Here is a 72,089-nt window from a genome sequence, read left to right on the forward strand (position 1 = left end):
GTTGCCTTGCTTTGGGCAGATACTCTCTTGATGAGGCATATCCCACCCCAGGAAGCTTGTGGCTTAATTCAGAAGCAAGAAGTCCATGTAAAACGAGGTGCAGGATAATCTCCCCCAGATTGTCACAGCAGGAGCTTGGCTTCCCATAAAGATGCCACCTCCAAGACTATGAAACTGGCTGGGGTCCCTCCAAACAAGATCTGTCCCATCATGTGCCTCCTGTGACCTGACCCAGGGAGCCCCTCTGGAGCTAGCCTATGTAACCTCTGCAACCAGAGGTATTGAGAGGACAGCTTTTCTGCTGTGTTACATGGCACAGGCCTTCCCCCTCTCCTTAGGCACATCAGACAATGCACAAGACATCAATTTTCCTGCTTCCAGAGCAATAGGAAACTCACTTCATCCCAGAACCATATTCTTGATGGCAAAGGGAAGTAAGAGCTCTCATTTTTCCTTTAAAGAGTGGTTCCTTTTTTTGTCTTTTTTTTTGCTAGTGTTCATGAATACGTATGTATGCTTGCTGAGATGGAAAAGCTGGAAAATCTTCAAAATTATATTACGGTCCAACACAGATGCCAGAAAAATCCGTAGGGAACAGAGAGGGTGCTATGGGCTGATACTTCATTCAGCGAGTTTGAGTACAGCACATGAAATTTATCGTTCCATTCTTGTGCTAAATATTTCGTACCCAAATATAGACCAAGAAAAGTCCTCTTGGTGGTTATGTTCCAGATAACAGGGTGATTCCTGGGTGGCTGCTGATTCAACCCAGTAGCAGAACGGTGCTCTTGATTGGCAAGAATTATCTGCACACCCTCTGTGTCCTGGCAAAATGAGAATTGCTGTGAGCTAGTTAAGAAATGTAGCCTACAGTTGCTACAAACAGGATTACATTTGGTTAGAACTGTGCAACCCGCTCTTAGAAAGTCATTACACCAGCTCTAAGTCCCTATAGGTGAGGACGCACATTGTATTTGCATTTATATTCTCCACAGCTAAGGAGGAAACTGGATCCTAATTCACACCTAGTGACCATCCCTTGCATAAATAGTGAACAAGAACTTAGCATGTTAATGTTATATTCAACACTGCTTTCTGCTTGTACGCTATGTTTAATACTAAAACATTGAAAGATATAGCCCAATCAGAGTATAGACACATTAGAGTTTAACGCAAGACGAATTATAGTCCTCTGATAAGGATCTTTATAGAAATGTTCTCAGGGAATGGGGTTTTGGGATTGACTTCTGAAGGGCTTTGAGAAAGTTTTGGTACACTGTCTCAACCTGGGATGGATTTATATGTGTTTGCCTGTGCCACTAGACTGTCATTTCCTGGGTGGTGAGGAATCAAATGTGATGTAACATTTTTTGTTTCCAAAGCGCCTCCCAAAAGCAGCCCTGTGAGTCAGTGTGTTACACTAGAAAGAGCTGTCATTTGAATCACACTTCTACCACCTAGAAAGCAGTATTGAATATAACATAACTAGCCACCATCAAAATGGGTTCTGAATGCAAATACAGAGATGATATCCAGTGCTGTCTTCTACATTTCGGCTAATTTCTCCTGGATTTCTGTCTTAGGTGCTGTCACCTTCCCAGGGTGAAGGACATCAATGATCATTTGTTCCCACTGAAGTAGCTGATTGGTTATGAAGTCCCTGGTCTGGATAGTTACTGTGTCATTCACAGGGAAGGAAAGAGCTACATGGCATTTACTTTGTGATCTATTTTTCCCATTGCCTGGGAGCTCCTCAAAGATGGCAGTGACCAGTTCTGATGAAACTCAGAAACACCCTCACCACTTGCTTAGGAAGGGCCAGCCATCGGGCACATATGCTAATGGATTAAATTTATGATTTACATTCCAATTGACCTATCGAAAATGATGATAGGGTATCCACATCTTCCAATTTTTTTCGCCTCCTAGAAATCTAATTGTAAGGCTTTTTGTGTGTGTCAGGAGGAGAAGGGAGTTGGAAGGACAATAGCGTCTTTGCTAGATCTGGAAATAAATTCACAGACATGCTGTAGATGAATGATTTTTGTTTTAAATAATGGAAGTTCTCCACTTTTAAATTGAATAATATATAGTTACTGACAAAGAACGGTTAGAAATGTTAATTAAATCCAAATCTAGATATTCAATCAGATACCTATTATGTAAGCTTAATTATTTAACTTTTTTTAGTTATCTCATGCTGACTCATGTTCTCCATTAGCTGTCTTTCAAGTCACAAGCTCTTCTGCTTGTCAAACTTTTCAATGCCTGGAGACTTTTCTATTTCATCTGCCTTCTCTTGTCAGATTCTTTGCGGTTTTCTCTGTCTCCCAATTAAGCAGTAACACTGATTCTAAGATAATTCATTCAAATGCATGGGAACTCAGCAGTCTAGGAAGGAATTTTAATGACAAGGAGACACAACCCTCATTTTCTTCCTCTTATCTCTGAACATTTGGATTCATCAGGCTTGCTGTGAAACCCTGTGTGCCTTGACTTAATGACTGGAGATTTGGTGCTTGACCTCATGAGCTAGAAGGGAAGAGAGAAAGGAAGACGTCACAGTAGTTAAAAGTTCAGAAAAATGCAGATCTTGAAGGGATTTCAGAGATTCAGTTGTGCAGTTTCATCTTTTATAAATAGGGGGCTGAGACCTTTAGATGGGGAGATGGCCAGGCTCACACAGGAGTTCTAATTCTGCCTGGGGACCTTTCTTCAACCATCTGTTGCTTTGGGGGCTGTGCATTGGGATAAGGTCACCATTCAATGCAAAAAGACGGATTCAGGTGCAGGGGGGCTGTAATCTTGGACCTCTTTCTCTGAGATCTTTTCTGAATGTCCCCTCCATCTTTCGTTGTGTCTAGGATCCCTCTCTGGAGTAGTGTTCTGTGGTCTAGACAGGGCACAGATTTGAAATCCAAGCTCAGAAGAAAATCATTCAGTTTAAACCAAAATAGATAGCAACCATTTTGAGAGATTGCTTTCTCTCCAGCCCTCCTAGAATGGACATCTTAAAACTTTTCATAAAGATATTGTACTCTTAAGCAGCCAACTGGCAAGACTTGCTTTTAAAAGAAGACGTTTTCAATTAAATAGTTCGAAACAGAGTTGGCCTTAAAGAGCAAATAATGAATGCCACTCATCCAGTTGTTACTGGCTATTGACTGAGGTTCCATGAGTGCAAATTATTTAGAGAAATCCAAGTGGTCATGGATATGACTTTTGCTGTGAATTGGGAGCTCTACCCAGGGCATTTTTAAGACCAGACAAAGCTGCTTAAATAAAACCAAACAGGGATGCCTGGGTGGTTCAGTTGGTTAAGCAGCTGCCTTCGGCTCAGGTCATGATCCCAGCGTCCTGGGATAGAGTCCCACATCTGGCTCCTTGCTCAGCAGGGAGCCAGCTTCTCCCTCTGCCTCTGCCTGCCATTCTGTCTGCCTGTGCTCGCTCTCTCCCCCTCTCTCTCTCTGATAAATAAATAAAATCTTAAAAAAAAAATAAAACCAAACAAAAAACTTCTTAAACTTACTACTAAATTTTCCAGTATGTCACACTGTTTTATGAAGACAGATCCTGGTTTAACACTTTTTAAGACTATTACATGAAAAAGACCTACTACCTTTTATTGAGCATCGATTACATGCTGAGCCCTCTGAGAGTGTTTCATACTTGCAAAATCTTCAGGTAAATATGTTCTTTCCCACTGTATAGATAAAGAATTTCAGGTGCAGTGAAATTCAGTGTTTCAGAGTAAAGAGTTATGTGCCTTGCCGAGCTGGGGCTCAACCTCAGAGCCCATCTTTCTCCAGAGTTGTCTGTTAGTGTTCTTTTCATTGATCAGACTTAGAGTCTCCTGCAAGAAAAATCCTGTGCAGCTCTGAAATTTTAGCTTAGAAGCTTCTTTCTCAAGAGAGCCTCAAAGGCATTTTTGGGCCACTTACTCATTCACGTATCATTCACTTGTTTGCTAACCGCAGAGCGTGTGCATGTTTCCACCACTGTTTTAGGTTCCAGAGATGGATCAGAAATGATTTCTGTCCTCAAGGAGCTTAATGCCCTAAGCTAGATTAGGTCAAGTTTCATTCATATTTTAAAATTTGTTCATTTGTTTTTTAGTCCGTTTATTCACTTGTTGCCTCTGAGTATCCAGTTGTTCTGGAATAATTATTGAGAAGTCTCTCTCTCTTTTATTGATGTGCTTTTGCATCCATGTAAAAAATCACTTGAGTTTCTTTGTGTGGATCTGTTACCTGGTCCTCTGTCCCATTCCAATAATCTGTGCCTCTATTCCCTCACCAGAACTGCATGGCTTTGATCACTATAGCTGCTTGGTAACCCCAATAATAGGGAAGAGGGATTCTTCCTACTTTTTTTGTCTCGTTCAACGTTGCTTTACCCATTCTAGGGCTTATGTCTTTCCATGTAAAAATTTTTGAAGACTTTATTTATTTATTTGTTACAGAGAGAGAGATCACAAGTAGGCAGAGAGGCAGGCAGACGGGCAGAGGGAAGCAGGCTTCCTGCTGAGTAGAGAGCCCCATGCGGGGCTTGATCCCAGGACCCTGAGATCATGATCTGAGCCAAAGGCAGAGACTTAACCCACTGAGCCACCCAGGAACACCATTTCCATGTAAATTTTAGAGTAATTTTGTCTAAGTCCAAAAATCTTGCTGGAATTTTGATAAAGATTGTGTTAAATTTATAGAAGAACTTTTGAAAAATTGACATTTTTACAGAGACCTCTAACCCATTAACATTGAGTCTTCCAATCCATTTACTTAGGTCTTTGGTTTCTTTTGCCAGCAAATTATAATTTCCAGCATACAAATTCTTTACTAATTTTTAGTGCATATTTAAATATTTTATTTCCTTTGGACATATTGTAAATAATATTATGTTTGTAATTTGGTTCACACATTTTCATTGTTAGTATATATAAATATGACTTTCTTTCTCCTGATTTTGTATCTTGTGACATTGCTGGAATCACTTACTAATTCTATTTTTTTTTCTTATTGATTCCTTGGGATTTTCTATGGTAAGTCATGTCATCTGCAAATACAGGGAGTTCCCTTTTCTTCTTTTCCAACTTGTGTGCGTTGTACTTCTTTTTCTTGCTTTATTATAGAGACTGAACTTTCCATTACCCTCTTAAGGTGGATGTGCCCTTAAGCACCTAACACCAAATGTTGGTGAGGATGTGGAGAAACTGGATAGGCACACATTGTTAGTGGGAATGCAAAATGGTATAGCTGCTCTGAAAAACAGTTGGACAGTTCCTTTAAAAACTAACCACGCAACCATCATAGGACCCAGCCATTGTTCAGTAGGCATTTCTTTCAGGAAATGAAAATTTATGTTTCCATAAAATCAGTATATTAACATTCACTGTAGCCTTATTTATAATAGGTAAAAACTGAAAATAACTGAGATGTCCTGCCATACATAGATGATTACACTAACTGCTGTACATGTGCCATCATAACCACCATGATGCTATGCATCAGCAATAAAAAGAACTCTTGACACATGTCAGGTCACAACTTGGATGAATCTATGGGAAATTGTGTGAAATTAAAAAAAAAAAAAAGGCCATTTCCAAAAGGTAGTTTACTGTATATTTCCATTTCTGAAGTAATATTTAGAATAGATCAGTGGGCAAAGGGTTAAAAGGAGGGTGGGTGGGATGTGGGTGTGGCTGTAAAGGGGCATCATGAAGGATCTTTGTGGTGATGGAGATGTTTTGTATCTTGACTGTATCAATGTCAATATCCTGGTTGTGATATTGTATCATTGTTTTGCAATGTCACTGCAAAATTGTAAACCACTGGGGGATAGTAGTAGGTAAAGGTACGTGATATCTCTGAATCATTTCTTGTAACTGCATGTGAATCAAAATTATCTCAAATTTGGGGCACCTGGATGGCTCTGTTGGTGAAGAGTCCTACTTGATTTCAACTCATATTATGATCTTGGGGTTGTGGGATCACAACCCCTAGCTCTGCATTCAGCAGGAAGGAGTCATGTTTCTTATAGGTGTTTGCAAATAGGAAAAGGAGAGAGTGGGTCTATTCATTTCAACTCAAATTATGATCTTGGGGTTGTGGGATCACAACCCCTAGCTCTGCATTCAGCAGGAAGGAGTCATGTTTCTTATAGGTGTTTGAAAATAGGAAAAGGAGAGAGTGGGTCTATTGCATGTTGAGTAGATTGTCTGGGGTTTCTTTCAATGTTAGGGGCAGGGAATTCAAGAGGAATCAATTAAGAGGCAGATATTGGGAGAATTAAAAAGAGAGGTGGGTAGTTAATAGTTCGGTGGGATCCAGAGTTAAGAAGTCAGGTTAATCTCAGACAGAAAAAATACTGTTTCTTCCTTGAGAGATGGAGGATGCATGAACAATGAAAGATAACCCAGGGAAAGGCTAAAGTTGCATGAAGTAGGCACTAGATGAGATGGGAACGGTAGAATAATGTTTGACTCCACTTGCTCTTTTAATGGCAGAATCTAGCTTTCTTAACAGTTACGCTGAATAATCCAGTCTGAGATGTCCCATTCAGAGGAAAGGTAAAAGTCATAAGAGAAGTGGCTCCCAATGGACTAGGACCATTCATTTTTCCTACTTCTTTTTGTTTTTTTAAATAAAATACTTTACAGTTTGTGACTTTAAGAAAATCAACATCATTTCTCACGTTTGCATACCATTTGCTTAGCTAAATAATTCTCCAGGGGGTGAATTTCTTCATGATGAGCTTAATGAGAGATATCATTAATTCAGAAAAGCTTCTCTCCTTACCTGTCTGATCTCCCCCACTTCATAAACTCCTTCAATACAGAAGCCAGAACTCAAGTTTTATTGGTTCTTTTAAGAGTTGAAGACAACATAGACCAAAAAAGAAGAAGGGTTACAAAATAAACCACTAAAATTACAACCTGGGTTTCCTGGCTACTACTGGAATTCTCTTTTATGATTCCTTGAATCAGTAAAATGGTTTGGAAATGATTCTAATTTAATGCAGTCATGCCAAGATCCTGGTTGTTGACTCCCCTCAATGAGTAAATCCAGGGACGTCTGGGGTCTGGACAGTAAAGAAAGAAGATTTAAATAAAATACTTTACAGTTTGTGACTGGATTTGGTAAAGGTTTCAAGGTCCAAGTAAGAGACATGGGGCTGCACTGTGAAACTGGAAAAGCCAGTTGAGGAATGGATTTTAGGAAAATGAGTGCAGGAGTGAGGAGGTAGAGGCTGGGAAGGAAAAGAGCAAGAGAAGAGTTTGGAGACTTGGAGAGGCTCATGTGTATTGAGATCCTCATTTTGATTTTTTTTTTTTTTAAATTCACATGGTAGACCATACAGATAGAAGTCTACATATTATGTGCCTGCAATTTACCAAATTTGTTAATGGTGGCAGGGAATAAAGGCCATAATTCTAGAGAGCATTAATACTTGATTCTCTGGTTCTGACATCCTGTTATTTGGTACAGTTGGGCAGATTTGAATCAGTCTTGGACACTCCTGGTAAATGGGACTGGATTGACCTCTGCCACAGATTCACTGGGTGACCTTTGGTATTTCCTTTCTCCTCTCTTGGCAAAGGAAATGAAGGTATTAAACTAGTCCTTTGGGACCTATTAATTTTTGGAATGCTCTCATTGTTTCTGGACCGGAGAGTCAGGCTAAGCGTAGCCAGTGAATTCCATGAACCTCATTTCCTCTTTCTCTAACTCCCAAATATTTCAGCCCCCTTCATGATGATCTGAAGCCCTAACAAAAGGGACTTCGCTCCTCTCCCACTTTGATATTCCCCCGGAAGATGTAGACAGCCAGCAGCATTTATGTCCTCACTGCTACAAGGATATATTTTGTTTTCCGCAAGTGCTTAAAATCCTCAATGCCAGCCTCCTGAGCTAGGATGGCCTCTTACAACTGGGAGGCAGTTGGGGTGGTTTGTGCCTGCTTTTACTTCTGCCTCATTTGCCAAGGATGCCCTTGTCTTGACATCATGCTATATAGAGAATGACCTCTAAGGTCTCCTGGTGAAGGGAACAATTACATAACCAGACAAGTTCTACTAAAGGGAATGGACGCATAAGGACACGGACCAAGAACCTAAGATGGAAAGGAAGCAGTGAACACAACAGAGAGATAACACACATCACATTGTGGACCCAGCATCCCTGACATAAATATATTTAAGGAAAATTTCCAGCTTATCCAAACATGTTCTTCTGTGGTACTCCAACACCTTACTCCAAGAATACAAATGCAGTGATTTTGAGTTTATGCCACGTATCTTTAATTTATATTGTAAGTTTTTTACAACTTTAAAGTGTCCTTTGGGGAAGATAAAATTCTCATCACTTAACATAACCAAAGACAACCTTTAATAAAGAGATTCAGATGTACATATCTCTCACAATTGCCCTCTCCAGGGATCTAGAAATAAATTCTGTCCTGGTACTATTGACAGGGTGATTCTGGCCAAGATATCATCTCTCTCTCTGGACTTCAACTTCCAAATTAATGAATTAATTTAATCTCTCATTTGTCCATTTATTCATTAAGTGTTTATGGTGTGTCACCCATGTTCTAGGTGCTAGGGAAAATAAAATAAAACTATTGCCTTCAAAGTCAAATAGTGATCTTCAATTGGGAGTTGAGAGGCATTGACTTGCAAACTTGAGAGCCACTTCTCCAAGTGAAATCAAAAAGTGGCTGACATTGTAATGGCGTTTTAGGTCCACAGGTCATCAGTAGGCACTGAGTACTGTGGGAAAAAAAAGACAGGCTTTGTCTCCAGGAGGGTCTGGATTCAGTCCTGGCTCTGACCTCTATTAGCAGTGGACCTTGGACAAGGCTCATGGGCTCTGACCTGTTTCCCTTCTGTCAATTGTCAGTGATGCCTGCCTACCTCACAAGGTGGACATCAATGATTATGAGTATGAAAGCTCCTCATAAACTTCAAAGCGATGTCAAATATCAGGGGTTGTTCATGAAGGAAGAACGTGCTTATCACAGAGGGCAAATTGATATCTAGGAAATGAATCTCCCCAGTTGTTAAGGTTCAGTGTGGGCTTAGATTTTCTACCTAGTTCAATGTTTTGTTGAATGCTATTTTTAAAATTTTGATTGGATTTTGTATTAGTTAATGACTTTTGGCAAGGTAGCCATAGAAATAAACTACAACTTGGTACAAATTTTATTTCTATGAATTTTATTTTATGTTTATTTCTATGAATTTCTAGATATATTTTGGAAATGTCCCTACAGGTATACTTAGAAGTCTTGTTGGAAGAAACTCTAGAAGTAATGTATTCCAGCCCCAGCTTCTGGTGAAGATAATATAGTACAAAGGAAGTTATGGTTCTCTCTAAATCATATACAAATTTGACCCATATCTGTTATGTACAGCTGGTAATTCTCAGGTCTTTTGATTGTTTAATTACTCTACTTTTCCTTATTGCAAAACTTTTAATTTTATTTGTTACCCTGAAGAGATGGGTTATCTAAATGCTTTGCTCTTCCAAATAGCCATTTAACTATGTTTATAATCAATTCATTCTAATAATATGGAACGCCAAGTTAGGATTCCATCTGTTGATAAGGGATTTATTGGAGCTATTGGCTTATGTTGGATGGGAGTTGGTAAGATATTCATTATGACCCTTGTAACATTTCAAAGAAATAAGAATTCATTCTAAACTCAACAGACTTTATGAGCAACTTAAGGATGACCATTTAATAGGAAAAATAAACAAATAAGAATTTGTGTGTCTTCATGTGAAGGAGGTCTACGTTTTCATGTTGGCTTCACTATTTATACTCGTCTGAACTTGGGGGAGTTACTTAACTTTTTGAGGTTTCTTTCTCAAAAATATCCATAGAACAAAGGTGGTGTATTATTTTTTTAGAAGATTTTTGAGAGAGAGAGCAGAGTGAGAACATGAGTGTGGGGTAGGAGAGGCAAAAAGAGAGAGAAAAGCAGAAAAGCACTGAGCAGGGAGCCCAATGTTCAGCTTAATCCCAGGATCCAAGGATCATGACCTGAGCGAAAGTCAGACTCTTAACCAACGGAGCCACCCAGGTGTCCCAAGGAGAGTGCACTAATTTCCTTATTCTGCTGTAATGAATCATCACCAATAAGGTGACCAAAAACAGGAAATACTTACTCTATCAAAGTTTGGGAAGGTAGAAGCCTGAAATTCAGTGAGGAATGTTTTCTACCTAGATACCTTGGCTGATGTTGACCCTGAAAGCAGCTTCCACTTATTAAGCAACTGCTGTGAAGATAGAATTTTGCACTCATTGCCTGATTTAAACTTCACAACTGTAAAACTAGATGCAGAGACTCAGAAAACCCCAGTCCCTTGTGTGACCACAGTCTGTGAGTAGCAGAGCCTGGAGTTACTCCGTGGCTGACCTGCCTAATATCTGTGGTATACCAGGCTGTCTTTCCCACTTAGGGAAGTAACTCATGGAACCGACCCAATGCTCAGATAACTTAGGTTCCTTGAAAAGTATTCCTCCCTCTGCTAAATCTTCAGGGGTACAAATAAGGGTTGGCTGCCTGCCCTCTTAGTCTGATTTCCAGACCCCCTTCATCCTAGATGGGGAAAAGTCCTCTGAAAGCATTCTGAACTTTTTCTGAAATGACTATGCATCCTCTAGCTTCTGAGTCACTTGTGTGTGCAAAATGATTAGACCATTAATCAAATTCTTAATAAAAAAAAAAGTTTTCTGAGAGAGTGCACATCATGAATTATGGAACACTTGCTTTCACTTGCCTCCTCTTATTTAAAAACATGGAGCACCATGATTAAACATCTCTTCCATGAGCAACTGGGTTTTTCAGAAGAGGAGTCCATTGAGATTTATTGAAGTGTTTAGAGGGAGTTCTAATAAAACAGTAGATTGTGGAATGTGCAGCTCAGGGAACTGAGTATATGGAAAATACATTCAGATGTCCGTGGGTTCCGAGGCTTGGGATAATTTTCACATATGATGATTTCTTTCTGTACCAGTATGCTTATCTTCATTCTGTCTGAGGGACCTAACAAAGGTAAGGGAGGTACTCGTGAAGATAGGAAGGAATGCTGCTTTAGACTAAAAGTCCAGTCTTCCTGGAATCTTGTTGGCCTGGACTAGAGAGAACCACCCCAGAACAAGGCAGCAACAGTTGACTAAGCTCTGCATTGGTCAGTGAAATGTGGGATGATTTCAACTGTATACGGAGCTGAGCTCTGCACTTCTGTAAGGACATTGATGGGTGGAGCATGTTCAGAGAAAAGAGACCAGGATTGGACAGTGACTGGACCAGGTGCTAGAAGATATTCTGGAAGAGTATGTTGGTGGTTGACAGTATACAAGTTCAAGAATCTGAGACAGCCAATCTGCTAAATCTCAAAGGAGAAAATGAGGACAAAAATAAGTGAAAGATGCAAGAAGACCACACAGGGTAAACATCAACTTCTACCATGAGGGCCCCACACAGTTGGACCCAATAAATACTTGCTCACTTCACAAATGAATGACTATAAATGAAAGAGGCTTTGGTGTGAGAAGATTAAGCTTTGAGTCAAATAGATTCAGCTTTGATCTGCCATTATTTAGCTGGGGGTACTTGTTTGAGTGTCTTTAAGCTCTTAGACTTGATTCCTCTTCTTTAAAATGAAGATAATGGTGTTTACCTCCTGACTAACACTATTGTGAGAATTAAGATTAGACAAGATCAAGCATGGGAAGGCACTTTTTGAGTCCTGGTTAGGTTTGATAAGGGGGAGGGGGTGGCTAGGGAGGACATCCATGATCATCACAGGAGCTGATGTGGCCGGCGCAAGAGCTGCTCAGTCAGGTACACTTCATGGTGGGTGAACGGCTGAAAACTGGGTCTACCAATGGCACCACTAAGTAATTCATGCGTGTGATGATGACTCTGTGCTATTCAGAAAATGTGATTATATATATATATATATATATATATATATATTTTTTTTTTTTTTTTTTAAAGCAAAGAGACGTGTGGAATGCAGTAAGGGACTGTTTTATAAGAGCTGAGTTTTTTTTAATTTTTAATTTTTAGAATGTCTTTCACTTATTTAATTTTTTATGCTTTAGCCCTAAACAAGATAAAAGTCAGTTTTTTAAACACATTTTCTTCGGTATAATGGCTCTTCTCCAAATGAGGATTGAAACCTTAATTGATTAATTGACTGGTTGTTGTCCACTATGATTTTGTGAGGCCAAACACTGCTCCAGTGGAATAAAAAGTTTCTGTTTCATGAATGTGAAATTAGAAGGATGTAATGTCAGTTCTCAACTAACATCAATTTACAAAACCACGTAGATTTTTTTTTTTCCTTCATCAATGCCTGGTCAAGGTTAAAAAGGAATCCAGGTCAAGGTAATATGGTCAAGATTAAGGTAGCAGCCAGGATTCCTGACGACTCTACTTCCCCAGACTCAACTCCTCTTTCTGCTTGAACCCTATATCTCGGAGATTTTGGCAGCTTCCTCCTTCCCCTCTTTTGGCTCTGGAGAGTTTCCCCAGACTCCACTGACCTGACTTAGTTCCTTCTTTTCTATTGTGTTTACTGAATTGCCAGCCCACGTCTATTATAGCACAAATAAAATAATTGTATTTCTCTTACTGAGCGCCCAAGATGGAGCAGACACTGTATCAAAGGTTCTGCATCTCCTGACTCAAGAAATCCTTTCAACAACCTTGAGAGAACATATTATTTTCATTTTACAGATCTAAAGCTTCATGGGCTCAGGAAGCTTGCTAATAATCACTTAGCTAATGAAAGGCAGAGCCTGAATTTGAATGAAGGTTTGTGTGCATCTGAAGTCCTTTTCCTCAACTTTTGCATTACACTGCGTCTCCCTCCACTAGGCTGTGAACATTTTTCAGGGTAGATATTGAATCTAATTTGCTTGCGTGTTCCCCACAGGGCCTGGGTTACATTAGGCACTCAGGAAATTTCTTCAGTATCATGAAAGGTGCTTCTGAAATAGTTCCTACAAAGAGGCTGACTGCACAATACACACATACAGAAACAGAAACATACAGAAACAGAAACACACAGAGACATGCACACAGAGACAGACACATAGGAACAGAATCACACACAGACACACAAAGACACACATACACAAATACACACCTGCATTCAAATACATCCCATGAAGGAGACTTTCTCTTTATAGCCCCACAAAGGAGTATAGAAAGTTCCCAATGTCTGTCTAGAGGGTCCCAGATAACTCAGGGTTGTGCTTTCTCACCTGCATGGCACCTGTGACAGGGACAGGCCAGCAGCACTAATGAAGCTGCTCTGTTAGTCCACTGCACCCAAGGAAGCAGGTGCTTTTCAGGGCGGTTGGTATCTGGGAGATCTTCCTGGAGAGTTGGTGACTGAGGTTCCCCGTGAGAAAGAAGCCGGTGTGTTTATGGGAAAGACTGTCTATAACATGACTACCTTCAGCACCAGAAAGCAAAAGCAGGGTGCCTGGAAGGTTGTGGGGGCTAGGCAGGGGCAGGAAGAAGGTACTCGGTTCAGAGCTCAGCTTAGATCAGGGCTGGACCCCAGGTGAGGTTGGAATTTTTTTTTTTTTTTTTTTTTTTGCTGTGTAATTTGCTAGGGTCTTTCTCAACAAACTCCTTCTACCACTTGATGAGGTTTTGCCTCAGACTCTGCCACCATTTCTTGTACCTTCATGGCAGCAAACAAATGAAAAACAAAATTATGGCTGGCTGATGTACCAGTTTCTTAGAGCTGCTGTAACCAATGAAAATGGGTGCTTCAAAACACCAGAAGTGTACTCTTTTCCAGGCCAGAGATATAACATTATGGGGCAGGCAGAACCTCATGCAATCAGGAGACTCTAGGGTAGACAATTGGTTCCTCATCTCTTCCAGGTTCTGGTGGCCCCTGACATGCTTTGACTGGTGGCCACATTACTCCAATGTCTACCTTCACAGTCAGATTGCTTCTTCCTCATCTTCTGTCTTCCAGGATATGTGTTCTAGCATTTAGAGCCTACCTACATAACCCAGGGTATACTGCAATGATTCTTTCTCCAAATAAAGCACCATTCACAGCTCAGGGGGTTCAAAACACGGACATATCATTTGGGGGGCCACCATTAAGCCCCCTTCAGTGGTATGACTTTCTCAGAATTATCTGGGAGCATGTTCAAAAGACACATCTTTGGACTAAGGTTTAGAAGACATGGAGTTTAGGAATCCGAATTTAGTACATGAAGTCCAGGAACCCAAATTTATTACAGCAATCCAGGAATCTGAATTTAGTACATCCAGGGGAATGATTCTGATAGCTCAGCCAGATTTGGAAGACCCTGCCTTGAACTCAAACCAGCACAGAATTAGTTGAAGAAGTCTCCAGAACGATTCTAAAATGCAGGTCAATAGCATGTCCCTTCTCAGATTCAAGCTTCCATTGCCCCATGACCCTATCAACCTCCCCCTCTTCACACTTCACATGCAGAGGGGCCTCTAGCCATGCAGGGCTCTTGGCCGTCTCTGAAGGTGCAAAGCCTGCTCTTATCTCAAATCTTTATATTTTCTCTCCCCTCCACTTGGAAGGTATCCTTCCCACCTTTAGTTTTATTTAGTCTTCTGAATAGCTCAGCATGTATTTCAGGGAACGTCTCCCTGGTCCTGGGTGGGGTTGGTGGCCCTCCTGTTCACTCTCCCAGCTCTGAGTTCACATCCCCATCACAGAAGTTAGCATGCTGCCCTGTAATTGCATGGTTGCTCACCCCACTCTCTCTGTCTCTGTCTCTCAGTAGACTGTGAATTCATTGAGGGCCACAGCTGGTCTCCCTCACCTTCTAATTCTTGGCAAAGTGTATCTGGGGTTCAGTATGTATTTCCCATGCAATGAAGACTGAATGATTGCTACTTATGCAGATTTTCCCTATCTCTCAAGGTCTTTACCAAATTTTCTTAGTATGCTCATTCCAATGAGAATTTTGTTTAAGCAGAAGAAGCCCACTGAGTTTCGGATTGCATTGCATTAAAAACAATTTTTTCCCCCATTGGTGGCTCCATACCCTTTTCATTTGAATGGGTTTTTTTAAGTTTATGGAAAGCATTTACAAATTTCATCTCATACCAGTCAAATGAGGTAGGCGGGGTTATTAGAACCTCTATTTTACAGATGAGAACATAGACCGTGTTAGATCGGTTGGTTTGCCCATGGTCACCCAAGCATCAGTGATGAAACCCACATTAGCTGGTTCAAAGCCAGCAGAATTTGTGGTAGCTGAGCTTCAGCTGAACTAAAGTTGCTTGTTAAAAAGCATATTAAGCAAATGTTACTGGAATCACACTGATCTGTGGTAAGTAGAGAATGCGTAGTAGAAGAGGCCATCTGGATGATGCAAAAGGGGCCCATGTCTATGTGACAGAACTACCCATCCTTACTGTGAGGACACAAGGATCAAAGCAAAGTGCTGTCAACAAAGTGTGGTATCTAGTCAGAGCTCAATGTATGTATCTTTAAGTCACTTAAGCCAAATCTGAAGATCTGGAGTTAGAGAAGAGAGGGAAATATCAGGCTACCAGTCCATCCAGATGTGGACAAAGCAGCAAGAGCCACACCCAAGTGATAATCTTACAACACACAGTGACCCACCCGCCAGAAGAGCTGACTCAATGTATGACCAATTAGATTAGCACCGCTTGCCCTTGGGGGAGAGATGAGAAGGGGGCATACTGAGTCTTCCCAACACATGCTGGATTCCAATGACCAGCTCAGCAATTCCTTCAGGTCCGGGAAGTTAGTACCATCCGTGATCGTGTACCAGGTTCTCCTTCACAGCTGTGTCATCAGTGACAGAAGAGGGCAGGGGACTGGGAAGCAGATGTTTGATTACATGTTTCTTGGTGCCTTGCAACAAACATCTAGGTCTCTTGAGCTATGGTCTTGAAAATGGGGTGTGTTCCCTCAGGCAGTGCTGAGGATGACCCATTGTAGAGGAAAGACAGTAATGGAACTTCTACTTATCTTACCTTATACTCACTCCTTTTTAAATTTTTTTTTTTTTTGTCAGTTCAATAAAGAACATATTATTTTGCACACAGTAGTCTGGGCACATAATTTATAAATAAATAAATGTATGTAAAAGAGAGGTAAAATAAAATCATTTATAGATTACTGCCCTGGAGGTATTAATCCGGTCAACCAAGGATTCCGCCTAAGCCAGGCTGGAATGCTCTAATTCAGGGATTCTCAAACACCATTCCACAAATCTGCTTTGATCTGGCTTTCTGAGAATAACTGTTAAAAAGACAAAATTTCAGATGCCACTTCTAGAAATTCCATAGGTTCAGAATAGGAGCCAGTCATCATTTCCTGTCATCTTCCAGCTGGCCAGTCCACAGCCAAGGGGGCCCCTTTCTGGCCTTGGCTCTCCTGTGCATCGGAGCCACTGGGCAAAAGGGAGTGGAAAGCCCTCTCTAGCCTCGACACATTGCAACTCTATTAATTTGACTGACCTGGATGAAGGGCGTTTCACCCAGACTCTGCAAACCTTGACGCAGATTTCTACATTTCCATTAATTTACGCTCTGTCATTGCATCTGAGCACCTTGGTTTTCTTATCTATCAAATAGAAATAATGAAATAAGCATTGCATTTATTCGGTGCTTACTACATGTCAGTCATTCTAAGCAGTGAATGTCTAGCAACCTATTTAATCCATCAACTCCATGACGCCACTTGTGTCATTATTCCATAGAGAAATGGAGACAGAAAAGATGAAGGGGTTTCCCTAAGGACACACAGCTAGTGAGTGTCATGTCCAGGTTACAGACCCTGTGAAGTGGTCTCCAGAGCCTTTGTTCTGAGTCATAGTGGTATCAGCAACATGCAGTAAATTAGACCATAGGAAAATTGGCTGCCACAGCCTCGAGTAGAATCCCAAGATTCAAAAACTCCGTGATTCTGAATTAAGGGAGAACGGGAAACTCTCTGTATGCCTGTGGGATTTTCCGAGTTAGAGTCACCTAACAGCCTGAGTGGGGTGCTGTGGGAAGGAAATAGAGCTGGACGTAGGGCCTGGATTCTAGCCCTGCCGTGTCATAAACAGACTCTCCATTGTTGTGCCCTTTGGCTATTGTGTCGGTAGGACATAAAAGGTGCTAGGTCCGCACTAAGGAGTTTGGAACTAAGTCTGACACTAACTTTTGGCACTCAGGAGTTCTTCTGCCCCTGATGCCCATAGGTAATTTTTTTTTTTTAAGTGCTCATTTTCGGTAGAAACAGTGACAAGGCCATTCATAGCGGGGCTGACTTTGCAGGAAGGTGTCCAAAATGACTTCCTATACCCATGACCGAGGCCAAGAGAGCCCACGTCTGAATCCTTGGCCCTGTGGATGTCTGCACATTGCCAGTTCCCGCCTGTCAGTCTCTGGGGGGTGATGGGGACCATAGGGTTTTAGGCAAGTTCAGCTGGTGGAAGGAGGGGCCGTTGGGAGGGGTCAAGAGCCCAGTACGGGTCACCAGGTAACCCGGGGCCTATGGTTTTCTCTTGGGAATATATCCCGGGATTTGAAAATGATTGTACTCTGGGGCTCTCTCTTTATTTAACAAAAACCTTTGTCCAGTTTTGACAATGCGAGGGAGCTTCAGACCTGTGTGGGGGTTAAGGAGGATCATAAAGGCAATGCTGGGGGCGCCTGGGTGGCTCAGTGGGGTAAAGCCTCTGCCTTCGGCTCAGGTCATGATCCCGGGTCCTGGGATCGAGCCCCGCATCGGGCTCTCTGCTCAGCGGGGAGCCTGCTTCCTCCCCCCTCTCTCTGCCTGCCTCTCTGCCTACTTGTGATCTCTGTCTGTCAAATAAATAAATAAAACCTTAAAAAAATTAAAAAAAAAATAAAGGCAATGCTGTGACTTTGAAGAAAGAGATATTCTGAACTCTGCCATGAATTTGAGCTTGGGCTGGTTAGATTTCTCTTCTGGACTCAAAACCCTTTTAAGTTAGTAGCATTTTTTTTTTTTTTTTTTAATAAATGAAGACAGAAACAGACCCCAGGGCCCCGCCATCACTCGCATACTCGTAAGACAGGCATTAGGCGGCGCACTGCTGGTGACGAAATGGGGCTCCTGCACTTAGCTGACCTAGTCAGCTCACCCAGCAGGCAGGTAAGAAGATGGAAAGTAAAGCCAAACCTTCCCGATTTTCTCCAGGGCCTTGTCCACTGTACCCTGGCGGTCTCCCTGCAGTCAGCGAGCTCAGCGGGACTGCAGCCACGCACGAGGCCCCCTCTTCCCTCTCATGGACATGTCAGCCTGGGACACTGTGTCCTCTGACACAAGAAGTTCTTTCTCCAGCTGCCCCCTCTGAGGACGACCCAGGACAAACCTGGTTTCTGCCACAGCTGGACAAACTTAGGTCAGATCTGTGGAAGAATTTCCCGGCAGGGTGGTTGGACAATGAAGCGAGCTCCTAAGCAAAGTTGTCATTCTCATCTTCTGTTTCTCCTCGGGGTTAGGATGTCTGCTCAGAGCCGCTGCCACATTTCTTCCTCCCTGGGACTTGGGGAGAAAACGGTTTGCTTTGTAATATGCTAGCCCTGCATTTGGAGTTCATGGTCATATCCTGGCCTGGCCATAGTGGTCAGTGGGATGGGGACCCATGCTACAGGAACTGGAGAAGTGGGGTAGCTCGGGCTCTGGAGCAAAAGTGAAGACTGTTTATTAGAAAGGGAGTATGTGCAGAGAGTGGGCAAGCGGCAGGACAGCCTCAGCACCGTGGATCCAGATGGCAGGTGTGTGTCGTCCATCAAAGGCCAGAGAGAGTCAGCTGCCCCCAAGCTGGGGGTGAGGCTGAGGCCACTCCAGTTCAGGTGTAGAAGCTCCTGAGGAGGCGGGACGGGGGCTGTGTGGGCTGGGTGTTCTGTGGGGTGGCAGCCTTGGGGAGCGTACCACCAAGACTCCCTTCACAGTAGCTAGTGTGCTGCAAGCAGCCATCTTTACAATCTGCCTCACTTTTCAAGTCAAGTCTGTGCTCTTCCCAAGCAGCCCCAAACAATGACGAGCATAGCTATGTACCAGGGTTGGCCCATCCTTCCCCAGACAGAACACATCTAATAGGGATCCTGGCTCTGGAGCTCTTTTTCAGGTTGGCTGAAGTGGTCAGATCTGTATCTGTTCATGGGTGGCAAGTCTGCATTGGGCTCCGAAGGCTTCAAGGGTCCAATGTAGCGTCTCCCCACTCATTCCTCACAAGGCTACTCCTAACTCCCTCTCAGGGTGGGCTTCTCGAGCATCCGGCTGGCACGGGTCAGGACCGTGCACGTTCTCATCGGACACCTGCCGCTGCAGCTGGCTGCACTGTGCCGGTGTCCCCGGCCAGCTGGAAAGATCCACCTTCTCTCATGCCTGCCACGAGAGAGCAGGATCTCCTGCAAGCCTTCCAAACTTTCTCCTTCCCCAGCCTGGCTCTTGGGGCCAACGGTGCCTCGCGGACGCACTGGACTAAGTGATCTTTTTGTTGGAATCAGAATTATTTCTAATCGCAGAGCGTCCTGGTTATGTGGGGATCTTCTTGCAAGATGGTTCAATTTTTCAGAATGATGAAGGCAGAAAGACCATTCCTGAAATTGTTCACTTATTTGCCATTAAAAATACCCTGTCATTTGTCCTTTCTTCATTTGCCTAGGTGGCAAGCTCCAGATCGCTACTCCATGACCGCATCAGACTTTTTCCCCTCTTGGCAGCCTGCCCCGTCCACTTGGCAATGGTTGAGTCTTCTTTCTTTTTCCAGCGTGCTCAGGCATATTTCTGTTTCACCTTCTACACTCTGACTTCTTAGGGAACAGAAAACTTGGATGTCTAGGACAGTGTCTGACACACAGTGAGTGTGGTTTTAATAAATATATACATATATACACAAACATAGAGATATATATGTCCAATCTGCATACCTATACAATATATACTGTATATATTATATATGTATATACATATACATATATAAATATGTATATTTTTAACATCAATAAATCCAACACTATCTGAGGGCTACTGTGTAGTACTCCTATGCTACCTGTTGAGAAATGAAAGTGAGACACAGTGGCTGCCCTTCGGGTGCTCACAATATGGATGTTGAGGAGGAAATGTAAGCATCGAAGTTTTGAAAAAAAAAATTGAAATGTATCATCAGTAATCATATAATCAAATCAATAATAATAATAACCAATAATCAAATCCCAAGTGCTGGTCTCTCCTTAACAAACAGATCCGCTATTGTAATCTAGCATCTGTTTGTCTGAGTCATAAACCCAAACCCTGCTTGGGAGCCGTTTCTTCCCACCCGCCCCTACCCCCGTCCTGGGCTACCCCAAATATTCTTCATCCATGTATATGAAGTATATATATTTCCAAGTGTCTCTATTCCCAGGAAAGACCATGACAATGAAAAAAAAAATATATTGATGAGCAAGAGGAACTTAGAAAAGAAGAAAACGAAGTTTTATCCGTAACCTCCAGTTGTTTAGAGTCCGAAGTAATCAACACGCGCTTCCTCGCACTTCTACAGACAATGGCGGCTATCTCGTGCTTCGGTTTCAAGAATGCTTCTCAACTTACCAGGCAATTAAAAGCTATAGTTCATGCTGATTATAGCTTTATTCTAGGTGATCTATTTTTTAACCTCCCCAAACAGTGCCTATTTCAAAGTTGGGTATAAATGATATAATTTCATTTGATGGCGGTATAGAATGTCTTTATAAGAGCCTGCATGCCGTCATAGCCAGAGGGATTATATACCAGGCCGGACTGTGAAATCAATTGAAGAGTAATCTCCTCGGGAAAACACTGCTGCCCTAGGAGGCGGTGTAATTGACTGTTCTATAATAAGGAGCAGACTTAAGGCATCATTTGGATGGAGAACTTTCAACCATAACCTTGTGTGTCTCCCAAATTGATGCTGGTGCCTGGTCCTGTTGGCGCCGTGTGACTGCTCAGCACAGAGAGGGATGGGGCTGTCTCCCCGTGTGTCCCCTGCTTCAATTTTCCTATAGACCACCTGTGACCTTGACAGCAATCCTGCAAGGGAGGCCATGGTATTATACCTACTTAGCTGGTCAGTAACTGGGGGCAGAGAGGTACCCTGGTGATGATCAGGGGGTGGTAAGGGGTGAAGCTCATTCCTAGCCACTGTTTTTTTTTTTTTTTTCTTCATGAAGCAACATTAGGATTCATATCCTAGAGTATTTTGAACAAAGTGTAAGATTCAATTTAAATGCATATGAGGATGACGATAATTTAATAGGTCCTATGATTGTACAACTATTTGGTCATTATGAAGAGAACTTGATCCTTTTCTGAGAATGAAACTCTTTTTTGACATGCTTTAACCATAATTGCTTCTTTACCAGAAAGTTTTCCGTGCACTTCTACATATCATCTGCTCTGCCTGACATGACCTTCTCCCTCTATCCCTGCCTTCTGGTAAATTCGCCCTTATCCTTCCTAAAAACTTCCAGGTATATGTAACATTCTACCTCTGCTCCCAGGGAGCCTGTAGCACTCGTCACTTTGACTTGTGTGTCCTTCTCATCACACACTTCAATTCCTCATATGTCAGTGGCCAGTCTGCTTTGAGGTCCAGGCCTGGGGCTCATTCACCTGTTTCCACAGGGCCTGTGCACAGTAGGAGCTCAGTATGAACTTGAAGCAGAAAGTGGGGGACAGAAGGAGAGAGGGAGTACAGTATGGACACGCCCTTCACTTGTGTGGATTCAGAAGTTAGACCAAGGACAATACCACCAGGTCCCTGAAGCAAAAGCTGGTCAGGGTTTGAGGGCAGAAGGCAGACCAGCATATTTCAGGGTCTGCAGGAAAACGGAGAGCCCACAGAGCAAGATCATCCGCAGACCAAAGAACTGGTGCTTAGTTCATAGCTGTTGACCAAATTCCAGGAGGACACCCCCTTACATGGTCTATTCCGGTGGGGTCGTTATCAACCTCCGGTGATAGAGAAGCAAGCAGAAGAAGTCCACACCCCACAGGGTGGCCTCTGTTTGTGGGGGAGTTACAAACATCAAGCACCAGCCAGGCTCTTACAAGCCATTCTCTGCAACAAAACACCCTCCTGGAGCACTCTGGGGGTGAACGTGAGGCAAAGCTCTGTCTCAGAGTCTCTTCTGAGCCCAACAACGCTGCTAGGCCCTTTACCATTGCCTATGTGCAATACACAGCCACTCCCGAGGTGGGACTTACCACCAGCCCGTTTCTTCCTGAGGAGAGTGACATTCACAGAGCTTGAGTGGCTGGAGCTACTGAGTGAAGTCACAATTCACACCCCGATCTGCCTGATCCCAGGGTTCTTTCCAGTTTCCCATTCGATTTTTTTTTCCGGAAATGTTTTCTTTTCTTTCCTAATTCTGGAAGAAATGTACTCATTGAATATTCAGTTATAAAGCATTTCTGCCCTGTTCAAAACGTATTTTTCATAGTCTCTCATGGGAAGACACAATTCAAGGAACTTGGCACGACAGAGCCTTTCGATGTGGGCTCTCCCTTTAGTGTACTTACGGTAGAGCTGAGGCTAGGACAGAAGGAAGAGAGAGGCTGGGGGAACAGAGAGGATGGGGGCTGGGGCTTGAGTCTGTGCAAGAGGCAGGCGTTCTGAAGGGAGGGGCTAAAAGAGGCCAGTTCACAGGAAATGGAGGCTGAGGCCAGGCTTCTGGGGCCTGTCTCCATCTTATATTTTTTTCATTTTCTTTGCAGTTATAAAACATTTGACTGTTGTTATTGTCATTTACTTTTATTTTCCTGTAACACATTTTTTTTTAATTTTTGAAGGAAAATGCAATGTCAGTTCAAGAGTGCTGTCAGAGCTTCAGAAAAAAATGATTTTGAATTGTTTTGGGTTTTGCTTGGTGGCCCTCAGAGGTGGCATGTGTTGTGTGGATTGCCGCGGCCTTGGGTTCGACACACTCAGTGGCTCTCTTCCTCTCCACTGTCAGCCACCATCAGGGCAGCGGGTGGCTAATGTCCCAAGGGCTCCACCTGCTTTGAGAGAGCAGCTCATCCACTCTGGTAGAGATTGACTCCATTTCTCAGGTGAGGACATAACCCTGGAGGACTAACTGGCCCGAGGTCCCTCAGCGATTTTCCATTCCACTCTCAACAGTTCCCATGGAGGAAACTGAGGCCCAGAGGGAGGCAGATGCAGCATCTGGCTCAAGGTCAACCTAACTGTTAGATGGCATTGGCATATGGAATGCTGGAATAAGAATTCTCTGTGTGAGGGGCACCTGGGGGGCTCAGTGGGTTAAGCCTCTGCTTTTAGCTCTGGTCATGATCTCAGGGTCCTGGGATCGAGCCCCGCATCGGGCTCTCTGCTCTGCGGGGACCCTGCTTTCCCCTCCCTCTCTGACTCTCTTCCTACTTGCGATCTCTCTCTTGCAAATAAATAAACAAAATATTTAAAAAAAAAAAGAGAGAGAGAATTCCCTATGTTAGCTTCTGAACCTTTGGGCTCAGAAAAAGTAATGTATGTTTATGAACTTTCTTGTTAAAATTATTTTCATATTCATCATTAATCTTTATATAGATGATTGATAGATAGATAGTTTGGAACTCAGAGGAAAATTTTATATGTGCAATGTGCTATGTGCTGTTTGTATAGACATCCTGGTGGCAAAAAGACGCTACTCCAAAGTGGTAATTTTCTCAAAAATTTGATATATTCACATTCTTTCCTTAAGATAAATACAATTGGATCAACTCACACTGAAAAAAAAATGAGTACATATACATTAGAAATTGTCACGGATTGAGGTCAGAAGACCCTAGAATATATGGATTTTAGCCAAAAATATCCCAAAATCAAAAAACAACACATTATTCCTGGAGCTCTGTGTTATCTCACAGGTAATGAATGCTTACAGTGTCTAAGCCCTTGGGTGAAGCCCTAAGCACTGATTCAGGAAGAACATCAGGAATGGTTACTGCTCATCACACGAGACGGGAGATCTGATCATAAGATTGAGACAATATAATAATAAGTCATGCAGCAAAAATATCAGCCTTTTCCACCTTAATTTACAGATTGAACCCAATTTATATCATATGCTAGAGTTTTTAAGAGGTAACACGTTTCCGAATTTCATCTTATTAACCAACAAATAGGAGTAGATAAGAAATTGAAAAACAAAAGCAAGATATAGGACTTGAGTTGATCATATGTAATAATTTCTTATACAGCCACAACTTTTTTTAAGGATTTTTTCTATTTATTTATTTGACACAGAGAGAGAGTGCACAAGCAGGGGGAGTAGCTGGCAGAGGGAGAGGGGGAAGCAGGCTCCCACTGAGCAAGAGGGCAGGCAAGGAGCCCAAGGAGGGGCTTGATCCCAGGACCCAGAGATCATGACCTGAGCCAAAGGCAGAGCTTAACCAATTGAGCCATCTAGGCACCCCTCATCCACAAAATTAAGAGAATTGTGGCTGCACAAAGTTGGCAATAGAAAGTGTGGGGCAGAAAACACAGCAGTCAAATGACTCCTGCTGCAGATAAGAATCTAATATGTAACCAAGGATATGTAATAAATAAAGGGGAGGTAAGTTCTTCATTAAAATATGCTTATAAATTTGGCAAAGAGTGTTATTAAAGTTACAATTAATTCTTACCTCAGGCAGGTCATATACTGAAATATATTCCTGTTGGATTCAATTCTTAAATCCACAGCACACTTATGATTTAATTGAATATTTAATTGTTACTGGACTGGGAAGAGTTTCCATAGCAATGGGGGGAAAATCACAAAGAAAACAGGTCTGCATATATACATATTAAAGTATTTTGCATATCCTAAAACTTTAAAATTCAAATTGAAAAAGCCAATGGGAAAACATCAAAATAACAAGGATCAAATAAAAGACATCAGGAGGGAGTTCAAAGAAAATTCAAAGAATTCATAAATTAGTAAAAAAAAATGTTAAGCTACATTAGAAATCAATACACTGATAGGTATTGAATAATATTTCATGTTCGGGAAAATAGTTGAGATATAAACTTGAATATATACATATGGCAAGATAAATATTCAGACGGTGGCATTGTCCATGGTCTTATTTATTTATTTATTTATTTATTTTTAAGATTTTATTTATTTATTTGACAGACGGAGATCACAAGTAGGCAGAGGCAGGCAGAGAGAGAGGAAGGGAAGCAGGCTCCCTGCTGAGCAGAAAGCCCAATGCGGAGCTCGATCCCAGGACCCTGAGACCATGACAGGAGCCGAAGACAGTGGCTTTAAGCCACTGAGCCACCCAGGCGCCCCTGTCTATGGTTTTAGTGTCTTCTTTTTATTTTACTTTCTTCCTCTTCTTCTGGTTCTCCTTCCCCTTGCCCTCTCCGCCTCCTCCTCCCCCTCGTTCCCCATCTTCTTCTCTTCCTCCTCCTCCTCCTTCTTCTTCAAGTAGGTTCCATGGCCAGTGTGTAGCCCAAAGGGACTTGAACTCATGACCCTGATATCAAGATCTGAGCTGAGATCAAGAGTCCAGTGCTTAACTGACTGAGCCACCCAGGTGTCCCTTTACTTTCTAGTAAAAAGAAAAGTCATTGATGGTTAAGAGAGAAAATACTTGCATTAAAAACAATAAACCGAAAAGGAAATGAGACACAGATGAAGTTCTTTGGGATCCTGGGGAGAATGAAAATTTTTAGGAAAAGTGTTGTTTAAAGTCTCTCTCTTGTCTCAGATATCCCTGCACCTTAATTCCCCACTATCAGAAAATCTCCCCAAAGTGGCTATATCTCCCATCTCAACTTATCTTTCCCTTCATATGATACTTGAGTTTAGATTGAAAAATAGTAACAATCAAAAGACTTCCTCCCCATAGTTGCAAAATCCCAAACCTCTATCCTTGTTGTATCATGCCGTGCGCTTTGGTCCTGACAAGGGGACCAAGCCTCAGCACCCTGATGCTGGGCAGTGAGCTTTGTGTGACATCACAGCTGTACTCAGGAAGCCCCAGCCTACAGGAGCTTGCACCTTTAGCTCCATTTACAAACCAAGAAAAGGCAGTTCAGAAGGTGCAAGAATGTAGCAAGTCTTCGTGTAGCCAGGGAGGGGCAAAACCTTGGACGGAGCTGATGGGAACCACCCAGGGCAGCAAGCAAGGAAGGCAGACAGGAAATGTTCTCTGCCTCTCAGCTTCTTCACAGGCTCCATCGCAGTGTCCTTCCTTAAAGGGACAAAACGTGCCTTTGTTGAGTCCCACTCGAAGTCAGGGATAGTGCTGGGAACTTTCCATGCTGCAGTGAAGCCTGCCATGGCAATGGCAGGATAAAAGCTAGTCTCACCTGATGAATAAAAGTCCCCAAGACCTGAGACACAGGCAGGCTGGTGATATGCCCGAAGTTATGCCATGGAGAGAAGTTTCTGGTAAATCCCCAGTTTGGAGGAATGGGGGTCTGATGAGACAGAGCATCTCGTTGTTAGCTCCCCGACCCGGAGATGGCAATCCCTGGGCCGTCCCAACTTCCATTGCCAGCGGCCTTGGGTCTACTTTATTGCTTTTGTCTCCCTACGGTGGAACCGAGAGCCTGTGCTGTCCTGCGCTTCAGCCTAGCTCCTCTCCAAATTCATCCTGCGAAAGTTCCAGAGAAGCATGAGCCATCCCCCCCAAGGGAGTTAAATGACTTGGAGAGAGATGAGCGGGGTCTCCACTTCTTACATGTGTATTTATAAATAAATGAGCATAAGCAGTGTCTCCACCTACACCTTTCTCAAAAAAAGGGGAAAAGAAAGGCATCATAATTAACACAGACAGGAAGTACCTCTCCAACTATCCTCTCCTGACTCCCCTCACTCCTGAAGAGGCCCTACCTTACACATACATACACACAAAGACAAAGAATTCACAAACAAAACCAAACAAAGACACCATTAGTTACTTCCTTCTTCACAGCTCCCCTTCCCCCGCTGTTGCTATGGGCAACAGCTGCCAACAGGTACCAGGGGTTTGAGGCCACTTGGCCAGGCCGGCTGCTTGTCACACTGCAGCTCCAGTTACTGTGTGTGGGTGGGAGAGGGGCACTCAGGGACCTTTCCCTAATTAGTCCTCAGAACAGCCTCTTTGTCAATCTCAGATCAAAAGAGCATGACTGTGTCCAGAGAGAGAGATGACAGCAGAATTCTTGGTAGAGCAGAAGTTTCCTTTCCACAGGTCCCTAAGAATGCCCTGCACAAGTGGGGGTGAGAAAGCACTAAGCAAAAGCACCCTACCCGGTCACCGGCGATGCGCAGGCTGCACCTTACGTACAGTCACGCCATCGGTCCCTTTGGGGGAGACCTGCAGGGTCCGCAGTCCTATTCCCATTCCGAGGCTGGGAGGATCATTAAGCTAAGAGCGCACATCCGACACGTGGCAGAGTTGGGACCCAAGGCCTTTTTATCTGTCTTTTCTGACTCAAAGTGTATTCTTATACCACAGTGCTGGCCTGCTGTCTCCGGAGTTCAGGTCGGGGACAGGGCCACACCTGCTGGGGGAGGCGGGGTACTAGGACAGAAGTCAGCGACAGCAAACCACACCAGGGGCTGCAGGTGTTCGGCTCCGGCTTTGCTACCCACGAGCCATGTGATTTGGGCTCTGGACCCTCTGGCACTCCGGAGGGGCTTGTGGTCATTGATCTGTCTTTATGGATCTTTACGATGCTGCCCCCAGTCGCCTTCTCCCCCTGGGTGCTGGGTTCTCCGACTTCCCTGCACCTGCCCCTGCACACAGCGTGTCCAAGACGGCGATACCACTCTTCTGTGATGTTTCCGCTTCTCATCTGTGCGACCATGCGGCAGGACCGCAGCACCCGGTCCTCTTACAACCTATTCCATCCTTTAAAACAAACAAAATAAAATCAGGAAGGCTAATACGTCCCAAAGTTTAATCCAGCGGAAAATAAAACGAGGGTAAAATTAGGGCCTAGACATAAATAAGATGGCAAGACTGGGAGAATTCAGGACACGCCACATGTTCTACTTTTCTGGGTCCCTTCAAAGCCCAGCGCTGTGCTAGGCAGCCAAGATATAATATGTTTATAATGTCCTGTTAAATCAGCAAATGAATTGGAGATGTCCACATGGAACAAAGCCCCTTGGCCATCTTAGCTCCCCGTAAGCAGAGAAGGAGACTCTGGAGCCCCACTGGACAGCAGAAACTAGGTCAGTTTTTGTTTCTGTTATTTACAAATGAATTCAATTGTACTCTGAACTGATCATTCTGATTGGTCTTGCGGAAGAGGGAATTACGTCAGTTACATACAAAACCCGGGTATTCTGTCCATCTCCGAATGAGCCACAGTCTGATAAATGACCGACCACACATACCCAGGGACTGAATGACCTCAACAGGACAGGGAAAATGGACAGCCCGCATGTAGCGTGTCCAAGTCTCACTTTGATCATTTGTTACAAAAAAACAAACAAAAAGACAAACAAACAGAAGGATGGATGAACAGGGTAAAAAAATGATATAATGATAATAAAAATAATAAAATAAGTGTCATTTTGGTGAGCTGCTACCAGGTCCTGGGCCTTCCCCACCGAAGAGCACATGTCCTGTTCCTTTTCTTTTTCTTCTCTTGCTTTCTTTTCCTTTCCCTTCTGTGTAGGTTAATTTGATGTGTCATCTTGGCTGAGCTGCAGAGCCCAGATGTTTGGTCCAAAATTATTCTGGATGTTTCTGGGAAGGTGTTTTCTTAGATGAGATTCACATTTAGATGGCTGAACTTGGATTGAGGCAGATTGCCCTGCAGAGGGTCGACTGGCCTTGTCCAATCAGGTGAAGGCTTGAGCCGAACAAAAGATTGGCCTCCCTTGAACAAGAAGGAACTCTGCCAGCAGATCGCCTTTGAAGTTCAACTTGCAACTCTTGCCTGCGTGCCCGGCCTGCAGGCTTACTCCGTCAGATTTTAGATTTGCCAGGAGGTCTGTAATCATGGGAGCCAGTTCCTTAAAACAGATCCCTCCCTCCCCCCCCCTGCTGGTCTGTTTCCCTGGAGAATCTTGATTGCTATACCTTCCTTTCTTCTTTATCGCCCGCCTTCCCTCCCCCTCTCTTTCCTTCCTTTTAGATGAGGAAATTGGCTCAAGGAAATGAAGTAAATTGCCCCAGGTCTACCGGCCTGTAAGTAGAACAACTGGGACTGAATTTCAGGTCTGTCTCCCTCCAGAGGAGCCCCCACAGCCTTCCCAGCCCTGCTCCGTGCATTGTGAGGTGCTGTTGCGAAGAAGCAGGCCAATCTTGGGGCACGTCTGGGATTCCAGGACAGGTCTGGATTTTGTTTTTCATCTCTTATCAATACTGCACCTGCGAGAGCTTCACCAAGTCAAAGCCTCTTCAGATCCTCTGGGGCCTCAGGGAGCCTGACACGGGATATTTATTGTCTCTCCTCTGTTGTAATTTGCAAATAAAGCAGACATTTTATTAGTAGTAACATATCATGTCATGGAAAAAAGGAAAAAAAGAACTGTGTTCTCTCCACCGGTCTGGTCCATGTGCAATGCAGCCAAAGCCCCTTCTCAATTTCCCATGACTTTCTTTTCCTTTCCAACCCCCTGTCACTTCCCAAACTCATACTCCCATCACCTCTTCGGAGGTGGTCTCTTCCTCTGCTCCGGCCAGCAGTGTACTGCTAATAGACCATTTTGCACAGCACAGACAGGATTTGACTATCCTACCCCTTTCCCTCACTTCCAGGTAGACTTATCAATTTCGTAATCATTCCTGGCCCAACCTTCTTTGTCCAACAAAATGCCTCATAATCTATTTTCTGCCCTAAGATCAATTCTCTTTTCTCACCAACCCTTCATTTCACCTGATCCTCTAGCCATAATACATAACAGCCATGCCCCCCCCACCCTGAGGTAGGTTGCATTATTTTTCAGAATATTAAATGCCTTTTCTTTTTGGGTCGCTCATGTGGAGCATTTAATCTAAACCTCGCTGTCAGTCTTGGCCACGTGATTTGCTTTAAAAGGTAGCAGGAAGTGACAGGGATACTTCTGACCCATATGCCATTCTATCACTTGTCCTGTGGCGAGAGGTCCACATGTCCCAGGCAAGGGATGCATCTCCAGCCTGGATTCCAGAATAAAGATGGTATGGAGCAACCCTAAATCAGTCTGTGACAGTCAAGTGAACTGAGTCCAAAATTCAGGGGTATTATAAGTTGCTAAGATTTTAGAGTTGTTTGTTATCACATACCATAGTCTATGCTGACTCAACCTTCTTTTACTCTGAATTAGGCCACCCTTCTCTTAAGGCTCACTGTGACATGCACTCTCTTTTTATTAAAGCATGTATCACATTAAATAACGTTTGCTTTTTACATACTCGTCTTTGCTATTAGCTGGAAAAAACCTCAAGGGCAAGAGATTGTGTGTTTGCTTACCCCTGAATCTCTAGTGCCCAGAACAGCCTGGCATTTAGAACATGTTGTCCAAATGCACTGAATCAAGCTCTTGACCCACAAATCTTGCTTAAAGATGAAGTCATTGAATTAATAGGAATTGAATAAATTATTATCAAGACCTAGGACCAGAGAGAGCTGTTGAGTTTGTAACCAAGATCAGAAAGGGATACTTTATGGAAACGAGCAGGGCTTGCCTTCCCCAGTAAGTAGAAATTGTGGTGTATAGTACTAAGGAGAAAACTCTAAATGTGATGTTAGGGTCAGTATGGGTCCTGGGCTCTGTGGATTCACGTCTCCTTGGCATTTGTGAAGCAGAAAGACAACATTCGCAACATTCTTGCCTTTAAAGGAAGAAGGGATTTGATTGTGGACAAAATATGTAATGAAAGGATGTCAACTCTAGTCAGTGATTCGTAGGAGCCTTTCCAGCACTCTTCCTCAGGTGTCGATCACTGATATATGCCATTAATTCTGCTTCTTTTAGCACAATGTCCCTTACTTCGTTCTAATGTTCTCCTGAGACAAGAAATTTATATTACCCATGTATTAATAGAGGCTAAGACATATGGGATATGTGTAAAGCATCCACAAGAAGAAAAATTTCTCAAAAAATTAAACCCAAGTAAACATACAAGAATGGATAACTCATTCCTTAATTAGAGTAGATGGTCACTGTAAAAATGAATATTGGTGGGCACCTGGGTGGCTCAGTGGATTAAAGCCTATGCCTTCAGCTCAGATCATGATCTCAGGGTCCTGGGATCAAGCCCCCCCATCCGGGCTGAGCAGAGATCCTGCTTCCCTCTCTCTATCTCTCTGCCTCTCTGCCTACTTGTGATCTCTCTCTCTGTCAAATAAATAAATAAATAAATAAATAAATAAAATCCTTAAAAAAATGAATATTGGTGCGTTCTGGGGCTTGGTCAGCTGTCAGTAACCTTGCCTGAGCATCCTTCCTTGTATAAGAATTGGTCATTAGTACGAGGATATCCTAGATCTTTTTTTCTTTAGTTTCTCCATCTGCTTTCCCACAGCATAAGTCGTTAGAGACAAGTGTACTTTTGAAATTAGCAAGCCCAAACACCTCATCTGACTGGAATCAAGTTTGAAAAAAATGACCCTTCAAGGTCAAACAGTGAAGTTATTGTCATCAAAGCCAGGACTAGAACCAGTGTAGCTTGTGTCTTAAGCTTTATTTCACTCCTTTTCTCCTTCATGTAAAAATACTTTTTTGAAGGACTTATTGAAGCGTTTCAAAGACAGTCAAGGAGGTTCTATCAGGTTTTTTGGTAATTATGGAAATGATTTCATACTAACCTCTAAGTTGATTTATTTGTATTGTAACTCACGGTCCATGCATCACCAAGCGGTACAGCTCTGGAGCAGAAGGGATTGGAAAGACCTGGCTTCACCCCTTGGCTCTCTCCTGATCACTGCAAGTTCTCCGACAAGTCACATAACACATTAGAGCCTCAGTTTCCATTTCTGTTCAACAAGTGAAAGCTACTTATCCATTGCGAGGATTATATGAGTAAGTGCCTCTGGAACAGAGAAGAGGCACAGTGCTGTAAGCCATTATCATTTCAGACATGTTGTTATATACACGAGGTTCCGATAAATTAACATCTCTGTTCAACGAGGCCAAGTATAAGCTTAGAATTTCCTCAATACATAGTTTCATTGTTAAGCATAATGTTAGTATGTGGGATTTAAAAATACATATTTTTTCCTTTCCTCATTAGTTATAGCATGTGATTTCTCAGTAAAAACAGTTCCTTTGTGACTTTCTTGAAATCACTGTGATTTACTAATAAGGAAATATCCTCGAAGTCTACCCAAGGCCTGTATTTCCCACCACTCAAGGGTTGCAGATTGTGGACATAATCACGGGGGCTCTCATGCTAATTGACCATCCAGTTTCCAACGTAAGCTGATGGACAGAACAACACATGCAAGAAAACAAACAAAATAAAGTCTTGTGAGGTTTTTTTTTTAGGTTTATGTTTTTAAGGCTTTAATTCTAGAAGACATCATGACAAGTTCCAATGTAGACCAGGAAAAAAAACTGTGGTTGTTCAGCCAAAAATCAGTCCTGATTGACTGACTGACTGATGCATCCGTTCGGCACATAGTACTGACCCTGGGCTCAAGAATCAATTGGAATGTTGCTGGGCTCCAGGTACTCCCTGGTCAGAGAAGGTCGGAGATGCATTAGCAAGTGAGTACAAAGGTACGATCTAGCATCTTCTATGGAAATCTGCACAGGGAGTAGAATGTAATTCTTGGGGGGACAGGGGTGCAGATAATAGGTCAGGAAAGGCTCCTTAGCAGGCATTGAAGGCCAAATAGATGTTTGCCGGGTGAGCCTGGGCGGAAAGGAGTGGACGGTCACTCTACAGAGAGACCAGTATGAGCATAGACACGAGACTACGGAAGAATTTTGGGAGTACAAGACGGATCCTGATGTGTAAGATGGTGTAGGATCATGGTGAGAGGGAGGGAGATAAGGATCAGTGAGCTGAAAAGCCCGAGAAGCAGGTTCAAGTCTTCAGAGTAAGTGAAGATGGGGACCCAGAGCAAGAGAAGAGAGTGGGGCTGGTTCTAAGAGACCGTGACATAACGGGACGTGTTCGTGCAAGAGAAGAAGTCTGGGATGATTCAGATTTCGAACTGGGTCTGTTGGCAACTTGGTGGCATGCGGCTAAGGAAGGAAATCTAAGGGAAAAAGACATTTTGATTGATACTCCCTTTCGATGCCAAGAAACAAAATCACTTTCTTATTCATTTGTAATTGTGAACAAATGTAAAGGCGCTTCTTGGCAGGTGGTTTCTGACGCCACAGAAGAACACCGGACTCTGTGTAAATTCACTAACCAAAAACTTGCGGATGGTAGGAGAGAGACGCATAGCTAAATAGGGAGAGAGAGAAAAATCAATAAGTCAATGGAAAAATGTAATCTGTGAAATGAGAGAGACCCAGATTCAAATCCTGGTTGGACCACACACTAGTTTTACTTTGAAGACAGTTTTTTAACTTCTCTCAGTCACATCACTATATTCCCTTAATACTAAGGGAATTAAATAGGCTAAGGGATGTACGTGCCAAAGCAGTCCATGAACTCCCGTCTCTTCCTTCCCTTCCACTCTCCCTTGCTTCTGCTGTGTTGGATGTAACCCAGATTCCCGGGCTGAGAGCGAAGGAACCCAACGTCTTCCCACTCCCGGACAACTCCCTCCTCCCCTCGGCCTCCTCTTCGTCCTTCAGCAATCTCTAAGGGATCACACGCACTCACTCCCTTCTACCAGATGGGCTTTCCTCCTCTCAGACCTCCCTCGGCTGATGTTCTCTCTTGATTCTGTCTGTGTGCTTGCTCTCTCCAGCTCTCTCCCACACTTAAGTTCCTGATTTCCTCTGTTTTTTTTTTTTTTTTTTTTTTTACCCAAATGTACAGCATGCTTGTGTTCCCTCCAATCTGGAAAAGACCTTTCTTTCTTTTTTTTTTTTTTCCTAAACATTTTTATTTATCTATTTGACAGACAGAAATCACAAGTGGGCAGAGAGGGAGGCAGAGAGAGAGAGAGAGAGAGAAGCAGGCTCCCCGCTGAGCAGAAAGCCCGACGCGGGGCTCGATCCCAGGACCCTGGGATCACGGCCTGAGCTGAAGACAGGTTTTAACCCACTGAGCCACCCAGGTGCCCCTGGAAAAGACCTTTCAAAACAAACCTGCATTTCCCTTCATCTTGCTGCTTCTGTGTCCTGTTTTCCCTCCTTACCATTTTGTCTCAAGCACTGCTATACTAATAATATGCTCTAGATATCACTTCACACTTATCCCTCCTGTATGTGGGTTCTTCACAGAACTAGAGATGTAGTGGAGTTTACGGCTACCTTCCCAGCTCAGACCTAGAAGGGGAAACCATTCAGAGTTTTGTTGTCCCAGAGCTACAAAGGAGAGCCATGACACAAAATGTCAGGAGGCAAATCTGAAGGAATTGGAATCAGAGAAAACTGGAGGTGCCATCCACACTAGGCTGAGAAACAGGGAAAGAGTGGCCATGGGAGGAGAAAATGGCACATTTATATGGGAATTAGGTTACGGTAGTAGATACGGAGTAGTTGCCTGACATAGCAATTGTCTACTTTTTTTTTTTTAAGACTTTATTTAATTGTCAGAGAGACAAAGAGAGAGAAAGAGAGCATGCGTTAGCTGGGAAAGTGGCAAGCAGACACTTTCCACCAAACAAGGAGCCCAATGCAGCACTCAATCCCAGGACCCTGAGATCATGACCTGAGCCAAAGGCAGATGCTTAACTGACTGAGCCACCCTGGTGTCCTATTATTGTCTACCTTTTATTATTATTATTATTATTGTTATTATCATCATCATTATCATTATCAACAGGCAATGGATCCCTTTAGAGAACAAAATCCTATAGACAACAAAGTTTGCAAAGCCCCTACAGGGCTTCATCTGACACTGGTGTGGAGAGCAAGGGCTAGAGCAGAATAGACAGAGTCGCCCCATGCCCTCACCCTTGGGCACCTTTTCCTCCATCTCTCCTCTTCCAAATATCTGTTGCTTTTACCATGGGTTCTTTTCTGCACGCATCCTTCCTCTGCGTTTGCCATGCTCTGTTTTCCTGCTTTGGTGGCAATGTACTGCTCTGGTTACTTTCCGTTTCTCCATTCCTACCATCCTACTCTTCTCTGCACTCTTCACTCACTCCATTTGGCCCACATCCCATGGCAGCAGGTACCAGAACTCAGCCCCCTTTCCTCTCCCCCTTTTTCCTTCTCTGCTGTGGAGAACTCACTCAGGCTATCACCTCTACGGGAAGATGATCCACACTTACATCCCTGATACTGAACCAGCCTGAGGGATTGACGTCCATGGAGTACCCAGTATCTCATGACTCAGCACACTGAACATAAAACCCAGTGTCTGTCCCCAGACATTCCCCACTCTCTCCCATTGGACTTTCTCTCCCTGCTGTTTCTGTTCATGCAGACCTGCCAACCAAACTTGTCCTCCGCCTCTGCCCAGGTCCCTACAACAATCAATGGACTGTTACCTGATCTTTCTTCAGAATTCTTCCCTGCTGTGACATCTTGTCTCTACCCCCTGGTGCCTCTGTTGGTCCCAGCTAGAGTCATATCATGGTCTGTCCTGTCTGCTACCTTTGTGCCCAGGCTTCTTCTCTCCCACCGTGTGCTAATAGTCTGACATTCTACAAATAATGGACTCTAGCTCAGGGAAGATTAGTGAGGCTTCCATGGCCACCTGCCATGTAGTTGGCAAAGCCACACTAAAACTTGAATTTTCTGCCTCCAGATTCTATGTTCTACACTTAACATTTCTGTAATTGGGACATTTCACGTAGTGACGCACAGACACCAGAAAAGGTGGGCTTCTGCATTGGAAATGGGCAAAGAATAAATACCAAGTATATTTGCTTAAGCTGCTGTGTGAACGATAGGGCTTACGAGGAAATGGAACCAAATGAGTCTTGTGGAAGACTGATGCATGCATCAGTCTGACCCTCATTCATTTTATAGTTGAGTAACTTCAGACTCAGAGAAGTTAAGAAACGTTCCCAAGGTCACCCAGTAGAAGTGAAAAAAGCCAATGTCCCATCACATCTGTCTCTGAAACTGGGTACTCCCCAGTCCATCATCTCCTTGCAGGCTGGGAACTGTAACACACACACACACACACACACACACACACACACACACACATACACCTTTGCACCTCTGTCAGTAGTGAGTAAAGGGTACCTAGTGGACTCACTTAAAGATTAATGGATTAAATCACCATATCTCTTTCTTAGGATTTAAATCATTTCTCCTGATTCTTATTCTGCACCATGTTTTCCATGCTGTGTCCCTGGGATAACCTTGTCAGAAATGTGTCTTTTCAACAGTATAATAACCTCACCTCGTCCCTCTCTAAGACACTGTGCTGAGCAAAAGTTAACTTGCCCATAGTTGGGCTTTAAAAATGTGTGCTCATGTTATTTTGTTCTTCTCTCACTTCGACTGTAGAAACCCATCTGCATTGTGGAGTTCAAGGTCTCAGGTAGGTTGAATGGTCCAATCTTTCATTCCCAGCTCACTAACTGACCTGGAGCAGAAGCCAAGACACACTGAATGCCTCCAGCTCCTGAGCTGATAGGACCTTCTCCAACCTCCTCTGGGAGTGAGTTCCTGCCCGTCAGCTCATTTATATCCTACAAGATTCTGCCTCTGTGTCTTTTTATCTTGGGAAAAAAAAAAAGAGTGCCTTTGACAGTCGTTCTTCCCTGATGAAATGTCTGATAAGCTGTCTCACCTAGACAAGAAGTTATTTTATCATAGTGTTTTACAAATAAGGAGAAGAGAAAATTGTCAAGATTCAAATAAAAGTGGTGTCTGGCTCTCTGGCTTTGACATCCCAGGGTTGCTAATTTGGCATTAGGAGTGTACATGTTAATCACCTTCCCACAGGGCTGGCAGCTTGAATATGTTCCCCACATTGTCTGTGAAGTTCAGTCCCGTGGGTGGCTAGAGCCAGGACAGAGGACAATGGAACACACCCAGAAGAGAAAGAGGCGGGGTGGGCTTGATAGGCAGTTGGGGCGGGGGCATGGCCAAGCAGCCCCCTTCATGGCAGAACAGCATAACCCAAAGAGACTGTCAGTCTCAGACTTGAGTTCAAATCCTGTATTAACTTACTCACTAAACTTGGGCTCTTATGAAACAATCCCGCTTCAAGTTTAAAAATCTACTTAAGAGGGAAAAGAAACTATCACTTGTGCAGAGCTGACTGTGTGTCAGACACTCTAGTAGTCACACGTTTACAAATATCCCCATCCCACGTCCTCACAAATCTACAAATTAGAGATTGCTTGCTTTCTGTTTCAGATCATTGATTCTTTTTCTTTTTAAAGATTTGTTTATGTATTTTAGAGAGAGAGAGAGAGAGAGAGAGAGAGTGAGGGGAGAGGCAGAGTGAGAGGGAGAGAGAGAATCTCAAGCACAGTCAGCACGGAGCATGGGTCCTGACCTTGTGCTTCATCCTAGGACCATGAGATCATGACTTGAAGTGAAATCAAGCACTAGACACGTAACTGAGGAGCCATCCAGGTGTCCCTCAGACCAGTGTATATCTATCTATATCTATATCTATTTCCACCTTTTGTTTCCAGGTTGCCTAGGAATTTTATAGTCAATATATCTTTAACTTTAATGAGCAAGATTTAGGAGACCTGAGCTTATTGAGCCCTTCCTAGGGGTCACGCACTGTATCAGGCACTTCATATCTTTACGTCCTTAGGTTATTCTTAAAAAAAAAAAAAAAAAAGATCTTTTGCTGTGGTAATAATACTTGATATGAGAAATACTCTCTTTGAATTACTAAATGTACAATACACTATTGTTGACTATAGGCTTGTGCTACACAGTAGATCTCTATAACTTATTTATTTCCCTGAACTGAAACTATATGCCTATTGACTGGTGAATTTCCATTTCCCCCTCCCCCAGCCTCTGGCAACCACCATTCCATTCTTAGAGTCTATGCATTTGCTGTCTTAGATGCCTTGTATGCATGGACTTGTATGATATTTGTCTTTCTGTGACTGGCTTATTTCCCTTGGCATGATGTTCGCTAGGCTCATCCATGTTGTCACGTGGCAAAGTGTCCTTCTTTTTTATGGCTGAATTTTATTCCATTGTGTGAATGTGCCACATTTTCTTTATCCATTCATTCTTTGATAGACACTAAAACCATTTCCATTTCTGGACTGTTGGAAATAGTGTTGCAATAAGCACAAGGGTGCTAAAATGTCTTCAATATCCCAGTATTTACATCAGACCTAGAGGCAAATAGAATGCCTAACTGTAGAGGAAAAGACAAATATTTCAAAGCACTGCATCTCTAGACTGGAGTTACCCAGTCAGCGGTGACCAGGTGGGAACTCACACGCAAGTCCGGCTACCTCTAAAGACTTGGCCCTTCAGACAGTCCCTAACCACCAAGCTTTTATTCTTTCATTGCCTCTCCCAGGGCTCTTGAAGCCATTGAAAATATCTCATCATTTTGATTAAAGATATAATTTTATAAGTCGCATCCGTCAATCTTCATTAAAATCTAGAAAATTTCAGTTTGTGATACTGAATCAGTAGCAAAATTTACAGTAGCTTATTTTTTTAACTTAATTATGCTAATTGCTATTTCTAAGCATAATTAGCATTTTGAATTATTTAGTATAATTACGTCAAACAACATGTTTAATTTGTCATGGCAAGTATAATAATTAGTAATAATTCTTGAAAGGATGTCATTACAAGTTTGAGGTATTTACAGGGTGTAATTATGTCAAATGTGATAATACTAAGGAGTAAGACTAAAGCTTATAGAAAAAAGTCGCAAATATTTTGAAAGTTTAATGTTGTGGCCATTTTAAATGTTGTTGTTTTTTTTTTTCCCCCCTCAAAAGAATTCAAACTTGCCATGGTTGCTAACAAATTAAGAGAATAAAAACAAGGTCTCAGATTGTGGCTCATCTAATATTTCATCCATTAAATGTTGCCCCCACCAGCCCCTGCTTTTTTTTAACTCCAGAATGAACAAAAATAGTTTTCCATATTAAATAGATATGCTTGAAATATTACTCTGGGGACATAAAGATAATCCAGAAATAAATGGATTTCTTCCAAATATGGAAATGAAATATCAGGCTAAAGTAAGAGGTGAGTTAAGTTAAGAAGCCCAGCTGTTTCTTGGCTGTGTGACTTGCCAACTCAACTGACGTTTAATTTTCAATAATTTTTGCTATAGGAGGGGATAATGCATCCTGTTGCAGAGGGAACTGAGGCATGGCTAAATTACTTTCTAGCTCTAGGTGCTCTACCAGTGGACGTTGTTATCCAGATAGTCCTGGCATCATCAGATTCGGCATTAGGAGAAGAGAAGGACAAGCGGTTCCAGTTCTGCCACAGGTGGAGGTGAGCTGCTTACTAGCTGCGTGGTCCTGGACAAGCCATTTTACTTCTGAGCTCTGGTTTCCCCACCTATAGAATGAAGGAAACCATACAAGATTCAAAAACATGCTGAGGACCAAATGAGGTGACAAGGATAAAAAACATCTAACTTAAGGTCATCCACGTGATTTTCACTAGATGAATGTTTGAATTTGCATTGAAGCAGAGCCCAGGGACCACATACTGGAAAAGCTGGAACAAGAGTCTGGTTTCCCTACGTCCCCTACTCTCCAGTTGCTTGGAAGATGGAGCTAATATTGTGACTGAGAGTCCGGCCTTTGGGCTTAGTCACCCCTGACCTAGAATCCCAGCTTTAACTACTTACTTACTAAACATTTAAATACTTAAAGGACCCTCTACCCCTTCAACTTTGCACAGTAGCCTCTCGTTATCCTTGGAGAGGATGTTCCAAGACTCCCCGTGGATGTCTAAGACATGGATAGTACCAAATCTCAAATGTAATGTGTTTTTTTTTTTTTTCTACACATACATACCTAGGAAGAAGTTTAATTTATAAGTTAGGCACAGTAAGAAATTTACAACCTTAATAGTAAGAGAGAACAATTTACACGGAAGTGGTCTCTGTCTCTCAAAATATCTCGTTGTCCAGTGTTCATCGTTTTTTGATGACTTGTGATGATAAAAATGCCTTTGTCATGAGATGAAGTGAAGTGAACAACATAGGTGTTGTGACGCAGTGTCCAGAAGGAATCACCTGCTTGTGGGTAATCGAGACCATGAAAAGCAGAAGAGTGGATAAGGGGAGACTCCTGTAAGTCTTTGGAGCAGGGAGAGGAAAGCGATAGTTTGTAACAGAGGAGCTGTTCTCCCTCCCACTCAAAACTGATAAGGCAATTTTTTTTGAAGATTTATTTATGTATTTGACAGGCAGAGATCACAAGTGGGCAGAAAGGCAGGCAGAGAGAGGGAGGGAAGCAGGCTCCCTGCTGAGCAGAGAGCCCAGATGCAGGGCTTGATCCTAGGACCCTGAGATCATGACCTGGGCCGAAGGTAGAGGCTTAACCCACTGAGACACCCAGGTGCCCCTGATAGGGCAATCTTTTTGCTATTTCTACTATTTAAATGATTTTGCATTAGATGGTTTTATGTATCTGTGGGTGTGTGAGATTCACATTTGGGACCCCAAGCTCTGCAAAGCCAATTGCATCTCTAGGGGCTTGTTAAGCTGTACCTACACATGGCAAGGCTACCTCCCACCCTGCATGTGATCGACAGACATCCGTCTGTTGAGATATATCATGGGCACTGCCTTTTCTGTGTGATCTTTCTCTAACCTCATTCCTTGAGGTAAAATGGGTCACTCCCTTCTTTGTGGTCCTAATTCATTGGCAGCACGGAGATCTATGATGATATCCATTTAACATGCTATCATAGATCTCTGTTGTCCTTACTTGATTCGTCCCTTCCATTGAAATAATTGAAACTCTCTGAGGGATAGAGCCTATGTCTTGAATATTTGATGAATGTTTGTACATTCCCCAGGATCGAGCATTGAAAAATTATATGGTAAGAGTTAATCAAAAACTCACCAGATGAGTTAATAAATGAATAAGCATTGACGTGGGGTCTAAAATGAGAGCGAGCTAATAGTAATAGAAAATGTTTAGGATTTAAATTAAAAAAGAAATGGCTAAGTTAACGTTCACTCATTCATTCATTTATCAATTCTGCAATTACTTATTGATCATTGGTTAAGAACCAGGGCCTTGGCTAGGGTCTGGGAATGCATCAAGAAACTCATTTAACACAGATACATTTTCATTATGTTCCGGTGCAGTAGTTCTCAGGGTGTGACTGAGGAACCACCTGTATCAGAAACCAGGGTGTGAATAAACTTCTGATGTGCTAAATTAGATTGTCTTGGTATGGGCCTTGGGCTTTCCATTTGTAACAAAGACTTGATTCTTAATAGTTTTTCAAGTAGGAGACTTACTGAATTACATGCCGTCTCAGTTATACACTAAGTATGTGAACTTGGAGTACTTAGCCATCATCCCTGAACCTTGATTCCCTCAGCTGTAAAATGGGACTGGTACTAGGCATCGTGGAGATTAGTGGTGAAGACTGTAAGTCCTCTCTTTAACGTCCCTACTAGGTGCTCAGGTAGGCTTCAGTGATGATTTCAAAGGTCATGATTTTATAGACACCTGTGCTCCTGGGAAAGGCATGACCTTGAAGTTTTCTTAAACCAAGTCTTGGTTTAACCATAGAAGAAAAGTCTCCACTTAAAGTGAAAGACTTCTCACTTAAATGCTAATGATGGTAAACGTTATAATACATGTCTTTTACTACAATTAAGAATTAGAAAAGTAAAAAGGAAGCAATGCTAAATAAAAGAATGACTTGTCAGGCCAATCAGTTTTTTAGTTTTTCTAGAGGTTACATAAAATTTCAATGCCAGGGAATTTTTGATTCAATTGGACGATAATTTACCAAGTACCCACCCAAATGTACATGCACAAAGATATGGGGTGGGGCTCTTGGCTTCCAGCAGTTCATAATTACATCAGGGTACAGATGCATGTGTTACTGGAAGTTGGTTGTACAGGGACAAAGCCTGACAAGTTTACCAGATCCCAGAGAAGCAATACAGAAATTAGGATGGCAGTAAACTCCTTTCATTCCTCTGTCAGAAAGACAAAGACAGGAGGTGGTGCAACCAGCAGCAGAGGACTGGGGTCACCTGGGGTCACCTGGCAGGAGCTGAATCCAGGATGAGCTTCCCTGGGGGAGCTGAAGACACAGAGCAGACAGAAGGTGCTGCTGTTGGGGACAGATTTTGAGACAGAGGGAAGGGAAAAAAATGTTCTGGCTTTGCCCTTCTCAGCCTCCTGTCTCTCAGCATCCCCTCGCGTTGGTTGAACCCAAGCTGAAACAGCTGCACAAGGACCTGAGAAATGGAGATGGAGCCAGACCTCCTGCCACCAGAGCAGGGGAGGGCAAGGACCAGGTCTGCAAGAAAAGTGCAGCACTGACAAGTAATGGAGAGTCAGCGCAAGGAGGTCGTGCTAGGTGCTGGGACAGGAGTGGATAGGCAGAGAAAGAGACAGACAGACAGAGGACAGCGGTGTCCTCCTGTAGGAGCCAGGCTGGCTGCCCAGGCACAGACTTGTATTGGGACAGAATGAGATGAGATCACCGTGGTTTGGCATCCTTTGTACAGATTTCCCAGTTGAGATGTTGCATTTTGCAGAAGCACCCTTTAGTGATCAGACTCAGGGTTCTCAAACCAGCCGATCAAATCTTCATGCGACAGAAGCATCAACCAGGCTCTCTTGCATCTGGTGTATGCTGAGAAACACCCTCACGTCTACTGTTCCTCTAGCCTCTCCGTTTAATGACAGGTGCTGGGGAAGCTAGATTGTAATGAGAAGCTGTTCCTCGCGCCAGAACCAGGCTGAGGAGGACATGGGAGAGTCTTCAAGCGTAGTGTAATTCAGCTACGTCCCCTCTGTAGGACTGCTTGCATCTTACCTTACCTAGACACGCCAAGTACAAGAAACACCATCATCTTATGAACCACCAGGATGCAGGAGGAGGAGCAGGAGGAGGGGGAAATGAGATCATTACATGGTAACGCGATGCTTCTTTATCACTCCGAATTTTAATTTTAGACTTCTTGAAAGAGCCGTGTTTTGAAATGCTTATGTATTCATTTTACATTCCAGTGTAGTTAACATACAGTTTTGTATTGGTCTCAGGTGTACAGTATAGTGATTCAGCAATTCCATAGTTGACTCAGCACTCATCACACTAATTCCCTTCACCTGGTTCACCCATCCCCTCTCCCCTCTGACAACCGCTGGTTTACTCTCTCTAGTGAAGAATCTAATTTTTGTTTGTTTGTCTTTTTTTTTCCTTTGCTCATTTGTTTCTTAAATTCCCCACATGAGCAAAATTATTCGTCATTCTTTGACTGGCTTATTGTAACCTCTAGATCTCAGATGCCGTTGCAAGTGGCAATATTTCATTGTATAGATACACATGCCACATCTTCTTTATCTGTTCTTCTTTAGATGGACACTTGAGTTGCTTCCACAACTTGGTTACTGTGAATAATGCTGTAAAAAAAATACAGTGTGAGTGTGTGTGTATCTTTTTGAATTAGTGTTTTTGTTTTCTTTGGGTTAATACCCAGTAGTGGAATTACTTGGCACGTGGTAACTCTATTGTACAGAGTTCTAGATACAGAAGCGAAAACCATGTGAACAATTAAGTCCAAGTTGGTGAGTGTTCCGTTAGTGACAACTCCGTTAACATCGTCTCGTTGGCAGTGATTTTAAAACTCTCTCACTTAAGATGCATGTGGATTTATTATATGTCAAAAAACAAAAAACAAAGCCCTACAGATTAGACATGAGATAAAAATGGTAGCTTCAAGAGATAAGAACAGTTCTCTATGCTTTTTTTTTTTTTTTAATCAGCTAGAGGTGATTTGTGTTACGTTAACTTGACCTTGCTCTTCCGTTCTCTTTGACTCCAACCCGCAGGCAGATAATTCTCTGCCCATGTGGAAGAATTCACTACAAACAGTCCAGTTCCATTTTCCTTAGGCAAAATCATGCTTGGATATCTGTGATCAGATGGGGCGTCTTTAAATCCCCCAGGCTTTTGTGTACAGAATTGAATTTGAGCCATCATGAAAGGTGACTTGTAGCACCCGTTGCATTTCAAATCTTCAAATCATCTTTTTTATTGTCATCTGGAATTTCTGGGGTGCCCCCTTCAGCCACAGAAAGAGAGATCTGCTTCGTGTTTTTCACTAGCAGGTGTCTTATAGTCGAAAACGTTTTTCTTCTCACGTTTTCTTATTTGACCCTCACAATAAAGTTGTAAGGAGGACAGGCCTCTACTACGGAATTGTTATCCTTTGGCAGATGAGGAAACAAAGAACCTGCTCTTCTTTCTGCTAGCTGCCTTCATTGCATGCCTACGGCCATACCACCCCGATGGCGCCTCATCTCATTTGCATGCCTCTTGAAAAACAACTGGGTAGAATATTGTCTTAAAACATAAACCAGTTACTCTATCTGGTGGTCAAACCAAATTAAGTGGTAATCTGTTATGTTCCTGGGTCAGAAACAACAAAACAAAACACTGGTTATGTTGACTGTGTGGGAGTTATTAAGGATTATGCTGGTCGCTGCCATGGGACCTCCGTAAATGATTGTCAAAGGCAGTTTGACTGTATGTCACTTTCTATCTAAATTTGTTTTGTAATCCTAACTCCACTTGATATATGCCTTTACTATATGTCACCAGAGAGACACAGGCTAGGCTTCATGCGGTGGATACGTTATCCTAGACTCGCTCACTGAGAGCTGAGTATGTACCAGGCACCATGCCAAACCCTTCCCATGCGTTACCTCCCGTCCTTCCGGCGATGCTTTCTGCTAGATATTTTTATTCCCATTTGAAAAGGAGATGCAGAGTAGGAAACCATCCTGCTCAGCGTTGTTCGACCAGGAAAGAGCAGAATGGGAAATCCCTCACTGATTCCATGACCCCTGCTTTTCTATCTTTCTCACACCGATTCCTAGAAGCTACCGTGACACTAAGAGTCTTCAGTTCTCTTCAAGACTTGGTCTGGAATCCACTCCTGAAGCCTCTAAGAAGGTTTCTCTTCTAGCCAGTGGAAGTTGGGAATCCCAATTCTACCATGTGCCAGTCTGCATCCTGCAGGGAAGGCTGGTGCTTGAGCCCACAGGATAGGACATGGAAAGTAGGCACAAACCTGAGATAAAGCTGTTGACCAGATTGCAGTTCTTGGTAGGTCTTCTGCTGAATCATCTACTGTCATGTACCCTCCTGGAGAGCAAGGGGGAAGGGGGACACGTGGGGTGAACAGTTCTCTCTATTGTATGCCTGTTGCATTGGGGTCCACATTTAACAGGGCTGGCTGAAGTGTGTGGATGTCAAATCTATTTCCTTTCACTGCACTGTTTGTTGAAAATATTCACTTTTAGGTCACCTCTCTTTATCCTTGACTACACCTACAGGCCGGGCTTTGGGCCAAAACCTGCTTTGGCTTCAGGGGAGAGATTTGCTTATAAATTCTGTTTATGTGTGAGAGAGATGGTTTATCATTCATACTCTTGAAAGATAAAATGAGCTTACCAGGCTGATGGGTACACGCACGCACCAGAAAGACCAGAGATTCCATTGCTGACACATGCAAGTGTTATAGATCCCAGAGTTAGAGCCAAGATTAGAGGTAAGTAAGACAACCCCTCTCCCCTTTCCTGGAGAAAAACAAACTAGGGTCCCTGAGCTGGCAGCTTGCACAGGCCCTAGATTGTGTAGGCATTTACTTGGCATACCAGGGCTGCTCTAGCCAAAAGTCCATCCTCATGCCCCATTCCAACCAGAGTGTATTTCTTACTGTGAATCAAAGAAATTTCCATTTACCACTATCTGTTTTTGTGTTTGTGTGGCTGCAAAATGCCCCCATTTTTTCTAACCATCCTCTTTTGGGACTGATGAACTCCTCCTCTTTCTTCAAAGGCCAATTGAAATGCTATTTTCTTCCCTGGATGCTTAAGGGGCATAGCTGTTGGCCCTTTCCAATGGGCTCTCGCCAGCACTGATTTATATATATATATATATATTTGCTTTTAGCACATGTGGTCATCTTGCATCAGTTCAAACTTGTCCCTTCAGTTTACAGTAAGTTTTTTAAGGGACTTGTTCTTCCCTTGCTCCCAACCCCCACCCCTCAGGGCCTATCATAGTTTCTGGGGACATGGGAGTCACTTAGCAAATCCTTGCTGACAAAGTGATCTTCATAGACTTAATTTATGTATTTTCTGATTTGTTCAAAGACCTTTTGAAGCAGAGTATAAGGAAGAAGGAAAGTAAGGAAGGAGAAAAGGAAAAGAGAAACCAAGAGAGGGCAAAACAGAACTGTCCAGGGTCAAGAAGGAGAAGTTTGGAAAAAGTGAAAGATGGAGAACAGGACCCAGGTGTTGTGAAGCCTGCCTTGGATAGCGTAAGGCTTGCTGGTATCTCTCAGTGTTGGATGAATGTGCAGAGACAGAGGAAAGAAGCAAGTACCAGGGTTTGGTTTTATTTCTGCCCTGAGTCTGGGGTTGGTAGGATGGGGATTCCCCAGCCTTTCCAATCTAAGTGTCCCACCCCGTGATCAAATATGGAAGCCCTTCTGCACCTCCAATGGGAACCACCAAATCATGTGCCCAAAGGAAGCAAAACTCTTCCATCTTTCCCTCTGGTTTTAGTTGATAGTTGGATATATTGCAGCTTTTCCATTTCGGTCACTTCCTGTTCTGCCCATCTACGCTTAGGTCAGTTTCACCTGTGTGGTTTTGGAAGACAGCAGGGTCTTCCAAGTTTTGAAAAATACACACTAAGGAGCTAAAAAGGGCTGCCTTTCCTCCCACTGTAAAATAGTTACAAGGGACACTTGGGTTTGGTGGGACTTTCCACTCTACTGAGTTCTGTTTGGCTGAGCTGTCACTGTTTTTTCTTCAGGCTGTCTAGCTGTGATACCAACCAGGACAAGCGTCACTGCCTCACATTCATAGCCTGTGGCTTATTTTGGACAATTTAATCAATATTTCATCAGAAAAACACTTTTTTTTTAGTCCTTGGGAAATGTGATTTTTAAAAGATTGATTGCACTTCTAAGTAGAACTGTTCTTAAAAACCATACTAATTATTTTTATTTACAACAAGCTAAGCAAATGTATTTACAACAAAGAATTTGATAAGTTCTTGCAGATGTATATGCTCGTGAAACCATCACTGCCGTCAAAATAATGACCATATCCATCACCCCCCTCAAAGTTTCCTTGTGCCTCTTTGTCATCACTCTTTCCTGCTTCTCTCTTTTTCTCTTTTTAAAAAAGATTCTCTTTATTTATTTGAGAGAGAGAGTGGGGAGAAGGACAAAGGGAGGGGGAGAAGCTGAGCCTGATGTGGAGCCCCATGTGGGGCTGGATGTGGAGCTGTATTTGGGGCTGGATGCAGGGCTCCATCCCAGAACCCTGAGATCAAGACCTGAGCTGAAGGAAGACACTTACCTAGGTAAGCCACCCAGACTCCTCCTTCCTCCTTCCTGCTTCTCTGCACCCCTACACTGCCATGCTTCCTCTGGCTGTATGTTCATTCATGGTTCTCAGAATAGTAACTAAATGGAATCACACTGCATGCACTTCTTATGCTATGTTCTCTCCGCTGGCATCATTATTTTCACATTCATCCATAGCATAGCAATATTTTGGTCCTTTTCATTCCATTGTATGAATATACCATAATTTGTTTATCCACTCACCTGTTATTGGCATTAGTATTATTTCCTCTTTTGATCTATTCGAATAAAGCTGCCGTGAAAATTTTTGAACAGCTCTTTGTATGGACATATACTTTCCTTTCTCTTGGGGAGGTAAGTAGGAATAGAATGGGTCAAATGGTAGATATACCTATGATACCACCTCCTAACGTGGTTTTGCCATTTGACCTCACCAGCAGTGTGTGAGAGATTCATGTCCTCACTGACACTTGATATGGTCGTTCTTTCTAATTTTAACGGTTTTAATAAAGGGGTGCAATGGTGCCTCACTATGGTTTCAATTTGCATTCCCTTAATGATTAATGATACAGAGCTTATTTTCCATGTGCTCCTACCTTCTTCAGCCAAGAGCCATTCAAATATTTGCTCGAGTTTTGTGGTACATATTGAGTTTTGAAGGTTTGTTACGCATTCTGGAGACAAGTCATTTGCCAGATATGTACTTTGTAAATTTTCTTCTCCGTTCCTGGATTTTTCTTTTTATTTTATTAACTGGGTCTTTCAAAGATCAGGAGTTTTAAACTTTGATGAAGTCCAACCTATCAATTTGTTATTTTATAGATCCTGTTTTTAATGTCATAGCTTTGTTCAAATCAAGCTCACAAAGGTTTTCTTCTAGAAGCTTATAGTTTTAGCCTTTGAATGTAAGTCAGTAATCTACTTTGAGCTATTTTTGTATATGGTGCAAGACATAGATCTAAGCTTATCTTATTTTATTTTTGCATGTAGGCATCAAATTTCTGCAGCATCATTTATTGGAAAGACTATCCTTTTCCTTCTGAATAGCTTCTGCATCTTTGTTGAAAATCCATTATCCAACTCTGTGTGGGTTAATTTCTGGACTCTGTTCTGTTCTATCGATCTGTCTTTCTATACTTGCATTAATACCATGCTATCTCGATAACTGTATCTTTATATAAGTCTTAAAGTCATTTGTTTTCTGTCTCTTACTGATACCTGTCATTTGTTGCCTGATGTACACCTGTAAACCATTTTCTCATGTATTTTGTTAGTCTGACTTTTATTTTTTTCAAGTGAAAAAGTAATTCTAGTCCTGTTATTCCACTTTGGCTCAAGGTGGGAGATAAGTTGTATTACTTTTGATCCACAGAATTACATCTTCAATATTAATGAAAGCCCAAGGGCAAACACAGTTTGAGATATCCTTGTTTTGGCACAACTTTCCAAAATTACATACATCTGTATGCATCTAGGATGAGAGGTAACAAAGATGTAAGTTCTGAACTAGATCTTTTTGGTCTTACCTGGGTCCAGTCATAGTGTCATTATGGTTAGTCCGAGGACAAAGCATTATTGATTTGTGGCATGTAAGGAATTAATCTTGCATCACGTTCAGTTCCAGCAATTATTAAAGATGTGACGCTGTTATGGTACTTAGTTTGAGTCACTGGGGAAATGGGACACTTTGGAGATACGGAACCAGAGAAGTCCATATGTCTCATAGAGATCTGGGTGTCTCATAGGCCACCTTCAGGACCACATTCACGGAAGGGGTTAACGAATGCAGTTGAATGAACAAATAAAGAAGTGATGTCTGACTACAAAATGACGAGATTGATTATATTCCCACACAGATGGAGAAGTCACGCATGGTGCAAGGAGAGGGCAAACTTTGAACTCAGAGAATTGGGGTCTGATTCTAGCTCCCTATTGATCTGGTGGGTGAGAGAGGTTAAAATATCCATGTTTTGGTGTCTAACATTACTAACTTCCAATATTATTATGGTGATAAAATCAAGTATGCGTGTTATATGCCTAACATAGAGCATGGCATCCATTAGGCATTGAATTAATGTAAATTCTATCTCCTATAGAGCAGATTACTAGGAAAGATAGAATCTGTGCATGGTTATTGCTCACAATATGAAAGGGACTAATTTAAGACATGGAGGAACAGAATTTACTATTTCTTCACTGATGCCAAATCTTTGAACTTTGAGATTTGATTTTTGTAAAGAGCAAAAAACCATTCAAAGACAAGGTAAGTAGATAAATGGAGTGACTTACCATTGGGGATACAAATAAATAAACACAAAAGAATGTGACTATAAAAATCACATCGTACAAAGTCAAGTGTTTCATAAATAAGTCATTCTTTTCAAAATCAAAAGTGTCCTGAGGATTGCCATACCATAGGAATAAGCTTTCTTCCCTCTTAAAGGAACAGCTTGGAAAGAAACACATTCGCATAGTTGTATAATTTCTGACCTACCAAAAACAAAACAAAACAAAACAAAACAAAACAGTAAAGAAAAACTCTAATTTCATTACTATCTGATCACATCTTTTATAATCTCTTGTTTCAGTTTGTGGTATACTTTTCTACATACTCACTTGTAACCAGATGAAAGAGAGGCCAAGATATTTTAAGTGACTTGCCTAAGGTCTAACTACTGGTAACTCACAGAGTTGAATTTCAACCCCAAATCATGCTCTTCCCACCGTGTTACCCCCTCCTGTGTGTGTACCCTAGTCTAAAAACATCTTGTTTTCAGAGCAGATTTAATATGGTCAATCGACAGATAATACTAAGGGAAATATTTGGGGAAGTAAGTGATGCTACAAATTATTACTATTCTTCTTCTTCTTAATTTTTATTCGCAGTGTTTCCAGCTGGAGATAAGTGTGATCTGCAGGCGTTCCTGAAGCATGACTTCACGGCTGAGTCCCGGCAGTTGGGCAGATGCACTCAGTGACTTCAGAGAGATTCCCGTCATTATCCCAGGAGTCTCCGTAGCCCAGGGGCTCCAAATGCAACAGGAATAGATTTTCCCACCTTTCTCAAGCAAATTCAAGTTCACAGTGCTGGGATAATCCAGCTGCATCCAATTAGACTCCTTCAGACAGGCCAGGAGAGGAGCTGCAGAAAACACTAGCATGCACTGTCTCCTCTCCAGGGGCATTTCTGCTGCTCACTGGGCACACGTAGCCATAGCTGGGTGTGGAGAAGGCTCAGGCTCAGAAGGCAGAGGTTCCTACAATGCAGGCATTGTTTTCTGGAGCGGGCTGTTTATTGCATTCAGAGAGCGCTCACCCTGTGAGTCAAGAGGAAGCCGACCAGAGCCCCAAATCAGTGCTGCTCAGCCTTTCCTGACCCAGATTCAAAAACGTCTGGCTGGAAGAGCCATACACCTTTGAAGTCAAAGCAGGGCTTTCCCTATCTCTGTCCGTGCTTATTATTACAAATTATCTAGGCAGATTTTGATGAAATATGGAAGTCTAATAAAAACGAGGTTATAAAGCAAGCAGCTGGACCCATAGCATAGGTGAGTGTAGAGATCACAGAACCGCTGGCTTTCCCAGGTTTCTTTAGACCTAAGCTGGAGAAACAAATCTTCATCTTCATCTGAATTAGAACTTTGATAGGTTCCTTTTTCCCTGCATTACGGAAGCCTGTAGGTCTCACCAATACACCCTACTGGGTTCATTGTTTGGCTGTTTTTGCTTATCTCAGGGAGAAGGCATGCATGGACAGGCACGCCAAGTCATTATCAAGGCTCAATTTTACAGGGATAATCTTATATTTGCATTTCACTAGTCAATGGTGCTATTACCTCATGACAGTGGAATTAGTTACCATCAGATTAAATTGCTAACACTTCCAGATATCCAAATATAAACCCCCAAGTATATCTCCTCAAAACCAACACTAAGATAATACATATTTGGGGGGGGGGGACTAGAGTCCAATATTCAGGTAGTTTCTTTGTTCCCTAGTTAATGTTAAAGACAGTTAGCCCAAACTAGCAAATTTAGTACACTGGGAAAAGTTTTGGTGTTTAATTTTTAAAAAATGAAGTAGGTATTATTATCCCTACGATTTAGAAGAGAAAATTGCTATTCGGAAGGAGAAGTATGTGCTTTGTAATTATCAGACCAGTGAACAGTAAGACTCAAACTTAAATTTGGGGTTCCAAAGCATTTGGTGTATTATTTTTTCATCCCTTGACAAATCAACAAATATCCTTTGGTAAGTCCAGAATGACACATGAAGTAGGGCAGTCCGGGAAAAATCTCAGGCTATAGAAGTGTCCACCTATTTAGGAAGTGGGAAAAAGTGTACTACAACTGATGGGCATCCAGGAGTCATCCAGATGTACCTATGTCCCATCCCTTATTCCCCAGTCATGGATGGCTTAGGTCACCCTAGTCAAAATAGGTAACAAAACTCTGGTGAGGATTTTATGGGGATTAAATATGGAAAGGTCTGAACTTGAGGTCAGGTGGAGCTGTTAGAGAGTCTCCAAGCTTGGAGAGGTCTCCATTCTTCCTTTTATGAACTTCAAGATGGGATGTGTGAAGGTTAGACTCCATCAGGGACTTTGTCTCTTGCAGCCACGCACAGAGAAATTGAATTGCAAATGCACATGCCTTCCTGGTAAGGGACCCCCTCTTTTCCCTCAGGGGCTCAGGAGATGTTTGCTGAGCTGGCTTCCCTGTTCTTGTCCAGATCCACATTCACCCAAACAAAGCAGGACAGCTTTGGCTATGGAACACAGGAGGGCTACCAGAGCCGGGAGAGCCCTCGTTGGTGGTCTGGCCTCAGCCATGTTTGTTGATATCTAGGCCATGATGTAAGACTCAGTTGTTTGCTTAACTTTTTGGTGAGAACAGTATGTGGAGCTATACTTGTATCTTTTTCCAGTTCCTGACATTTGTGTTACTGATATCTGTTTCTTCCTCCCTTCAGAGCTACCTACATACAATGGAATGCTTTCATAGAGAGTGCCTGCTTTCCCTTCCCACTGCCTACTCCCTGGCTGTCCCACATCCTGGATGTTCCCTTCTTTTCTCCCCTCCCCTCCCCATGTACTCAGGTCTCCAGGATAAGATAGGTCCTCACTGATGTTCCTAGTTCCTAGTAACCTGACATGTCCCATATCACAGCTAACTCTGGTGAGGCTAAGCCCTGGGGTGGCAAGAAACCTGGAGTGGGGAATGGCGTGCCCTGGTGCTGTCATCTTGTAGGAGGCAGGGTCAGAGCAGCAGTGAGCATGCTTATGTTTGCAGAGCTTGCAACGACCTGGTTGCTGCCCTTCTCCTAGATAGAAACTTCATTTCTTGCCTGGAGTCGGGGTCAGAGCTCATAAATAGTAACATAGAGCACTCTCCAATGTTCTGCTTGCTAAGCTCCTGGCTCCTTCACAGGGCCAGTGACTATAGACTCTACCCCAATGTTTCATGGACATCTCCAACTCAACAGGTCTAAATATGAAGTTATCAGCACCCTTGTCAAAGCTGCTTTGAACCCTGCGTTCTCTACAGTCTAAAGAGTAGGCGCATCATTTGCCAAGCCACTGGAGCCAGAAGTTCCTCTTCCCTCACTCTTCATCTGGTTAATCAGTTCCTCTGGCTCGTCTCATGTCTGCCTACAGCCTCTTCTGCTGTTCATCCCCACTGTCATGTGCCTGTTCCTCCTCACAATACTTCTCACCTTCACAATCACTGTACAACCACTCACCATGGAAGCTGTAAAATCATGGTAATTTCTGGGCCCTATTTTTGATCAATTAGAATTACTGAGGGTGGAACAGATTCTGGGGACCAGTATTGTTGAAACATCTTGTTGGGCCATTGTAATGCATAGCTGGGGCTAGAAACCATGGTCGAGTAATGCAGAGCTGACCCTATCACACCCACGTGGGTATAGAGCAGCGCTCCTGCACTCCTACCTGACCTACCAGATTCCAAACCAGGCCCTCACCTTGAGCCATTCTATCATTGCCTGACTCCTGCCTTTGATCAGCTTCTGCCCCCTCCCCACTGATTGCCAGCTAAACTATCCTTTTTTATACCAAAGGCTGGTGGTGCTACAGGCTAAGGCTACTGAAGCAAAAGAAAGCAAATCACCCTCCTATTTAATTTTTATTTCTATCCGGGCATCTCCTAGCAGGATGGTATTTGGAAAACCCCAGACTGGGAGGCAGGGGACCCTGCTTCTGCCCCAGATGTGTCAACACTGTTCTGTGTGATCTTGAGTAAGTTGTTGTGTCTCACACTCTTGGCACCCATCTCTCATCTATAAAGTGAGGGAACTGGATTAGATGTTCTCTTCCATGTGAGTTACAAAATCTCGTGATGATCTCCATCATTATGTGTTTCCCTCAGAGCTATTTGTGTTCCGGAACTTATTTCTTACCTTGAAGCATTTATTTTGTTTTGTAACTGGGCTTCGTCTGGCTCAGATTTTATCATAACTAGTCATTTTTGTCTGCTTTCTCTAAGATTGAGCCTGGCACAAATCAGTTTAGTTTTTGATAAATGGATTAAAGACTTCACGGTGAGAGAGAAAAAGAAGAGGAGAGAAAATGGGAGAAAGAGCCAGACAGACAGACAGACAGAATGAGGGAGGGCTTGATCCTAAAACTCCAAGGAGATACCATGTGACAAGGAGAAAGGGACCGTTGAGATTCACAGTTCTCTACACCTTTCAAAAAGTACAACCATTGAAATTATCCTCAGTCCTAAAAATAAAGAAATGAGCTATTCTGGGCTTTTCTACTCATGTAGTACATGTTGGGACATGGGCTAGATCCTTAAGCCTTTCAATTCTGCTTGCCTGTGGAACCCAACCGAAGACACTCAGCTTCCAGATTGAGCAACCAGGTCTTTTCAAATAGGGTCCTGAGCCACCAGCAAGCTTTTTACAAAATAGTATTCCAATGAAGACTTAAGTGTCACTGAATTACAAACAGTTGGTCCATGTCGCCTCTTAAATATACATGCTTGAAATCAGGAAGAAATATTTGACATAACCTCATGCAGGGTTTCCCAATCTTTTAATGATTATAGTCCTAGTATGTTGTATTCACTGGACTCCAAAACCACAAAATATGCTCTCAGCTCTCAGTTTTCTTATCTGCAGAGTTGAGATAAACTTCCAGGATCTTAACAGATCAGTCTTTTCAACCTTGGCTATACATTGGAATTACCTGCAAAGCAATGACTAGCAAACTGATCCTTTGGCTCCTCACCTGGGAATTCTGATGTGCTTAGACTGAATGGGTTCTGGGTGCTAGGTTTTGTTTAAAGGTCTCCAGGTGATTCTCATGGTCAGCCAAGGTAAATTATGTCTGTGATGTAAGACTCCAAGGAGCTGGGATTTTTAGCAAAGAACATTTTTCTTCAAACTTTTTCAGTGAATCAGAAGGGAAAAAATGGTATGTTCTGTGTCCATGAGGGCTAGAATTATAGGGAAAACATAATGATGTTTTAAGTCATCCATAGATAGAACGATTGTCTGGGAAGGTAGAGTTTCATCACTTAAACCAAATGAAGGTAGGCACAGAGAGGTTGTAAATGGGATTCTAGCATCAATTGGAAAACAAGTGTCATGGATTGAATTGTACCCTCCCCTCAATTCATGAATTGAAATCCTAACCACCGTCACCTCGGAATGTGATTTTATGTGAAGATAGGTTTTTGTCAGATATAATTAGGTAAGATGGGGTCATTAGGGTGACTCTAATCTAGTATGTCTGGTGTCTTTATGAAAAAGGGGAAATTTGGACAAAGAGCCATGCACATAGGGAGAACACAATGTAAAGATGAAGACAGAGATTGGGGTACTGCCCCTATAAACCAAAGATTGCCAGTGAACCACTAGAAACCGGGAAGAAGGCATTCTGTCAGTTAGGGATCTGCAAAGAAACAGAAACAATAGGATATCTGTATAGGATATACACATATATATGATGTATGTATACATATATCTGTCTACATAAAATATTTATTATGAGCAATTGGATCATGCTAGTATGGAGGCTGAGAGTCTCGAAATCTGTCACCTGAAAAGCTGGAGACTCAGGAAAAGTCATTGTTATAATTCAGTTTGAGTCTAAAGGTCTGAGACTCAAGGGACTCAAGGATGTAAATCCCAATCTTAGGGTGAGAAAAAGGTGAAATGAGATGCCCCAGCTCAATGTTGTGACAACATAAAAAAGAGGAGAGTGAATTTCTCTTTGTTCCACCTTTTGTTCTATTCAGGTCCACCCACATCAGGGAGGGCAACTTGCTTCCCATCCTAAACACCATCTCTCTCTCTCTCACACACACACACACACACCCACACCCAGAAATGATGTTTAATCTGAGTACCTAGCGGTCCAGTCAAGTTGACACGAAATTAACCATCACATGCATGGAACAAATTCTTCCTCTTTGTCCTCAGGAGAAACCAGCCCTGCTGACACCTTTATCTTGGACTTCCAGCCTCCAGAAGTATGAGATAATACATTTCTGTTATTTAAGTCCCTCCGGTTGGTGGTGTTTTTCTAGGGCAACCTAACCACCCTTTGCAATATGCTTGATGGTGTATAAGAATACCTTTGCTCAGAGACTCTCAGAGAGGACAAACAAAAAAAAAAAAAATGGGAAACAAATCAGCATTAACTGAGTCTGTATGGTGAGCACCTAGTGCTCTGTGAGGTATCTTGTATACTCTATCACATCTTCATACTTACAACAGGTTTTAATGACTGGTGTGATCATCACAAATTCCATATGAGAAAACTTAAGTGAAGGTCACTTAGCTAGAGAAACCTTCATAAACAAACAACAAAATAATCCAACAAACAAACAAACAAACAAACACACAAAAAGATGAGGCAAAGATAATTTTGGATCTGTTGAAGTGAGACCTAAAATTTTCTTTATCTAAAAGCCCTTACCCTCATCTCCACTTGGGTTGTACTATACACATCTATTGCATTCTATTCTTTGTAGGAAAAGACAACATAAACATTTGTGAGTACGATAATGTGAACATCTGGTGAAGGGAAATTTACCTCCACTTGGGATGGGGAAGGCTCTGGCTATGAGGGTGTTAGTCTGCTCAGGTCACCATGATAGACTACCACAGAATACCACAGAGGCTGAAGCAGAGATTTCTTTCCTCACAGATCTGGAGCCTACAAATCTAAGATCAATGTGTTAGCAGGGTGGGGTTCTCCTGAGGTCTCTCTTCTAGGCTTGTAGATGGCTTCCTTCTGGTCTTCACATGGTTTTTCTTCTGTATGTGCCTACATGTCCTAATCTCCTTTTCTTATAGGGACAGCTGCCATGTTGGATTAGGGCCCACTCATATACTCTCATTTTATCTTAATTACCTCTTTAAAAGCCCTGTCTCTAAATACAGTCACATTCTGGGTTAGGGCCCAGCAATAGGGGAACATGATCCCCAACCTATAACTGGAGAGCCAGGGAAGGTTACAGGGAGGGAAGCATTTTCCCCTTGTCCTTACAGGGCGAGAGGACTTTGGAAGTGCCAGTGACAACAGAGGGAGGTTATTGCCTGAATGATTCAGGCTTCTGCCTACCATGGGCAGAAGGTTGTTTCATTTGTTTTCTCCATAGTCTGATAGAAATTTATCTAAAGGGTAAAGCAGAAAGATCTTTGAAATTTACAGACATTTGACATTATTTCATTTTTGTGGTTGCTTTCATTGCTGGGTATGGGGCTGGGTCCACTCTTGTTTGAAAGCTCCTCATTTGACTGCAGGACCATTCAAGGGCACAGATGCCCACAACACCATTTCCATCTCAGACAAGCCCTGAGGTAAGGCGGTTTAAGCCAGCAGTGGAGGTAGAGCTGGTGATTTCCATCTGTAAATGGGAATAAGAATATGAGAAGAGTAATAATAATGCTTATACACCATGATGGATGAGAAGGCTTGCTCCACCTAAAAAGACTGGTGCAGTGGACACTCAGTAAGAATTAGCCTCCCGCCTTTCCCCTCTAAACCAGGTAGCTGGGCATAAAGCGGTGACAAAACTGTAGCCCAGAGAACAGCAGTGGCAGAGCCCTTCCAGAGGGCTTAAGCAGGCAGAGCCTAGCATTGGCAGGATTCAGTATAGCTAAAAAAAAAAAAAAAAAATAGAATAGAACAGACTCATGCAATGAGTTACAGGGCAGCCTGGGGAGGGAGACTTGCCTTGTGCCAGCCACAGGCACTATTGTCTTTGGATTTTGAACACATTTTGTTTAATTTTTTTTTTTTCCCAGAAGAATGAAGAGTCAAAAAATCAGAGCAAAATAACTCTGAAGATCCTTCTACCCACGCTTGGGAATTATCAACAAAGCCTGTTAACCACAGCTGAGTGGGTGGGCAGTCTATATCTCCTGCCCTGGCCCCAGTGCCTCTGACTTGACTGGAGATAGAGGCTGTTGTTTGACTGTCACTTGCTTGTACAGATGCAGCCAAGCATGTGGCCCAGGACAGCCTGCAAGTCCAGAGGGAGGCACCATGCCAGGAGCAGCAGCGCATGTACTGCTTGGTCTGTTACACAAGACTTACTTTCATTTCCTTTGGCCTCTTTTGCTGCCTGGTGCAGTGGCGGGTAAAGAGAGAGCTGTCATCTGGCGCATCACCAAAATGAGAATTAAAAATCACTGAGCAGATGTAACTATTTGCTTTGCTGGGGACAATGGCTGAGAAGTCTTCCTTAACTTAGAATCATGGGAAATTGGGGACGGAGAGGACCCGTCACTACTTTATTTTATAGCTGGTGAGCGGGGTTCAGAGAAGGGGGCTCCATCAACATAAGGCACATGGACAACTTCAAACTGTGTTAGACTGAGAATTATCCAAGGCTCTTGGGTCTAGTTCAGTAATCCTCCCAGCTCCTCTAAGACTTTTGTCTACTTCTCCTGGTCCCTCTATCAGCAATGTCTTTCCCCTGGGACTGTGATGTGACCTAATACCTCAGTTCAGCCATTATGCTCTCCAGAAGACTTCCCTGATCCACCCACTAATATAGTTGAGTGTGATTGAGTGATGGAGCCATCATATTATGTGCTCTCAAGCACTAGGCTCACTGTCCTGTAATTTTGGCCCTGTATTCTCTCAACCTTCTGGAAGGTAGTTCTATGAGGATAGGGGCCCAATACAGCACAATGTGGCACAGAAAGATACATGGTCATGTGTGCTGAACTCGTGCCATAATCCTGGGAGTCCAGGATTATTGACTCACCTGCTGGAGAGTCCCATCCCTTTGGAGCTTTGGGAATGTCGTGGACCACTAGGATTTACGAAGTTATCTTCCAGTGAAAGAGAAAGAAATCCTTCTTTAAATCCAAGGATAAACTAATTCAAGGGCTCAGGAATGGGCTTCACCTTAGAATCAGGTGACCATTTTCTAAGGAATGTTGGTACCCTCTGTAGAGTTCAGGGATAAACAGCAACAGCATGGAGTTCCCAAGCAGGCTTCTTTTTAATCCTTCAAATTTTTCCTCAGATCTCCTGCGATTTTAGTTGTGGTTGTTGTTGTTAAGATATTGTTGTCCCTTTAATACACAGGAATTATCTCTGAGTTGTGAGATCCAAGGAGTTAGTGCTTTGGATTGAATTAGTATTGCCATTAGCAGGGTATAAGATGCTAAGGGAAGGTACACTGAATGGTAAGTAGGAGAGGTCACTGACTTGAGAAAAGAGAAAAGTGACACCATGTAATTTAGTCTTGATTTTTTATTATTTTATTATTTTTATTTTATATTATTATGTTTTTAAGCCATCCTTTAAATTGTGCCTGGGGAAAATGAGTTCCATGGAAGGTAAGAGAATTTTCTCTATGAGTGATTTTCAAACTTGTCTGCCAGTTAGACTAATTTATAGGAATTTTACAAAAATACGAATGCTTCTACATCTGAAAGTAATGGTGTACTACTATTTGTTGGTTAATAGAATTTAAAGAAAAAAAATACTAATGTCTAATTAGCATCACCTAATACATCCCAGGCCATGAAATAAACACTTTTGGGGTAAAACGCAGGCATCAGTGTTTGTTAAAACTTCTCCAGGTGAGGCCAAGGAGAGCACCACTGATGAGCCCTTCAATTTAGTGATGATGGGGGACACACCTACCTCCTTGGAGGAGTTGAGGATCATTTATATTTCATTGTAGTCAGAATATTTCCAATGAGATAGTTCTCTCATATTTTTAAGGGCACAATACAGTACGTTTACTGTAAACACAATATTATATAGAGGATCTCTGCTTTTACTCATCTTGCACAATGGAAACTTTATGCTCATTGAACAGCAGCTCCTCATTACTCCCACTCCAGCAGCTGGCAACCACCATTTTAATCTCTATTTCAGCATGTTTGACTGTATTAGATACTGCATGCAGTGGTATCCTACAGTATTTGCCCTCTTGGTACTGATCTTTAACTTAGCATTGTGTCCTCCAGGTTGATTCATGTTACCTTCCTTTTAAAGGATGAATAACATGCCATTGTATGTATAAACCACATTTCTTTTATCCATTCATTCACTAAGTTGTTCCCATCTCTTGGCCATTGTGAATAATGCTGCAGAGAACATGAGGGTACAGATATCTATTTGAGACTCTGATTTCAATTTTTTAAGATATATACCCAGAAGTGGAATTGCTGGGTCATATGGTAGTTCTATTTTTCATTTTTTTGAAGGACCTCCAAACTTTTTTCTATTTCTATTGAGGTTGTACCATTTTATATTCTCATCAACATTTCTCCACATTCTTGGCACAACTTGTTCTTACTTTTATTATTTTAATAATAGCTATCCTAACAGTTGTGACCCTCATTGTGGTTTTGATATGCAATTTCTCTGATGATTAGTGATGTTGGGCCTCTTTTCATATACCTTTTCATAGCCTTTTGTATGTCGTCTGAAATTGGACACTTATCTTATAAAAATCAACTCAAAATGGATTAGAGATTCGAACATAAAACGTGAAAATGCTCCTGGAAGAAAATGGGGAAACAGATTCATAACATTGGTCTAGGTCATGACACCACAAGCACAAACAACATATGAAAAAGAGACAAGTAGGACTACATTAAACTAAATCTTCTGCACAGTAAAGAGAAACAATCAACTGAGTGAACAAGCAACCTATGGGATCGGAGACTATATTTGCAAACCATATATTGAAAAAAAGTTAAAATCCAAAATATAGAAAGAACTTCTACAACTCAGTAGCAATAATGATTAATAATAATAATAATAACTTGATTTGAAAATGAACAAAAGATTGAGGAGACATTTCTCCAAAATGAATCATTGACACTTACCTTCAAAAGTTTGAATTGGTCTCTTGGTCCATTAACCCATTGTGAGTTCCTTGTTGAGGGTAGTTGGGTTGAATGAGCTTTTGGAATCCACCCACCTCTCTCATCATCCTTACTAGAGAGAAGTACTGCAGCTTCTCCTGGGCACCCATGTTCCCCTTGCTCATACTGGCTTGCCATGAAAAGAGTGGACCCATCCATGAGTCTACCAAGTCCATGCCATCCATGTCTGCTTTGAGCTTAAGAACTGAGAACAGAGATCTTGGAATGGTTACATCCTCCCCTCAGTTTAAATCCTCTTAAGTGTAGCATAGTTGAGGCCATCAAGGGCAAGGACAATTCACTCAACTTCGTAGAGAGCATATGAGTGAGTCATGAGAGCAGAGACTGTGGAACCAAACGTACCTGGCTTCAAGTCTCAGCACCAGCATTTCCTGGTCATGTATCTTATCCATACCATCTAGAAATCTGAGCTTCAATTTCCTTTTCTATAAGCTGGGGACAATAGCACGCATCTTAGATGGTGGGTGGGGAGCATTTCAATGAAGCAGCATTTACCATTTTGTAAGTCCTCCACAAAGTTGCATTCTTTCCTTTACCCATTTGCCTTGCCCTCAGTGCCCACCATAGTTTATGTAGGTTGTGGATGGTGAGAATACGGGCTGCTTTAAGAATTGATAAAATACATGAATTGATTCCAAGTGTGCCATAATCTACAAAGCATAAACTTCTTAGCTTGTTGAATAATAAATGGATTTTAGAAGTCATATATTATAGAGTTTTAATTAATCATTTATTGGGAGTGTTCCTATAAAATGGGGAATCATATTAAAATGAATACACAGCATGAAAACACCAATTATCCTGATAACCAGACCCAGTCATCACTTACCGGACCGATGTGAAAAAGGAGCCTGCCTATCAATCCAGCATTTGTTAGACCCAGTCCTGTCAGGAAATGCCCGTCCACAGAGTGGGCCCTGCCATTTCCTCCCCTGAGGGCTTTCCCTGCAGACTGCATGTCTGGGGATTAGTTAGAACAACTCCCTTTTATTGGGCACCTCTCAGCGCCAGACACTGCACACCTCCTCGCCCATCTAATATTAATCTCCCCCTCTTCTTCCACCAGTGAAGAAACTGAGACTCAGAGGCTAAGCGATGCCCTCAGTCACTTACTAACTGTTAGGGAAGTCCTTAAACTCTTGTGTCCCAGACGCCATCTTGTCTTCTTGTAAAAGAAGACAGAATCTTCTAGGTACAGGAGGTGGTGAATTGTGGTCTTTCCTCTCAGGCCAGACCTAGATCTACAGGCTGCATGGTTTCAAAGCTCCACACCATGAAGAAAGATAGACAATCCTTAGAGATGAGATATGAAGGGGCCTGGAGAAGAGGAGGAAGAGCCAGAGATACACTCAGCTAAATCACAGAATATAATGTAACTATTGATTTTTCCACACAGTAGTTTCAGGCAGCATTTTCTGATTTCTCTGGGACAGACGGTTGATGACAGCAATGAAAGTCCTTAGGAGCTTGCTCCAAGAATCTTTCTACAGGAAGAGAAATCTTCCCAGCTTACAAGCCTAGAGGTGAGGCTGTCTACCACCTGCATCCTCACATTTTGAAGTTTTGACACTAAGACCTACAATACACATTAAAGATGATAATTTTTGTGAAGTTTTAATGATTTGAGAAATTCCAGATACTACACCTCCTATGACTTGTGTGTTATTTGTCTTTTAGTCCTGGTCATAGTGACCTTGTTTTTGCTCCAGTACCCACTGTATGTTGTGTTCTTTCCTGTCCCAACATACAGGCTGCTCCCCACCAGACCCATCCACCCTGTATCCTAATAACTCCTGTTTTCCCTCTAGTTTCTTTTCAGGCATTCTTCCTTCCAATACCCTAGATTTGACTAGGTTCATTTTCATAATTGCTTTGTCTGCATCTACCTGCCTTGCTAGGTCTTGCCTCTTGCACTGCTCATCTTTATGCTCCCAGGACCTAGCATGTGCCTGAAAGTTCAGAAACCCAACCACACTGAATGACTGAAAGAATGGCTCAGTTGGCTGAGTAACTGCCTTCAGCCCAGGTCATGATCCTTGAGTCCTGGGATCAAGTCCCACATCAGGCTCCCTGTTCAGCAGGGGGTCTGCTTCTCCTCTGACCTTCTGTGTCTCAGGCTCACTCACTCTCATTCTCCCTCTCTGTCTCAAATAAATACATAAAATCTTTAAAAAAAAAATAAGAATGTTAAGTTTCAAGAGTAGGATATGAATTGTATGTGTATGCATACATTCTATCATCTCCTCTCAACACTATGTATTATAGACCCCCAAACATAGAAAACACAGTATATAAGATATTTACTACTGTAAATATTTAAGACTGTAGATATATTTTTGCTTCTTTTTTGTTTGTATTATCTATATTTTCCATAATAATCAAATATGACTTTTTATAACCAGATCCATATAATCAAATAGTAAAAATCAAAATAATTGCCCTAAGACTTAGTAAAGAATATAAAACTCTCTCTATATATGTATATACACACACGCACACACACACACACACACATATATATATATATACATATATCACTTTCTTATCAATGTTTTTTTGTATCAAATGTACATTTCTGTTTGTTGGAAAATAATAATGTCATTTACATATTCATTGCTGTGTTTCACAGCTTTGAGGTTGTTTGATATCTGCCTTGATATCTGACCTTCAACACCCTCAATATTACTAGCACTGAGTCTGCTTTTCATTTACAGACAAGGCTGCAGAGTCCCCAGGCACATGCAGTGGGAAGAGATCTGGAGCCTGGGCATCTTGGGCTGAATGCCCACCTAGGAAGGGTATTCGATTTCTTGAGGCTTCCTTTTCTTCATTAGTAAACTTGAGAGCGAAGTACTGACCTCACAGAACCAAAGCACCATGCTGGCCTTGCTGCTCGCACATAGAAGATGCTCAGCAACGTGCCTGACTCACGTGGGGATGGTCACCAGTGCAGACCAGGAGCTGGTCTGGAAGCTAGTCTTGTTTCCTCCTTTCTCATACAAGACGTTGTTAATTGCCAATCAGTCACCACCTCTCCCACCACCACGGGCTTAAGGTGCAACGTACGAGATCCTACTTGTGGGGATAAAGGACTGGGATGTATCTAGTAGAGATTTTGCTAAGGGTGGCTTCTGTCTCTTCGAGAGGGCTGTGGTTCTGACTGCTGTGGGCTGAGGGCTGTGCATGGTAGTAGATGTGATGCCTCCTCCTTCCACTGGACTCCTGGGACATCCTTGTTCGTGCTGTCTTTGGATCACCATGTAGGTGCGGAAGCCTGAGTATGGGAAGTCCTGAGCCTGTGAAATCAACAGCTGAAGGACAGTGAAGGTCATGGGAATAGCTGATAGAACCGTATAGCCCTCATGATGCAATCGAGTGACAAGGATAACTTTTCTTCCATGGATGCCTCTACTGGAGCAGCCGCCATGCTGGATAATGACTGTCTACTGTCTGTCTGCCCCTGGAAGTTCCTCAGCCAGGCCACAGATTTAGTTGCATGACCTTATACAAAGTATCTCTTATAGAGAAGACTCTCAGCCATGCTGGGGAGAGAGAAATAAGAAGCGAATACCTATTTTTGCAGATCTGTGCATTCCCCGCCTCAAGCAGTGTGCATGGTCCCCAGGAGGGCCTCCCTGGATGGTGTGAGACATGAGTGGATGAATGGACCAGAGCCTTCTCCGACTGCTGACTCTCCTGCATTTAGACTCCCCTGTCTCATCAGTTTTAAATGCATTATTTTAAATAATCTGGGGAAAATGTCCAGTCCTGAAGGTCTTAAAAATGCAAAGCTTAATTGCATTTGTGCTCTTCAGAGGGCCCTTGGGGGGCTGTCAGTTAAGCATCTGCCTTCAGCTCAGGCCATGATCTTAGAGTCCTAGGATCGAGCCCCACATCAGGTCCCCACTCCTTAGGGAGTCTCTTTCTCCCTCTATCCCTCCCCTTGCTTGGGTGCTTGCTCTCTCTCTCTCCCTCAAATAAATAAGTAAAATCCTTAACACACACACACACGATAATTACATTTGAGCTCTTTGAAATGTCTCTTGGGGGCGGGGGGCTTCATTGGCCTGTGTCCTCTGTCATCACATAAAATCCTGCCCTTAGAATCGCCCTAGGCTTGGTTATGACCTTTTGTCACCCTCTTGAAATTCTTAATAATTTTTGAAAAAGGGCTTCCCACAGATACTGGGTCTTACAAAGTATGTAGTTGGTCCTGTGTCTCTTCCTTCTTTTAAAGAGACTCATGATACTGAAGGGTTTTTTCAGTATTAAATTATTTAGACAAAACATGCTGATGAGCTAAGTGTGACTGAATCAGAAACACGTGTGGAAAAAAGTGGAGATGAAAGAGGGATCTGTGCAAATATGTTTAAAGTTCAGCTGACCAGCACAGACCTGAAAAACTCAACACGTTTGTTCCAGAGAAGTTTCTCTGTTTCTCTGCACGTTTCCGGTCTCAGATTCTGAATGTCTGACCCAGGCAGGTTATTTTCATCCACGGAGCGAGTGGGCTTCCTGAGCCTCAGCTGGATGTGTTTGTGGAGCCTTCAACACTGTGGCTTTGTAACTATATGAGCCCAGGGAGCATGATTACCCAAGGCAGAGCCTGAAGGAACGACAAGCCTGGCTGTGCGGGGGACAGGAGGGCCCCTCGGTGCAGAGGGAGTTTCTGGGAGTCAGAGTTCTGGCTTTCTGGGTACACAGAAGATTAGAAATGTGCCAGGATTCTCTTGTTGGGCACTGTTTTGTTTCAAGAGCTTGAAAACAACCACTGGTGAGCTGCCTGGTGTCTGAGGTCCAGGTCTTGGACTAGTCTAGATAGAAGAGCCAACAACAGGACCGACAGCCAAAGGGAAGCTGGTGTGTGTCCAGAGAGGGACTCACCCAGCTGTGGGGAGATTGGGCTGAAAATTCCAAATTTTTTAATCATCTCCATCATTAAATTCTGACATGACATTTGCCCTCAGATGTTAATCTCTTCTTTTTCTTGGGTCTCTGTGTAGTCCTGACATTCAGGCAATCTGCTCCCAGGGATGAAGGGGGGGGTATCTCTTAAAGAAAAGGAGGAAGAAATTTATGTCTGTTGGGAACGTAACTTACACGGAAGTATTTTACTTTATGTCAGCGTTTATATCGCTCAGAAGTCCCTTGAGAAAAGCATCATTATTATCATTTTATAAATAAATGTACTGAACCCTAGAGATGTTACATCACATTGGGGGTAAACTCTGGAACAAGGGTCTGAACGTGGCGTTAACTCACTCTGAGCACCTTGCTCTTTTCCCTGTGCTACACACATCAGCCCTGCAGCCATGGGAAAAAACCTCAGTTTGGGGGTGACCCTCTGGGAAGTGGTTGTCTTCAGGTGCTCTTTCGGCTCTGGGTCTTAGGGCCAGGACCTTGGTCAACCAGAGGAAGCTGCTTCACCTCTGTGGGCCTTCATGTTCCTGATCAGCCAGTGAAACAGTCACGCCTTCGTGGCCTGCCACCCTGGGCTGTGGAGTTAGAGGGAGCCCAGGCAGGCAGAAGTGCTCAGAAAGGAATAAATGGCACGCGATGGCAAGGTTATTGTTGGTGATGTAATCTGTTTGTGCAGAGAGCTGAATAGGTTTATTCTGGAGGTGATAATTGGGAAGGGCTGTCCCCATGCCGCCAGGCACCAGAGGCAGCCAGGTTGAGCTCTTTAAATTGAGAATTTCATGAACAAGGCAGAAGAAGATGTTCAACTTCTGTGCAGGCAGAAGGAAGTAACAGCATTAATTAAGGTGGAGAAAGAAAGATGGGCTCTGGTTCTTAACGCAGGGGCCTCCCTGAAGCTTGTTTTCTCCTCTAGCATCTCTGGAAACTGTAGAGAGCTATGGTTTCCATAGAGTGAACAGTTCCCAGACCTCTCCCTCCCCTTCTTCAGCCAGCTGACTCCCAGCCTTGGGATTTGGGGTGCAGGAAGATCAGGTTCCCATCCTAATCCCTGGGAAACTTTACCTCAGCTCACCGGGTTCACTCCAACCCGGAGGTGAAAGGAAACGCAGCGTTAGCTGAGCCAAGAGAGGCGATCGCACCAGCACAGACCAGCACCGAGTCAGGTCACTCTGGGCTTTCTGCGCAGCTGCCACCATTAACACCTGGAAAGCCTTTGATTCTCACATTAGCAAAACATGCCATAAAGCAAGCGCTTCCCCGCTTCCCACAGGCCCTGGCCCCACTGCGAGGGGGAGGGGGCGGTCACAAAGGCGCCATTCAACACCAGCAAGGCTTTCTGGTTAGGCCTCTGAGGGGAGACTGGAACCAAGTCTTCCACTGGAATGTGCAGGCTGTTCCGGCCCGAGACGTTGGCGGGGCTGCTGGTGACAGTCTCCTCTTGCAATGTCCAAGCCCAAGGGTGCAGTGGCAATGGGGGTTCAGATCACCTTGACTCCTGGAGAAGGAAGCCGACCCCTCAGGTGAACATTTTAGTTTGCAACATGAATTTTTATAACCTCCATGTGTGAGACGCTACTCAGGATGCTGAGGGCGCAATGATCCCTGATTTCAGTTTGCTCTGGAGGCTGCGGGTCACCAACGCGGTGCCGGGAGGGTTCGCGGTCCAGGTCTATTTTGAATACAAAATAGACGGGGATGTACCGAGAGACCCATGTTCCCAATTAGAAAGCCCAAATTAGGGTTGCACACATGTGTGCGTGCACACACACACACACACACACACACACACAATGACTATGAGCAGCTAAGTGGGTCAAATACTCTATAAAATATTTAAATTTCAAATTAGCTATGTATTTAAATTTGCATCATTTATGAACCATGTTAAATCTTTCTGCTCTCATTTCCTGATGCAAGTTTATTCAAACTCTTCCCATGGTTCCTCGATGTCAGGATCCCCTTGTCAGAAGCACGTGTTAAGTGAACATCTGTTCGAAGGGCAGCTGGCTCTTCTCGAATCTTTATAAGATCTGGTCCCTGAAAATGATCTCAAGCCACAGTTTCTGTCTGCTATTCACAATCTGCCCAACATAAATCTCTTTCTTGCTTTTTAAAGTTATTTATTATCTAATATTTTATTTATTTAAGAGAGAGAGAGCTACTTGCTGCAGGTAAGTGGGGAGGGAGAGGATGAACCTCAGCTTCCATGCTGAGCACAGAGCTGGACATGGGCTCGGTTACAGGACCCTGAGAGCATGACCTGAGCTCAAGTTAAGCACTGGACACTCAACCTACTGAACCACGCAGGTGGCCCTCTTGCTTTCTTTAAAGTGATCTTTTAAAGCCTTGTTTGTCACAGCATGCCAGGAATGGACTTTGGAGGTCAGGGCCTATCCCCAGCCTGGAGGAGTCACACGTAAATTAAATTTCTCTGCCCCTTTTGTTAATAATTCTGTTAGGTGACTTCAATGGGGATCCAATATTAACATTTATTGATATTGCTTGTGTTAATGTCTCTTCTTCAAATATCATGCTAATTTGGAAAAATAAAATATTAAGGGGAAACTCCTATGATAGACTTTTTATGGAATTAGATACACTATAACTCCCTATCTTCAAAAGAATATCACTTTGAAAGATATTTTGCATTTTAATTTGACCTTTTCAGTCAATGAACATAAATTAAAAAGTGATGCAGAGGAAAGTGTGATTGATTTCTCCTAGAGGAGAGAGTAGGTAAGTTAAGAAATCTTCCAAGGAAGAAGTGGTGCCCAAGAGAGATTTGGAAGGGCCACAGGGTGATGTGCTAAGGACATTCACCGGGGAAAATCACTCACACAAAGGCAGCAGCACGGTGCGTAAATGTTAATAAAGTCTGAGACTTTATCCACCTTGCAAGCTAACAAGGTAGCTGTCCCAGTTTCGCAGATACTGGCAGAAGAAAGAAAACTCCCAGGTGAGAGCCAAAGGGCTTTATTACTTAGGACACATAGGAAGCAGCATGAAGCTCCCAGATGTGCTGGTTCCCCTCTCCCCCAGTTTTCATGGGAGAGCAAAGATGGGCCCCTGGGGTATTACATCCACAGTAGGTTTGCATCACAGATGTAGAACCCTAAGTTCAAGAAAAGAGCACGTTTTCTTTTGGGTCCCAAGCAATTTTGCAACTTTGACCTTGGAGGGAGATGCTATCTTTATCTTACTCAACAGTAAGCAAACCTGTTCTCTGCTCCACAGGTGATACTATCTTCAAGGCTGTCAAAAAGACAGATCAGAAAAAACTGTTAGTGCTTCTACTTGCAACACATGCTGAAATGTGAGAACCCAATGGCAAATTATCTCCCAACAGGAAAAGTAAATATACTTGAAGTGATTTGTTTGAGGTCACAAAGCCGACCAGATCTGCTCACCTCCTGGAATGGTCACATACATGCAATCCTGATGTCCACCACTTTGGTCACTCTTCTGTGAGATCAGTGGCTCCCCTAGACAGTATATAGGCCTATGGGAAGAGGGAAGAGCCAGAGTGGTAGGCAAAATTCTAAGATGACCCCTAATGACCATTTCTTGTATAATCTCCACCCTGAGTATGGAAAGAACCTGTGCATGTGAAGAGTGTCAATCCTATAATTTGGTTACATAATACGGTAAAAGTGAAGAGAGTTTGAAAATAATTAAGGCCCCATTGTCTTTGAGGTAATCTAAAGAAGAATTATCCTGGGTGGGCCTGACCTAATCAGGTGAACCCTTTAAAACTGTCTAGAGGCAGTAACAAGCACTCTTCTTGGTGGAAGAAGGATCCATGTAGCAGGGAATTGTGAGTGGCCTCCAGGAAGTGGATGTCTCAGTCCCCCAACCATAAGAACTCAGTTCTATCACTAGCCAGTGAACTTGGAAGAGGACTTCAAGCCATCTATGCTTCTAGGAGAGCAGAATGCAGACATACACTTTACTGAGCATGAAACATATGTAGGAAACTAACTGGGCACTGTGAACATTAAAAAGTCACACTCTTTGGGCAGCTGGGTGGCTAGTTAAGTGTCAGACTCTTGTTTGCAGCTCAGGTCATGATCGAGTTCCACAACAGTCTTCATGCTCAGCATGGAGTCTGGCCCCAATTCTCTCTCTCCCTCCACCCCAAAATAAATAAATCACTTAAAAAAAAAAAAAAAAAAGATCAGATGCCCTGCAATACCTGCCTTCTGCCTTCATCCTCTTTTGGCCATTGTAGCGGAAGGGAATGCACTCATGAAAAATCAGCTCCCAAATCACAGTTTATTCATTTATTTCAGTAAATATGAGCTCAACACTAAATATGTACCAGTCAATGTGCTAAACCTTCTGGAAAACTCCCAATTTCATTCTCAGTATAACTCTGCTTCTGTTTCTTCTCTCCACCAGTAGAGCCAAATAGATGTCCCCACAGGCTTCCCTATACCCTACCGCAGCAGCTGTCCTCCAAGGCTGTTCCTATAATCAGGTATGGAGCATCAAGGCAATATGCAGATCCATTCCCCTAGCCAAGTAAGTCACGATATCTGGTGGTGGATCCCAAGCAACAGATTATTCCTCCTCCCCCTCCCCCTCCCCCTCCTCCTCCTTCTTCTTCATCATCGTCTATTTCTTTTTTTAAGCTACCTATGGGATGTAAGTATACAGCCAGGGCTAAGAATCACTGATCTAAATCATAGCTGGGAAAGAGAAGATGCCAAGGCGGATTGCTCAGTAAACCAGGCTTTTCCGTAGCCCTCCCCTTTCGAGTAGAGAACAATTCTTATTAGGTTAAAAATATTTCTCAGCTTTTCTTAGACTCCTCTTTGTCTTGAGCCCCATAGTTCATCCGTTCATGAAACCACGGTGCTAAAACTTCAAAATATATTCAGAATATCAGCTCTACCCCCACATCAATGCAGCCCAAGCTAACATCATCTCTCATGCAGGTTATTGCAATATTGCAAGAGTTTCCAACTGGTCTCTCTGCCCACCTGCTTTCCTCCTACAGACGATTCTCAGCAGGGTATCCCCACCCCTACACCCACTGCTCCGTCTTCCACTTCCCTCAGAGGTATTCTTCTCCATCCCTCTCTCCTGCTACTCTCCTCATCTCTTGCTTGTCTCCAGGAGTTACAGCTTCCTGGCTCATCTCAGACACTCTAGGGTTGCTCTTGCTGCAGAGGCTTTGCTGTTTCCTCTGCTTGAAATCTTCCTCCCAAGACACCCATGCCAATCACTCTCTTACCAACTATAGGTCATCACTCAAATCTCATCTCCCAAAGTTCTCTCTGGCTGTCAAATGTCTTTTATTTTAGTTTTTTAAAAAGATGTATTTATTTTTTGAGAGAAGAGAGGAGTGTGAGGTGGGGAGGGGCGGAGGGAGAGGGAGAGAGAGACTCAAGCAGACTCCTTGCTGAGCTTGGAGCCCAGTACTGGGCTTGGTTTCATCACCCTGAGATAACAACTCAAGCTGAAACCAAGAGTCAGACACTCAGCTGACTGTATCACCCAGGCGCCTCTGGCCATCAAACTTAAAATGCCAACTTCTGGCTGTAAATGAAGTCCCTCTCTCCTCTGTCCCCAAGTTATATTTCTCCATATTACTTAATCACCCCCTAATGTAGTGTAGCTGTCTGGTTACTTATTTTGTAACTTATTTCACCAAACTACACATTATATGAGAGTGGGGTTTATTTATTTGGTTTCTTCTGATTGTTCACAGCTGCACCCATTCTAGAAATATGCTTGACACATAATAGGTTCTCAATAAATATTTGTTGATTGGATTAATGTTATCATGCCCCTCCAGATTCTTTTTAAATCCACTGAGTACCTAAATTGTAGCTTAGTCTTATGACCACATCACTGATTTTGTGAAGAATCCCTTCCTTATTTCTTGTTGTACAAAATTTCTACCACCTTGATACTATTGTGACCAAATGGATCAAAAAGAACAATGATCTTTGAGGTGGAACAGACTTCACAGCTGTATCCTTTGGTCAAGAATTCAACTTTCCTAAGCTTACATTTTCTTGCATGTAAAACAAAAACAGCATACTTCCAAAGTATGGAAATACATATAAAAAGGTTATTCCTTGCAACATTGTTCATAATTGGAAAATCTTGGATCAACCTACAATGGCCATATGTAGGATGAGTACACTATGACCTCTTCATGGTCGAGCACTACACAGGGGCACCTGGGTGGCTCAGTGGGTTAAACCTTTGCCTTC

The sequence above is a fragment of the Mustela lutreola genome, chromosome 9 (assembly GCF_030435805.1).
Source record: "Mustela lutreola isolate mMusLut2 chromosome 9, mMusLut2.pri, whole genome shotgun sequence".
Classification (NCBI taxonomy): Eukaryota; Metazoa; Chordata; class Mammalia; order Carnivora; family Mustelidae; genus Mustela; species Mustela lutreola.